General features: G+C 50.7%; 2 protein-coding genes across 2 annotated transcripts; both read left to right on the forward strand.

Annotated features, from left to right (window-relative positions):
• The first annotated feature begins 11,750 nt into the window (after positions 1-11,750).
• Positions 11,751-40,100, forward strand: LOC119091569 (anoctamin-5). Its single transcript, XM_037214378.1, has 21 exons — positions 11,751-11,823; positions 20,098-20,280; positions 22,363-22,491; positions 23,008-23,142; positions 23,616-23,785; positions 24,690-24,864; positions 25,622-25,854; positions 26,183-26,340; positions 26,654-26,787; positions 28,526-28,621; positions 28,828-28,992; positions 29,469-29,672; positions 30,211-30,308; positions 31,438-31,580; positions 32,361-32,566; positions 33,055-33,233; positions 35,455-35,561; positions 35,704-35,713; positions 36,000-36,123; positions 37,208-37,303; positions 39,971-40,100. Exons 2-21 carry the CDS (start codon positions 20,122-20,124, stop codon positions 40,097-40,099), a joined length of 2,850 nt encoding a protein of 949 aa, XP_037070273.1. The 5' UTR covers positions 11,751-11,823; positions 20,098-20,121; the 3' UTR covers position 40,100.
• Positions 40,101-44,939: 4,839 nt separating this feature from the next.
• LOC119091570 (dolichyl pyrophosphate Man9GlcNAc2 alpha-1,3-glucosyltransferase-like) lies at positions 44,940-46,458 on the forward strand. Its single transcript, XM_037214379.1, has 5 exons — positions 44,940-44,968; positions 45,181-45,330; positions 45,361-45,481; positions 45,968-46,168; positions 46,327-46,458. Exons 1-5 carry the CDS (start codon positions 44,940-44,942, stop codon positions 46,456-46,458), a joined length of 633 nt encoding a protein of 210 aa, XP_037070274.1.
• Positions 46,459-71,098: the final 24,640 nt, after the last annotated feature.

Below are 71,098 nucleotides of genomic sequence, written 5' to 3' on the forward strand. Positions count from 1 at the left end.
GGTGTCCTAAGCCCACAAGGGCTGAATCGGAGTCACTGGAGCTAGATATGTCAGTTGAGGAGCTCGAACAAACGTTAAAGAGCTTGGTAAGAATAAAATAGGCTCTGACGACTTTCTATACGTTTTTTTAAGTTTTCTACGAGGGAAAATAAGTACTTTGTGCACCAATTGGTTTGAACCGGGCGAATAAACTTAAGTTTTTAGGGATAGTCTTGGAACCAAAGTGCCACAATACTGTCGAAGAAAACACGTCCTTTAAGAAGGAAGCAATCTTAAGAACAATTAGAATGTGGCAAAATAGACACTTTACTTTGACCGGAGAACCATTTGCAGCAAAATGTCATCGCTATCTCAGGTTGTTCATATTTTGTCCTCGCTTCCAGACCCCAGCCTTGCCACAATTAAGGAAGTTATTAAAATACTATTCACTTTTATGTGGGGTTTAAAAAGAAACCCTATAAAAAGAAAATTATTGTGTCAGTTTTGTTTGATAACTGTTCAGCCATGATTGACATATAATTATCTGTGAAATCGCTAGAAATAAGATGGATCAAGAGATTCATGATGGGCAAAAGTTTCACTTGGTGCCTGCTTTTGCCACACAAAATTCAAACAGAATGCAGGTGGAACTTCGATGTAGTGGCATTGAAAAAGCTATCAGCTAATATAGCAAACCTTTTCTGGAAAGATGTGATATCTGCTTGGATTTCATTTTCGAATGTGTTTTCTTTACCCCATGACCTTCTTTGCAACGAGTACATCTTCGACCTTGATGTTACTAAGTTTAAAAGTGGGAAATATATTACCTGGGTGACAAGAGGTGCGAGATTTATGGGAGACCTCTTCCAGTACAAGGAGCTGATGACGTGGTAAATATTTTTTTAAAAGAAATATTCTCTGCATACAGTGTGAATATTACAGCCTATTGCGCAGTCCGCCAGGATCCCTGAAAGAGCTCAGGAAAAGGGATGATACCAATAGCCATCCATGTAATCATACGTGCAATACCTTCTGAAAAATACAGCATTTACAAGGTCTTTGTACGAGCGTTGTTTCAAAATTGCCACGAAGCACAAAATGGCAGTTGTAGTTTCAAGAACAAGTGGATCAGAGGCATCAAAACTTTTGAACTGCTCTCGGTTATAAATGCAAGGAGCTATTTTGGTGTAACGCGATATACATCCCTTCAGTTCAAGCAAGTCATGCGAATTTTTACCGCAAACACTTTCCTAAGCATAATACGGGTGCAGGAAAACAATATATCCGTTTTGGCAGTGGTTTGGGAAACTTTAAAAACACTCATTTTTAACGGGCAAATGTGCTTTTTGTTTTGTTTTGTTTTTTTAACCCATTTTGTTTCTGAGTCACGCGCCCGCGAAAAACTTTTGAGGTGAAATTTATCGATAACTGTCAGGATATGGCTTGGGGCAGCTCGGCAGCAAAATAAAAATATTACGATTCTCGTTCATCCCTTGGGGACATTAAAGGTGCATGCCACTTCTATTGTACTGCTTAATTATTTTAGATCCGACGTGTACGATTTGCTCAGTATTACTGGTGCGCTCGAAATTCTTTGGAGTGGCCCAGAACTTCGAGCAGAGGCCACTCCTACGAGAGGAATTTAATTGATCTCTCTGCTCACCACTACAAAAATCATGCATTTTATTTGCCCTCCTTCTTTATGTGTGTTCTGAAATGTTTGCAGCACACTGATTCGTCAAAATGTTGTATAAGAAATCCTACGAAAGCTTGAAATACTCTGTCCAGACAAACAGATATGCGAACATGAAGTTATCCCTCGAATTCAGTGACACGTTACACCATGGCTGTCACCTCTCCCGTTTAAAAGGCGTTTACCACAGTGGCCTTTTCGAGACATACTTTGATTTTGGGAATGGGGTCAAAACATGGTCCATGTTGACTTGCTGGCTCAAACTTCAACCACCGGTGTTCTCGGTAACAGGTCCTTACCGCCGCTGGGCCAACCACACACGCTCTTTCATTCGCACCAACAAAGGTATCACGGCAATTGTCATGGCGACGGGTGCGATCTCGACAACTGCCGTGAAAAAGCGTAGCGGTGTTGCAAAGCGCTAACAGCGCAATTTGGACTCTTAACATAAGTAAATGTGATACCCTTGTTAGGTCTTAGTGGCACTGCAGTGACACTACCCAGTGATTTTATTAGACTATCTGGTCCTGGGGTTTCACCAGCACACGTTTTTGAAATATGTCCCAAAGGTGGGACACTATTTAATTGCCGGTTTCCATGGACCTGACCGGCCTCCTGACGACTAAGCGGGGATACGTGTCGTTGCGTCCCTCCCCCTCGTTTGCAACACTGCGTGCAACCGCTACGCCGGTCCCAACAAGTGAGTGTTAGACCTGACCTTCGCTGTCAGGTCGCGTCAAAAGCTTAATCGGAGTGAAACCAGAAGGATCTTGCTTGAAATAGATTCTCAATTTTGCTGTGGTACATCATTGTTTTTTTAGAGCAAGTTTGATCAGCTTGGATCATGAGCCTTGTTGGAACGGCCTGTCAAGTGAGCCGTCCCGGTCTCTGGCGATGTCGCGCGCGGCTCACTATCTCCGGCCGCAGGTCACTGACTGCATGCAGCAGAAATCCGGCTTTCCGTCGCATCAGCCTGCTACAAAACCTAAACACTATCCTTAAAGGGAGCCTCCCACATTTGTATGTGGTTCTGAACTGAAAAGGTTATCTTAATCATTCCGTGCAGTTCACAGTCCTGCCCTTCTTAATCCCTAAACCCATTTTGTTTCTGAGCCACGCGCCCGCGAAAATGTGCGGGCTATTTTGGTGAACTGTTTCAAGGGCACCCAGGCATCCATGACGCCATAGCAATGTCATTCAAATCCTCCATTCCATTCGCTATGGGGTGATCAAGGCCAACAAATGAAGTCGTTCGTACCTGGCGTTCGTGAGCATGGTTTCCAGACATAACGGCCGTCAATGGGCTCTAAATCATTGCTGCGCAAGGTACGATGACATAACCAAACAGCGACGTAATGAAGAGCATACTTATTAAACAGAGAAATTGTGTTGTCTAGAACAGCCATTTTCACTTACCAATACCAATGCCAAAGATACGAGTGAGCTTATTTCATCACATGTGATTCTTGCTTCAATGTCCTCAAATGTGGAACATTCCCTTTTGAGACGAAATGCATTACATGTGCCAATTATTGCACCACCTGCGGCGATCAGGGATTGTGTTGCCTGAAGGAGGTTTCTTGCGTTGATGTGGGGTCAACTGCGCGAGTCAGAAGGCCTCCGGCGTCATCGAGAGGACCTGTGTAATGTGATATACCCTTTCACGGGCCTCCGTATCGACCAAGGAATTCCGTATTCCTCGCGTTGCTAGGATGGCAGCGGGAAGGCATCTGGTATTGGGACGGAATGGACCTTCAGCCCTTGACCGGGAACGATAACGTAATATAATGTAATCTAGTTGTAAAGAAAAACAATTTCAGTGGGCCAGTTAGAGTGGGAAAGCTCTGGGTTAAGCCGGTTGTGTAAGGTTCTGGACGTAGCCTGTGGTTGAAGTAAATATATAGTCACACAGCGGTCATGAAATGTGTCGTCATCGCGTTTTGTTGTGTACAAAATGGCTTATCGCAAGCCTGTAAAATGCCTCTTTGTGCAATGAAATCGGCACAAGTCGAGCTGTGCATTCTCTGCGTTCCGCCCCCCCCCCCCCCACCGAAGTTTTTCAGATTGTTTCCGACCGGTGCTGCGAAGCCTCATAAAGTTTTGCAGAGCTGCAAACAATTAAATAGTACATCTTTTGGTTTGAGAATTGGGTACGCCTTGGCAGGTCACTGACTTATGGCAGATCAAATTTAGACCATGGTTGTCAGCAACCGTAATTCCTGGGGAATCGTCGAATCTGACGTGACAAAAGATTATCATAAGAAGCCATTCGTCTTCATGTTAGCTGAACTTCTTCAAGGTCAGGGGAGGCCAATGACCTAAAATGGCCCGGATCAGCTTTTTGTTGTAGGAAAGACCCCCAGGGTAAAAATTTGTGTTTAGGCCTTTTTAAAAATCAAAACAATGTCATAGGCTTTTGGTCATGGTGACCTCCTAAATGTCAAATAAGGCCACTGTCCTGAAATGAGACCCCTTGATTTTTTTGCTTAGAGCAAGTATCTAGGATGAAGGCGATTACATGAGGGAGTCCTGAAGCACTTCGGACATCGATCTGGAGTTTGACATTGTCTGACCTTATTTGATCAAAAAGTCATGGGCTAAGGACTTAAAATTGATACAAATGGATAGGCATACAGGCCTATGCGCCGTGTGAATGTGATGCCTCATACTTTCTGACTTTTTTAGGCCTCAGGGGGTCAAATCGACCCCAACCTTAGCGCTTAGCATTCAGTCGACCACCAGTGCTCGTGGTAAGTTTGAAGTATCCTCGCAATACCAGGGCAAAAAGCTACAAGCTTAACGGTTCATTATCTCACACTTGCATAATGTGTAACCACCTTATCGGATAGCCTTACCCTCCATGCCATTACGTGTGTTGTGTGTGTTTCATGACTATCGCAAAGCATGAAAAGCATCTAGGCTGCCGGTGCCTCTTCAGCGGTGCAAAAGGCTTCCACTCGGTCTCACCTATCTCTATCTCGGAGCAGACCGGCTTGTCTCGCTGCCGCCTGTCATTGGTTTGTGACTACTGCTACCCGTGTGCGGATCGTGTGAGGCAACCATCCCCTTAACGTCGACTGCACATTTGAAGGACCCCTGAGCCAGCCCCTGAGCAGCGCTCCGTCTGAATACGGCCAGGAAGGAATGAGGCTCTCACCCGGCAGCCGGGGCCTGTGTTGTTTGCTGACATGTTATGACATTTAGGCAGGGAAGTAATTTCTGCTCGGTGCTCGTCTAGCATTTCTGTGGGTGTTTAGAGAAGAGTCAATGAACCGAACTAGCACCCGGGCGAAGAGTTAGTTGATCCGTACGATGTTGGCTTAGCATTAATTTGTACGGTGATGGTCCACTATATGTACGAGGGTGTAAAAGCACTGGCCAGCACATTACCAATGGTTCTGATTAGGCGCGGGACCATAAAATGCACCTTTGCCTCTGCCAAACCAAATTACTTGGCAACTAACTGGGGTTTTAACCTGTTGTGGCGTAAGACAATGGTCAACGCATAGCATGTAGAGCGGCAGGGAGCACAACATTCCAAGAGCAGTTAGAATATTTGAACCATGAGCCAGCAGCAGGGGGTGGCAACTTGGTCGGATGTGTTGGCGTCACCTTGGACTCTTAGCACGAGCAATTCATGTTGGCATCGTGTAGAAGCTTGCAAGAACGGTGTCACCGAAATTTGCAGGCTCAACAAGAGAAAATGAGATAGAAGAAAGTTGGTTTGAGGAAAAGTACTAATTGGGTGAGTTATTTCGGTGAAAGATATTCTATTGCCTAAAAAAGCAAAAAGCTGAAAATAAAGTGACTGAATTCCGGGGAATTCCTTGTGAGGAGGGAGAGCACCAAATTTCAGAGGCATCGCAATGAAACCTGACCCCTCCCTTGATGAAATCCTGGCTCCGCCCCTGGTGCATGGTGTGTCTGGCTGATTTGGTGGTTCATTCGGCACCATTATTATCCACGCTATTCTGCCATTCTGGGGACATTCCTGCTGACGGAGACACGTTGTCAGCCATTGGTGGTGTGGGTCACCCCCGCACTACGGAGCTTCTCCGTTTTATCTTCTAAGCCTATTGGCATATGATGACACTTGTATCCGGCTAATCTCTTCGTTAATTCACTTATCTGTCCTGATTTTTAGTTTGCGGTGCGAACAGGCTCGATCATTGATACCGGTGGAATGTTTTATATTTGGTAGGTGGTTTGTTACATGTGTATGACGAAGGCATGTTTCTGTAAGTTGGTGGCATTTGGCTACAATAAAAAGACAGGTAGCAAATGACATACAAATGCCCCAGGAAGCTTAAACGGCACACGACATTTTAACCCCAACGTTGCCAGCAATGGTGCATTCAGATCACTGCATGGGTGACGTTCGGTGACACTATAGAAAGTAGGAATAGCAACTATTACAGCCGTTAGTTTCCAGTGTTCAATTTTTGCTTTTCAGATGCTTATTTATTATTTTCTGTTGCATTCAGAACTGTCCTGCGCTTGTAGGGGGGGGGCGGGAGAATTGGGACGAAGGAGAATAGGGTCACGCCAATATCTTAGAGATGGGCGGCTCCGAATCACCATCTGTACTTTAATGTTTTTCCTTTTTGGATCAAGTAACGCTGGAAACTATCAGCTGTCCTTCTCCGGTGCACAGGAAAACTGCACGGGGTGAGTGCCAAAAAACTATATTTTTCGAGTGTTTTTTTCAAGTTGTGTGTGCTGCTCATGTCAAGCCATCTTTTCTTTTAACTATTTCACATTGTAAGCTAAAGTAATGTTAACTTTCTTGGCTGCATATAAAATTATGTAAGCCAATTGACGAACGGCGGAGAACTCGTCTAGTAGCTAGCATGCGGTGCAGGAGGATCGGGCCACTCGCCCCTATTGTCATGCAGATGTCCCAATTCTCCTGCAGGAACCATCAATGTCACTCGTGCATAATACTGTACATATCTATAAATTGATATAGCTGTTTTTTATCAAAACTTACTCACCTTTTTTTCTTTCAGAACCATGCCACGTGTATACGTTGGAAAAGATAAGGGGTACGCGGGGTACGCGGGATACGCGGACGCATCTAATGATTTAATGCTGCTGACTGTCAGAGATGCTGTAGAAGGGGGAGTGAGTCTGAGAAAAGCTGCAGAATCCCACAGCGTGAGCAAAAGCGTCCTTGGAAGGTATGTCGCAAAGCACAGTGTCGATCCTGCAGCTCGTCTTGAGCCCAACTACAGTCATTCGAATATATTTACCGTTGACGAGGAGCAAGCCCTCAGTGAGTATGTGATGCAGTGCTCGAAGATGTTCCATGGCTTAACGCAAAAGCGACACCGTGAAATTGCCTACCAAATGACAGTTAAAAATGACAAACATTTTCCCGCCTCCTGGGCTGAAGATGAAGAAGCAGGGCGCGAGTGGATGAAGGCCTTCATGAAAAGGAACACCCAGCTGGCACTGCGGACACCTGAAGCTACATCCATTGCTCGAGCTGGAGTCTTCAACAGGCACAAAGTCGAAGAATTCTTCGGAAACCTGCCTGAGGTCCTGAAACAGACGGGAGTCTCAGGTGCGAGGATTTTAAATTTGAATGAAACTGGATTCACGACTGTACAGAAGCCTGGAAAAGTCATTGCTGAAAAGAAAGACAAGCAGGTCGGGAAGGTCACCTCTGAGGAGAGGGGTGAACTTGTCACGATGTGTGTCGCTGTGACTGCCACCGGGGCGTACCTTCCCCCTGCCTACGTCTTCCCAAGGAAGACTCCTCGGGAGAATCTGATGGCAGGCACCCCGGAAGAATCGCTGCAGCTGTGTCATAGCATCGGGTGGATGACGCCTGAAAACTTTGAGAAGGTGATGCAGCACATTGTGAAGGACCTGGGGGCAAGCAAGGGCAATCCAGTGGTCTCGGTTCTCGACAGTCACGTCAGCCATGTCAGCCTGAACGTGCTGACGTTGGCGAAGAACAGTGGAGTCCATATCGCGACTCCACCTCCTCACGCGAGTCACAGGCTCCAACTGCCCGATGTCACCGTCTTCGGTCCGATGAAGACAGGGTTCAACAAGCAGACAGACAGCTGGATGCTCCAAAACGCGCGAAAGTCCATCAAGCTTCTGAACATGGGAAAGTTCATGGGGCAGGCGCTGATCCGTTCGGTCACCCCAGCCAACATCCTGTCCGGCTTTCGAACGACAGAAATCTGGCCACTGGACACTGAAGTCCTTACCAAGGATGACTTCCTTCCCGCAGACGTGATCGACAGACCAGCTCCCTCAGCGACTGCAGGAGCGCCCGGGGAAGCTGAAGACGACACACACGAAGCGGACACAAAGCGGACACACGATGCAAACACACATGAAGCGGGCGCACACGAAGATGACACACATGAAGTGGATACACACGAAGAGGACCGTGTCGAGAGTCCGGAGCCTCCATCCCTGTCAAGGAGGCCGACTGATTCCGGTTGACCTGCAGCTGAAAAGGCCACCATTTGCAAGCAACAAGCCGGATGCAGTTCCTGGGTCGTCACGGGCTCCAGCTGAGGTCCAAGGAGGTGACCCACTCAGACCAGCATCTCCCGCAGTCCGGCCTTGTCTCACCGCAGGAATTTCGTGGATATCCAAAAGTAAGTTATTTCGTCCCAATTTCTTCCTTAAACCGATAAAGCAAGAATGACAAAGTGACATTAAACAGACCCCAGATGGCCCTTACGATCCTTAAGAAAACATTGTTCAGTATTGAACTGTCCTTTATTTTCGTGATTATAAATTTCCTTTCATTTCCACCTTTCCTGTTTGTTAATTATGTTGTAATTCCGTCAAAATATAGTTTTTTAATGGATAATTTTGTATCCCATAGGATACTCCAGTGAGCCATGTTATCCAATGCCTATGCCTATGCTCTATAACCGTATCCTTACACTTCCTGGTCTTCCATCTTTTAAGGCAGGACCCACAGTGGAGTCGAGTCGTCGAGGGCTGAAAAAGGAAAGACCATGAGAGCTACGAGTACACCAGAGCTGCAAAGAGAAGAAGAGGAAGAGGAGAAGAAGACCCCAAAGTCGCAAGCCAGACACGAGCGTGCGTCAAAGCCACTGTTCGATGCCAAGAGCAACACCGCTAACACGGAAGGTAAGAGGAGAAAGCTGGGAGGTGCAAATGACTTGCCAAAGGCTGACGATAAAGCGTCGTGTCTGTGCTGTGGGATGCAGTATAGGCTCAGCCGTGAATCGTGGATCCAATGTACAACATGCAAAAAATGGGGTGCTTGCCGTGTACCGACGCAGCAACCTGGCAGGCACAGTTTGTGGGACGTCTGCCGAGACTGATGATCCGCTCAACCACTATGATCCGATATGATCCACTGTGTCCCGGGTATCGCATTGCCTGTGCTGATTTAACGTGATTAGCGCGATGTGTAGGAAGTTTTGTGACCGTGTACGTTGCTAAATGGGTGCCTTGGACAGGTACCGATGTTGTTAGTCATGTGATCCGCTGTGTTGCCATTAGTGCGTTGGACTGTGTGGATTCAACGTGAGTAGCACGATGTTCAGGAATTCTTGTGACAGTTGCTTTGCCTGTTTTGTGTTTAGACTGCCGAGACTATGAGTCCTACGATCCGCTCTGCTACAAGTATCGCATTGGCTGTGCTGATATGTAATTATGCGCTGTGTAGGAAGTTTTCGACCGTTGTCGTTGCCTAGTATGTGCCTAGACTGCCAAGGTTGACAGTCACGTGATCCGTTGTGCTTCAAGTAGCGCATTGGCTGTGATGATTTAACGTGATTATTACGACTGCAGGTTGTGTGGCGGTGTCGTCTGGTTGTTGTGTAGACTGCCGGTATTACTACTAGCCGGATGTTATGTTAGAAATACCTTCCCGTTGTTGGCGTTCTTCTGCCACAAACAGAATGGTTATTTGGAGGTGGAAACTATATCCTGAATTCACGTTCTAAAATGTTATGTCTCAGTTTTAACACGGGATAAATTAATCTGATATGCTACCATTTTCAGCGGAAGGAAACGTTGCCCAACCATTGACAAACTCCTGAACGCAAGTAGATGGCAATGCAGTGCACTCATTTTACCATTTGCAATTTAACTATAGAACATGTAGCCAACTAGAAATGTTGTCCCAATGCTCCTTAGTATGTCCCAATTCATATTCATGTCTGTCCCGATTCTCCTGCGTGTGTCCCGTCTCCTGCAAAGGAAGGTCTTTGTTTTTGCTCCACGCGTGTCGTATCCTACCACAAAGTGAAACTTACTTATTAATATGATGTAAATAAATATCCAATTTATTTGTTAGTATGATGCAATGTTACCTAGCTTTCATACTTTTCCTGTAGTGACTCATCAAAGTTGGAGTTGCAAAAGTGTCCCAATTCTCCCGCCTCTCCCCTATTTCAATTCAGCCGGTTACTAAACAAATCACCCACCTTTCGGCGTCATAATAGCTTGGACCGCTTCCGCGATCCACTATTTTTTCTCACTCCAGTGGGTATCAGCCTTAAAAGTTGCCATTTCGCTTTGAAATTTCTAAAATTTTGGTTTGAAAACATTGAAGCTATGGTAATTAAAGTATTTGGAGAGTATGATAACGCGAGAAATCGTTTTGTTTATTAACAATCAAATATGATGAATTATGTCGATGCTGTAAGCAACAGATAAAGACGCGTATCAATTAGATAAAGAAAACAAAATGTGTTGCACATTCTAATAAACAAACTGACAACATAAAAGCCGTTTCCTTGGCGACGCAGATGTACACTCTTCTCATTGCGTGTCTTCAATCACGTTCCGTGAGTTCTCGTCCACAAATGTGCGGAAAAAATGTGAGAGACTGGGAGGAATAGCTTGCCAACAAAAGCTAAAGAAATGTTGATCATGGATTTTTATCGGTGGATACAGGACTACGGTTGGCGTCTGCCCCCCAGACAAGCTTTAGGTCCTATGCCTATTACCGCCACCAGCCCGGAAATGATTGCTTGCGGACGCCAATGAACGAATGTGCTCGCCTCAGCTGTACGGACTTTGGTGCATACTTGGCTTTGCCTAGATAAAGTAACCAAATTACCAAAGCTTAGTTAATGCACAGCATCTATGTTGCTTGGATTTGTAGAGAGCTCTGGAACGCCTGAATGTGATTAGTATGTGCGCGCAACTCTTATCAGGAAACATAGGAACGCGTCAGCACAGACACTCTCTAGTCCTGTCTGACAAGAAGGTCGCACGGAAAATTACGCGATGAATTAGATCGGCTTGTTCCTGTGCTTGGGTTCAGGCGTAACGCAACAAGCTCCGTATTGTAAGTACTATGAACACTAAACCACCCTTAAAGAGCATAGAAGTACGGCCCGGTCTGGCAGCGTTGGAGCAGATGTGGAATAACGAGGAAGCGTGGAAGACGTGCAAGTGCGTGGAGCGATGAGTCAAAATGGTGTCTTGATTTGAAAAGCAAGATCTTAATCCAAACCTGTAGCTGTAATGCCGAGCCACTTCACCAGTTACCAGGCCTCACGTGTCGGTCGCAAGCCGAGTGTGTAAATTTGAAAAATTGATCTGAAATAATGAAAAGGCTTGAGTAGCGTTCGTTTTTACCGGTACTTAGCTGCTGTCAGAGGTCTGGGTCCCCGCCCAGGTCCCCAGGTCCCATTGCATACCACTCGCTGAAAAAAACATGCTACCCGTTATTGTATTATCTACAGGCATATCCCGTCGCTTAAGCTCTAATTTGAGCCTTGAATTGTTTGATCAAAAGCCGTTTTGAGTTCGATCTGGCCCACTGGAAGATGCAAAATTCGTGGGCTGAATTTCAATCTCAATATTGAAGGCATTATCAGACCGCGAGGTGCAAACAACTAACGCAGTTGACGCACCCCTGAAACTCAATGGCTACTTAACAAAACTGAAAAACACAAGATTTGCACGTACACCATGGATTACCAAAGGGATCCAAACTTAAGCGTGTGGCATCGGTTGAAACTGGGAAACTTATTGACGTCATGACGTCATAAAGTTTCATATTCTATCCTCGGTTTTGCTGGCTGGTCCATCCTCCGTTTCTCAGTGACTTGATCAGCTGTTCAACACCTGTGTGTGGGAGGCGCTTCGCCGGTTTCGCTGAAAGCCGGTGACGCCCAGCTGTGCATCAGGTGGGTAAAGTTTCCTCCGGTGTCGTGGGTTTTATATATTCGTATACCATGAATACCTAACGCGGTCCTCGTTTGCAAAGGCAAACCCACGGTTAAGAAAACCAGGTATTGTTGGGTGATGGTAACTTTGGAAAGTAGGTTGGTGTGCGCCCTGCGCGCAAGGGCACGCGCCGCGTTTTGTGAGTCACCTCAAGAGTACAATACGGGGTTGTGGTTTTTTGATGATGCTGCCATCTTTACCATTTATATAATCTTATTAATGAAGAGCTGTCGTGATAGTCCTATTTGATGTTAACATAACCAGGCAATGTACAGCAATTGTCTGACATGCATGATACTCATGATTATCACAGATGCATGATTTTTGTTGTCTTGATCACATGTTTTTTTTGCACTTGCATTGTGGTGCTTATTGGGGGACTTATGCCTTTCCAGGCCCAATTAATCACAAACCATCCAATTTCAGCTTGGCATTCAGAGGCAACTCCCAGTGCAGTTTTTTAGGCATGCTGTGGTGGGTCATGGTTGGCACAGCAAGTTTCCAGACATCTGCTCCCTGGTTGCACCTGTCATGTGTTAAACTAAATTCTATGCACATTTTGTTCTTAATCAGATTTAGACTAGGCTCCATTGCCTGCTTAGCGAAGCCAAACTTAAAGGTGATAAACATGATGTGTGACAATCGCAATGGATTTGATTCTCATCTGAAAATCTTCAATTCACAGAATGATTCAGCCACAATTTCTGGGGTGCTAACATAATGTTATACCATTGCTCATATGACTGCATGTGGTTGTGTATTTATTTACAAGCTGCAGTGTACTCCCTGCAAGGACTTGATTCAAACTCTGAAACAAGTTCAGTTATTGTGATTATGCAGAGTCAGGTATTACATTACAAGTGAATAGGTATTCTGTTCAGGCAGTGTTGCATTCAATTTTGTACAGTCTTAATGATACTTGGGTAGTTCAGCTAACATTCATTTAATACTTAAGCCGTGGTGTTCTGGTGTAATGACTGAAGCTGATAATGGGGCATTATTTCCGCTGTCTTGTTGGTGGGGTTCGGAGAGCTGCCTTCTGGTGTGCCAATTTATCTATTTTTTTTTATGTAGTCAACTGATGGAATGCCTGATAACATTTAAATGTGAAGAGGGCTGGAGGGATAGCTGATTCCATTTGAATGAGGAGAGGTTCATTCCCTGCCCCCTCTGGCATGTAACACTGTCAGCATTGTTCCAACCAGGCTGATAAAATCTCTTAGTGTTTTCTAACTTGTTAGTTTGGCATGCTGTGAGAGAATTTTGGCACCCTGTTTGACTCAGAGGCAGGTCCGAGCTGGGTTTGTGGTGGAAGCATTCAAGAACAATTCAGTCTTTTCAGGTGTATGCATTAGAGGATTATCAAATACAGCCTTTTGAGGGCTGTTTTCCTCTGAGCAGGTGAAGGGCATTTGCAAGAGGGCAATGCCCTAACACTGGGCATACAGATAAATGCATTGCTTGATAACTTGAATAGTATCTGTAAGGCTTCTGCCAGAAGGAGCCATAGGCCCTGTTTGGGTGGGAGTCAACCCAGTTGGGGATGGGACAACTTGGGTCCCCAACTTTGGGAAGGAATTGGGCTAAATTCAGGAGAAATGCTGTTTGTGTATTTTGATGGTAGATCTTTTCATTTCTTTTTTCTGTTCAGCCTCATATGTTGTGACACATATGTTGTGAAACTAAGCCCCTACTGGGCTTAATATGTTTAGTGACCAATATACAGATATTGCAGAGGCAGATGAAACTGGTGAAAATTGTGGATTCAGGGAAGGTGTGCAGTGAGGTTGAGAGTGAGAGTAAGAGGAAGAGTGAGAGTGTGGGTGAGAGTGTGGGTGATGGTGAGAGTGAAAGTGAGAAAGAGAGTGATGGTAAGGGTGAGAGCTTGGATTTCAATCAGGCCAATTGAGACTACATGGGTATTGACAGTCATATGGCATTGACATCCAGACAGCCAGGCCGGTACCACAATACTGGAAGATTGACAGTTATATGCGTGCATCTCCCCATGTCACCTAAAATTGATTCCCCCTTTAAAGATTTGTATATCTCATAGCTGCCACTGGTCTAAAGCACTGTCACTGTTGGTGACAAATTTGTTTATTTGTTTATTTTCTGTTTACCAACAGAATGGCGCTCTTTCAACCTCGGAAGTTGTGTACATAAGATGAGTAAATACACAGTACATAGTAGAATGAACATAAAGAATGGATGACTTGGCTCATAATGGCAATTTGGGCTTTGGGGCACACCAACTACATTGGCCATATGCTGTCCATGATGGCATGTCTCAAAGCTAAGTGAAGATGCTATTGAGTTAAAGCCCTCTTCATCACTTGAATACCTAAACTGCCAGGAGAAACATCTGTGTTACTGTTGCCACCAAAAAGTGTTCACATCTCTTAGCAGTCTACAAAACTGACAGCTCGGTACTGTTCACACACGAGCGCGAGGTACAGCGAACGGAGTTCGAGTGCGGGTCGATCGGGGCGGCACAAAGAAGGGGAAACAGCTGAACAAGTTTGGGAGTCCGGTTTGCCGTGGACGATACTTTTGAGAAGGAGTAGACCGTGCTAATTTGGATATTTGGATTAGAGCCCTTTCGACCAGAAGTGATCATTTCGGGATTATGGGATGAAAGCATAATGGATAACGGTGGGTCAGAACCGCATGCGCCTGGGGGGCCAACCACCAGGCCTTAGTCCGCACAGGACACGCCTGCAGGATGTGCGCTGGGGGCCCGGTCGGGGTCCCCCTCCAGGAGCCTCTCGGCCCGCTCGTGACTGATGCATGCAGCCTGCCCCGAACAAGCGGGGCGTCGCGGGGATGCAGGACGAAGCAGAAAAGAGGATAAGAGGGTCGGCTAAATGAAATCATGTTCCACTCTTTGTGGTGCTGGAGATGAGACTTTTAAAGGAAGCAGAAGGCTGGCATAAGAGAGAGGAGCTTTTTGCCCGGAGAATGTGTGAGTAAGTAACCAAATAATAAACTTTTGTTGCACTTGGTCGACCCGCGCTTTGAAAATGCCCCCCCCCCCCCCTGCCCCCCCGTCCAGATCACGTTACAATAGTCTAAAAATCGATTGCACGTCTGCAAAACGCATAGCCAACCATTGCGTTTTGGTTGAATTTTGACCTGCTGGTACCAAATTGGAAGGCCCAAACGGAGATCAAGTGGTCGCTTGCCCTGATTGCCTTTGTCAGACACATGTGAAGTGAAGGTTAGTTTGGCATCCAGCTTTGCGCCGGGGGCCCCAAGTTTACAGACATGCTCAGGCTCAGCTGCATCGGTAAAGTACTGGGTCCGGACGGAAGCACGCCTGAGGTTGGTCGCAAACGTTTTACATTTTGCTCGCTTGAGGACCAGCCCCCACCTGACCGACCACGCCACCATGTGATAAGGGATCCTCCTGCAGGAGGAGGCCGTCAGCCGGGGACGTTGTTAAGGGATTTTTTTCATCAACGGTATACAAACGGCAGCCGGCTATAATGACGCATGGAAGATCGTTGACATGCACTCGGATTGCGAGGGTTAAGTCGGCCCCACCCGTGAAGGCTTTCCCGGAATGGTTTCCGAATAGCACGACGTAGCCATGCCAAATTTTGCATAGATGTAGACAACTGAATATGGGATCGTTCGGTGTCAAACATGTAGATGTACCTTGTATGGTCGCTGACTTATGGCAGGTCAAAGTCATCGCTGTCGCTGCCCTCCTCCGGCCGGCACCGGCGGGATGCTCCGGGACCTTCGCAAACGAAAGGATAGACTGATAGGCGAACAGACAAGGCTGTGAAAAACCCGATTTGTTATCGATTATTCTTAAACTCAAGGTTTTTATCAATAACCTTGTTGCCAAAAATCTAGGGTGTTCGCCGAGTTCATGGGTTTGTGTTGGGCTCTTGGGGTGGACGCCGCGAAGGAGGATGGGTCCCCCTTTTCTCAATAGGAGGGGATCGCTCCCCCTAACAAAATAAAAATTTCCAGATAATTTTTTTCATTGGCATGCATACCCCCAAGATCCGTTTTGCTTTGGCCCATGTGTTTCTTTACTCGTACACATTTATTGTTATTGCTGTTCCAAAGTATGTGCACTGATTAATATTTCGACGAGCGAGGGGAGGAACTGGCCTGAGCCTGAATTGTCATGGCCAGTCTTTATGACATGAGTTAATATTTTCTAGGCATGCTGTGCTCTTAATACGAGCTCATAAAAGTAAGTTGCCACCCCCATAGACCCAGCACCTCAGGCGTGGCGTTGCAGGATCAGTTGTGGTCAGGCCGGTCGCATAGCGTGGTATATGATAGGTGTCTTTCTCGGTGCTCTGTGTAACTGCCAGCGCTGCGGTACGGCCGGCCTGCAGCGCCGCCCAGCAGGCGAGTAATAATTACGCGTCGCATCAGGACCGGGCAGCGCTGCCAAGTGCCACGCACGTAAAAGTTCTCGGTTGTTTTATGAATGCCTAGTTTGCCGGGCTTAGAATCCCTATTTTTCGAAAATCGTTGATTGCATGTTGAGGCTATTCTGTGCAACCATCCATCGAAATTTGCATAAGAATATTCCATCCATGATTAAGGAGTTTTGTTGTGACTTATCAATGTTCATCAATCAACGTTTTATCGTGCTTTGTCTTCCTGACTTTGGCCAAGAAGAACTGAAAATAGTCAGGCGAAAGGATTCATTCTCATAAAAAGAAAACGCACCCAGAAAAAGTAACATAAAAACCCAGGTGTGCTATATTTTGTTAAAAAATCAGCGTCTGGTCCATGACAGTTCTGATATAAATTAAATGTAAAGTGTAAATGCGAATGCAGTAGTGACTCGAGTAAACCTTATTCAGAATCCACTCAGGTATTCAACGAAGTTTCATTAAGTACGTTGGCTGTGTTCAATGCTGACAAAGTTGGTGAGGGTTGTCTAGTTACCGGGTACCCCTGTCTCCTCCCTGTGGCGGGCGATGTCGTTGGCCTGTCCCCTCCCAGTAGCGGGCGATCCTGTTGGCCTGTCCCTCCCAGTAGCGGGCGATCCTGTTGGTATGTCCCCCTCCCTGTGACGAGTGATGCCGCTAGCCTGTCCCTCTCTGTGGCGCGCGATGCTGCTGGTCTGTCTGATTTCCCCAGCCGTTATGCTCAGCATCAATCAGCCATTGCGTGGCTCTATTTCTGATGGCCAAGTGCGTGGCCGGGCCGCGCTATTTTGTGCGCGTCGGTACCTGACGTGCGGAGTGCGCAGTGGCGGAGGGGTCGGTCGGTGGCGGCCGGAGCCCGGGTGGGCGCCCGCGCGCTCTCGACCGCGTGGCGGGCGTGAGTTTAGCTGTAAGACAGGTGACCTGCGCATGTGAAGACCCGCAAGTCCTCTTGTCCCTTGTGCGTTCCTTTCGCGACGACGTGCCTCGTAGTTGGCGCGAGGATCACGTCTCCTGCGCGGCTCCTGCGTCGCGGAGATGCCGGTCGTAGTGTTTTATGTGTGGTTTTTGTCCCAGATGTAACCTGTGGTGGATGTCGGCCACGCGCCGGGGCCTTGGTGGGCTGTGCTTGCTGTGCCGGCTTTGGGGCTGTATGGACCTTCGTTTTTCACCTTCAGTGAATGCAGCGCAGCTCAGGGGCGATGCCAGGAAGCCATTTAACCAGATTGGTCGTAACCTCCACCTAGTGGGTTTTTTAATGCAGCGCTTTCGTATCAAACGACGAACGCGACTTTGTCATCCAGTTGTCAGCTCAATGGTGCGAGGTACTTGTATCATATACGATCGAGATCTTTTCTTTTGGGAAAACGAATCTGCCAGATCTATTTTGTGCGTTGGATGACGTCAACTGATCCTTCTACGTCACGCTGTGGGTGCTGGTCAGTGGGAATCACAACTTACATGAAATGCTACGAGTATTGCACTCCAAGAAAATCTTGTCCCACATGTTATGAAGACTGACCATCTGCCAATTCAGGCTCAGGCCGTGTCCTCTACTGGCTGGTTGAAACACAAATTAAGTGTGCATCTTTTGAAATACGTGATAAAATGAAGTGTGTGCAAGTTAAGAAAACATGTGGATCCCATACAAAGCGTATTTCGGTGGTTTACAAGGGAAGCAAGTGAGCCGAGTAAGCCCGAGAATCGAGGTTCTACCGGCATAATTCGATTTGGGCGTGATATGGGCATTGACTGCCAACAGTAGGTGAGATATTTGTAGGAACACCAAGCAGCGTCCAGGTTACTAAGGGACGTGTCTGCCAATGTTCCTGTTTCACTTCACCCCTCGCGGTCATCAAATGGGTAGGATCCCTGATCGTGCGACCCTGTGGTCTGCGTCAGCAAAACGTCGGGCTAATGTGAACACTAACGACCAAGGCACCCAACGCAAGCGGCAGTGAAGTAGGCCGCCGGCTGCGTGTGGTAAACGGACCGAAGCATGTCAACATATCGCGGTTACAGGGCGGCCGGCCGCAAGGCCGCCTGCCTGCTGCGAAACCGAATCTGCGGCCGGACAAGGACCGAATCCCCGGCCGGATACAAACGGAATTTCCTGGTCAGATACGGACTGAATTTCCCGGCCGGATACGGACAAAATTCCCCGAACGAATACGGACCGAATCCCCGACCGGATACGGACCGATTCCCTGGCCGGATACGGACCGAATCTCCGGCCGGATACGGACCGTACCTCTGGCCGGATAAGGGCCACATTCTTCGGTTGGAAACGGACTGAATCCCCAGGCAGATACGGACCGAATCCCCGGTCGGATATTGACCGAATTCCCGGATCGGATACGGACCGAGTCTCCAGCTGGATACGGACCGAATTCCCTGACTGGATATGGACCGAATCTCGGGGACGGTACGGCCCGAATCTCCGGCCGGATGCGGACCGAGTCTCCGACCGGATGCGGACCGAATCTCCGACCGGATACGGAACGGATCCCGGTCCACACTGGGACGAACTCCCGGGGCCGGACATGGGACAGCCTCCCCAGCTGGACATGGGACAGTCTCCTCAGCTGGACGTAGGGCAGCCTCCTCAGCTGGGCATGAGACAACCTTGCCATTCGGGCGCGGGACAGCCTCCACGGCGGGACGTGGAACAGCCTCCCCGAGCGAACGCGGTACTAAATATCCGGCCTGCGTGGAAAACTTGCGCTTCTGGGACCTCTTCATTGTCTTGTAGCAGTTTGATCTCAGATTGCACCGGGCCATCTGGACTCCTCGTCCAGATGGTTGCCTCGTCTAGTGTGTTTGTGTAATGTAATACACCAAAACGAGAGCAGTAGTCCTAACAATTCCATCCGGTAGGCATTTGCTTACATCGAGTTTGAAGTACGCGCCACGCTTGGCTGCCAGCTAATCTTGGAGAATTCTCCAGAACATTTATGTTTTTCGGAATGGCATTTGGCACTGCGAGCACAGGTTATTCCACTAGTTGTCGCAAAAAAATTCAGGCCAAGGGCAAATCTCGAATAATTTTCGGAAACTGGTCAAGGTGGGAAGTCATTTCTTCGTCGTGCTTGGCTATTACCCTTTAACTATGCGTGGCGGACCCGTGTGGAAATTAGGGGATGATTTCAGCGGTTTCCTGAAAATGGAAAATTTCAGTAGATGGCTATGAGGGATAATTATTCGTTGAATAATTTTATTGCGGCTGAACGCGCCTTTTCCTAGGCTGGTTATGGTTTAGGGGGTTGCATCAGGGCGTTGAATTTGTGTCACTTATTTGCAAGCTATTGATTATTTGTCAGCCAAGTATACATACTTCTTGAAGCTTTTGCTGTGTTTGACTTTTCAAAAAGCATTACCAAGGATGTATGTGAAAACTGGTTTTACATTGTTTAACCCTGTAGGAGTTAGTGATATAATTGAATAACTGAATTTCCTTCGGGCAGCTTTGTTCTGCTTAATGGTTATCAAAATGAGGTGCGCATTTACGCTGTGGTTGACCCGTCTGCCTTCCGAAAATTACGTGCAGTGATGACTAGTCCGCAGCATTCATTGCAGGTTTTGTGCGTGACTGCTTCCAGTTAGGTCACTGTCCCTTAAATCGTAAACAGGAAACTGATGTTTCACCGGGCTCCGTTCTTCACATGTTACGTCTGCATTCTGGGATCTAGGGCGCCGACGACGATAAGCTAAAGTAATTTTCGAATTTGTTGTGCGCTGGCATGCACGGTGTCTGGAAGAACGCCGTGACCCTGGCCCGTCCACGCCGCCGTCGCCACCGGGCGCCGCCGAATGTCATTGTTTTGTCGCCAGGCGGCAGCAGCGGCGCGACGCGCGATGTCGTCCGGTGACGGGCCCGGAGGCCCGGCGCCCGGCGGCCCCCCATCCGACGAGCTGGAGCTGATCACGGTCGGCTCCGGCAACGGCGACCCGAGCCGCCACCCGCCGCAGGCGCAGAAGGTAAACTGCGTCTGGAGGCTGTCGCCAATGCACGAGGCAAGTGGGCGCTCACGCTTGGGTGCCGTTTTCGACTCCTTTCGTCTGGCGGTGGTGGATCTGTGGGCGGCGGTGCTGCTCGTGTATGTATGCGGATGCGTGCGCTCATCCGGCGGGGTCTGCTTAATCATAACGCGACGCTTGCCGCTGCACACTAACTAACTAGAAGCAGTTTTGCAGGACAGTAATGTGCTTAATATATGCATGATGTAACGAACATTTTAACTGTGTGTGAAGAGTAAGTGTGGGTTTGACGTGACATTTGTGGTTTGAAGGCATGCATTTAACTTACTGATGAAGACGTGGCTGGTGTTGTCGTCGTTTTTGACCACTACTTTGCGGACACAACCTTTGAGAAGCGGACAAAAAAGGAGCGGGCTGAAGATCCTGGGAGTTTGTGTCAACGGTCTTAGGCTATATGATTTTAACGTTAGACGTTTAGAACAGGCCAGACATTTTGAACCCAAAATTATGTGCAGATGTGTCCGCCGTAAAACATGACATCAGATAACGCTAAGTTGCGCTCATTCATATCGAGCAAACAGTGGGCATTGCTTGACACACTTGGCGAGAAATAAACCAACCGCCTGTCGCCATATCGATGATCGTTTTCATCTCACACTAGTTGTGCTTTAAAGATGACTATTTCCACGCATCATAATATTGTACCGGTGCACGTAACATGTGGGACAATCATCGTTGCCATCTGTCACTTCGACTGTCTCACTGGGCCGATGACACATGGAGTAGACCGAAATTAAGCAGCATTGCCCTTTGCTATTTAGGTGACTTCCAAGAAAACCGGAAAATGAGTTCGTTTTTAGATGGCTCACCTCGGCTCTTCAGGACCACATCCCTGCATGATTGGGGACAGAACAACTGGCGTTAAGCAAAGCTTATATGCGTGAAAACCAAATGATTCATGCCCAGACATAATAAAGTCGCTAGAAAATGGCGGCCGGGATGACTTGAAATGTTAGAAATAACTAGTTCTACCGTCCGTCGGCTGATGATCGTATTCCACAAGGCTTGCGAATAGTTAAGACAGTATTAATAACCTTTTTCCTCGTAGAATAACCAGCAGAATTAACAGATACACACACACACACACACACACACACACACATATATATATATATATATATATATATATATATATATATATATATATATATATATATTATGTATGTTCATTCTGTTTTCTACCGGCAATAAGGTTATTAATATTGTCTTATGTATATGCATAACGTTTATCGCAAATGCACTTAACAACTTACGTTAATACCTGCAAACTATCCAGATAAAATGTACGGTCGATTTGAGGTGGTAATTTTTATTGTACAACATGTCGAATGATATGACTAATGAATTAATGTGTCATGTTGTGTTTGGTCAATTGTGACTGGTCATTTTACATCACGGAGCGGGCCCATAGAAGAAAGAGGATTAACAGCATGCAAGGGAGAACGATTTTGAGATATATAAATCCTCAAAGCAAAAGACAGCGTTCAAATTCGCCACGCGTCTCCGGTACATAGTTGGTTTGAGTCGTTTGCATTAACAGCACTCCATTCAAGAGTTACTGATTCGTTGTTTGACGAAAGTTGCGCAGGTGTTCTAAACTGTCTTGCGCGCTTTAGCGTCTTTATTGGTCGTCTAGCGTTGCATTTATAATAGCCGCAAAGATGATGTTCAAGTATTTTGAGCAGCATATTAGCAACAGGACGAACATCATTCAATTTGTACGGCATTAATGCGTCCTATGGTGTCATTTTATGCTGGGTTAGATGTTACTCTTACTTAAGTTATCACTTACATTGCTCCTCTTGGATGCGCGTTTTCAACTTGTGCATTTGGTTATGTCAAATAGCATACTCTGTAGATTTATGAATTGGTATCAGTGTGGATTCTGCCGATGGGTTAAAGTGACCCGCAATGTTGAACCGCTCTTCAGATGACCGTTCATAGCTGCATGTGTTTGGTGCGGGATGTGACGTCAAGTCGCCTGAGTATAGAATAGCATCGTGTGTGACCCCGCCAACGCGGTTGATTGCCTGATGATAATGAATTGGTTGTCCACAGTATCTGCCTGACCAGTACTTTCGAGATGGAATAAGGAAGATCGATTTTGTTCTGGTGCGAACCAGCACCAAAGAAGATGACTGTGATATCAACCACGAGTCGCGCCACGGTGTATATGAGGAGAATTTGGTGCGTGGTGACGGCACGGTTCGCTGTGTCATTTATCGTGATCATCTGATATTTTCTTTAAAAGAAGTGTTTGTGTGTGTGTTGGTTAAGATTGTTCAGCATGAGAGAGTAATTAACGATATGTAAATGTGTGATGGAAGCCTGGGGTATCGTGCTTCGATGGCACGTGCCGTTCAATTGTTGATCAGGAGGCATGTTTAGTAGCAGTCAACGGCGTGTGGATAGTTGGTGTGCGCTCATCAAGCCTTCAAGCACAGCTGGCGGCGCCGATTGCAATGACTAATCCCACTTGTCACGGCCGAAGGTCAAACCAAGCGGACCCTTTCGCACGCGTCCGTTGCGCGTGCCTAGCCTACACCTGTTGACGCAACTGGTCCAAACGATACCACGTGTTCACGTGCCATATGTGCGGAGGCCGTGCAGGATTGGGCGGGTATTGTCACCGTCCCGCCCGAGGCCCGGTTCTGAGATGGGTCTGGGCGTGTGTCCATATAAGCGGTCCGCTGGTCTGTACAGAGGAAGGAGGGTCTCCACCTCGAGGAGGACACGATTGACGAGAGCAGTCCGCTGACCTTTGTCAAGATCCACACGCCATGGGAGGTGCTTCGGCGGTATGCCGAGATCCTGAAGGTTCGGATGCCGATGAAGGAGGTGAGACTGGTGGGGTTCCAGTGTGTGTGTGTGGGGGGGGGGGGGGGCGTTAGCCGACGCGCGTGGGGATGGGGGAGCTGGCCGCAGCAGCTCATAGTCTCTAGCCTTGAAAGTGCGCCTTATTCTGCAGGCGAGTGCAGCAGCACGTGCTGACCAACACAGTGACTCATACGGCCGTGCCTGCCTTGCCGCACACGAGTCCATGGCCTCTTCACTTATTCAGCAATGGTAGAGAGTGTGATCATGGGTCGAGCTATGGGCGAACTGCTGAAAGCCTTCAGCTGATTGCGCTGCTCCTGCTGGGCTGCTTGTCTGACGTACAGTATTTTCGGACGTCGATGCATGATATCTTTGCGGACTGATAGTGCAGTCGGTAGCGGCCGGGGATGTGTGTTCGGCGGCATTCGTTGTGCGCGGCGTGTTGGTGCGCCGGCGGCGGCGGCCGTGCGCGCTGACCGAGATCGTGCGCGCAGCCGGCCGGACTGAGCGCCGACGAGGACTTCCTCAAGAAGGTGCCCGTCATCCGCGAGATCACCACCCTCGTGAACATCGTCGACAAGGGCATGTTCGGCGTCAACCCGAGGAAGTTCCCGCCCAAGAACAAGTACCTGACCGGTGTCTACAGCAGGGACCGAGAGTACCTGTGAGTTGTGGAGCCGTCGTCATCTGGGTGTAATATGAGCGTGTTGGCGCCATGGTATGGCTAGAACGGTTTGAAGCCAGGGCTTGCCAGACCGGCATGAGCCAGGTTGAGCCGCTCTTCCATTATAGAGTGGAGTTTTTAGCGCTCAGCACATTGCACAGCACATGCCAGCTAATTACAGACAATACTCCTGCACATCCTGTACCGATCTGTACTGTATTCCTGCGCTGTACAGTTATGCGTAATTTGATGTCCTTCACAACCGCCAAGCCAGTTTTGTATTCTTGCGCGAGTATGTGGTAGAAGCGCGGTTCTCTTCAGCACATGCTAGCTGATTCCATTGAATGCATAGCCTACTTGGTTTGAACTGGCTTATCCCATCGTTAGTATGCGGTAGTGCCCCAACATTCGGCCACTCGGGTGGCAGGGATGTCAATATTGTTCACGCTCTACACCCCCGGTTTGGGTGTCACTGCCTGCTGCCCTCCCATGGCTCAAAATCAGCCAATCAGCATCGAGGCTGTCAACCCAGTGTCTAAGTGCCTCAGGCTTGACAAATGGGCCGGTCAGGTCAGATGTCTGGCTTCGGGGTGAAGGGGCGACGGATTAGTGCCAACGTATCGCGGGGCCGCCGGAGAGCCAGAGTTGTTGTAGCGCGAATTCATATTTTTCTCCTGCACACCCTACTGGATGAATTTTGGAACTGTGTGATGCGTGCTTCTTCATGTTGGGTCGTTGTCAGCTTAGCCCAAACATTGCGTAGTGCACTGTTGCTCTGCACGTTTAACAATATGCACATTTAAACGCGACCATAAGCAGACCTGTGAAGGCATGTTGGCGGCCGCATGGTAGACGTTACCTCGCGTATGCACTTCCTCGTCAATTCTTATATTTCTTGTTACAGGTTTGACATGTCCGAAGACTTCTTCACCCCGGCTGTTCGCGCACGCGTGGTGTCTTTCATTTTGAAGCGGAAGTGGTTTGTAAAGCAGGTCACCACCCAGCAGCCAAAAATGGACTTCGGCATCGACAAACTGCTGTCGGACAAGACGTATTTGGCCAGCTACGCCCCACACGAGGTGAGCGGCGGCGGGCTAGCTCCGATCCCTCCGCGGGGCGAGCGGCTGCCAGCAGAGCTCCAAGGTCCGCTGTTGACACGGACGCGTCTGGCGCCGTGTCGACACCTGATCGGGCTCAGACGGCGGCAGTGGCCGACAGATCCGCGCGCCTCCCGCTGTCAGAGGCGTCGTCCGACAGCGCTGCCCTGCAGCGCGCCGGCGCCGTCCGCACCCGGTGCGGGCGGGTCATGTTGGAGTGGAGCGCCGTCGTCGGCTGACGGCCGGACGCTGTCGGTGGCTTGGCAGCGGTCGACTCACCGCCCATCCGTGACCACTGGCCTGTGAGCTGTGGTCTGTGACGCGTGATCTGTGACCCATGATTTGTGCCTAGATGTATGACGCATGGCCTGTGACCCGTGATCTTTGACCTGTGGTCTAAGACCCGTGATCTTTGACCTGTGATCTAAGACCCGTGATCTGTGACTCGTGATCCGTGACCCATGATCTGTGATCCGTGATCTGTGACCCGTGATCCGTAATCCGTGATTTGTGACTCGTCATTATGTTCGGCGTCCGCGTCACTCGTGATCTGTGACCCATGATCCATGTGCTATGACCTGTGACCTATGGTCTGTGACTCTCAATCCGTGATTAGATCTGTTATCTATCATTTGCGATCTGTGACCCATGATCTGTGACCCGCGATCTGCGACCTGTGACCTGTGACTCATGACCTGTGACCTGCCATTTGTAACCGGTGATCGGTGACTCGTTTTAGGGCGACTACAAGCGGCGGGGCAACGCGCGCGCCCTGCTCTACTACGAGTGGGCCTCCCTGCGCAAATTTTACCGGCACCAGCCGCTCGACTACGTGGAGGACTACTTCGGCGTCAAGATCGGCATGTACTTCGCCTGGCTGGGCTTCTACACATATGCCCTCATCCCGCCGGCCATCGTCGGCATCATCTGCTTCCTCTACGGCATCATCACGCTTTACGACGACGTGCCCACGTAAGGAGACAGTGGCAGCCGGGTCGCGTGCTCGCTGGGGGACGCTGTTGCCCGTCCCAGGCTGGTCCTGTTGAGAAAACTGCTTGGTGTGGCATTCGGCCCACCAGAGCGGCCGACCACCTGGGTTCGGACGTGTACACGACTGTTAACGGGACTCAACGCACAGGGCTTTTCGTGTCGTCGCTGGAAACGGCTGAGCCTGGCTGCTTCGGTGATCCGCCAGGATTTATTTATGCGGTGCTGATGGCGAAAAGTAATGGGCACACGCCAGTATGTCTCTGTGTTGTGTTGCTTGAACGTCATTCGCATAACGCCCATTTCCGCCCAGAAACGACATCTGCGAGAACAAGGACGTCCTGATGTGCCCGATCTGTGACGTGTTCTGCGACTTCTGGCGGCTGAATGAGACGTGTGTGCACTCGCGGGTCACCTACCTCGTTGACAATCCGTCCACGCTCTTCTTCGCCATCTTCATGTCCTTCTGGGGTGCGTCGTCTGCCGCTTGCCAGTGGTCTGATGTCCTGGTACTTGGCGGGGGTTTCCAGATATGCATGATTTGCTGATTGCTTTCTGCGGGAGTGCTGTGCATTTTGCTTGACGATTAGTCCGTTGATTACCGTTTGCTCTGTTTAGTTCGGATGGAGCGCGGTGCTTGTGCCATCAGGGGCTGCAGCGTCATCTGAATCACATTTGACAGTCATATGAAGATAAGTATGAGTCAAAGCTTTGAGACTGGTCGATGTGGATGTGACACATCCCTGGTGGCAGCCGTCGAAATAACCGGCGAGTGTCTGTCCAGCCGCGCTGTTCCTGGAGTTTTGGAAGCGCTACTCCGCCGAGATTACCCACCGCTGGGACCTGACTGGTTTCGACGTGAAGGAGGAGCACCCGCGGCCGGAGTACCTCACCAAGCTGAAGGACCTGAGACAGGAGGTGAGTGCGTCATCAAGCTCAAGGATCTCAGACAGGAGGTGAGTGCCTCACCAAGCCGAAGGATCTCGGACAGGAGGTGAGTACCCTCGTCAAGCTGAAGGACCTAAGACAGGAGGCGAGTGCCTCACCTAGCTGAAGGACCTGAGACAGGAGGTGAGTGCCTCATCAAGCTGAATGGCCTCAGACAGGGGGTGAGTGCCCCATCAAGCTGAAGGACCTGAGACAGGAGGTGAGTGCCTCACCAAGCTGAAGGACCTGAGACAGGAGGTTAGTACCTCATTAAGCTGAAGGACCTCAAACAGGAGGTGACTGCCTCATCAAGCTGAAGAACCTCAGACAGGAGGTGAGTACCTCACCGAGCTGAAGGGCCTCAGACAGGAATTGAGCACCTTTCCAAGCCGAAGAAACTCTGAAAGGAGGTACGTACATCGCTGGGCTGGGGGGTTTTCCCACGAAAAGTGGTTACCCCGCGACCTGGTAGAACTTAAGGCGAGAGGTAAGTATCTATCAAGCTGATGGACCGGAGGCAGGTGGTGAGAACCGTACCAAACTGAGGGATCTCGGACTGAAGTCTCAGTAAACAGGATCTCTATTATGGTGTATCAAGGGTCAAGGATCTCAAGGACACGCGCCTCCGTTGAATGCAGCGCACCATGGAAAAGGGATGCGGGGTAGATGTGAGCGCCGAGTCAGCGTTCATGACTTCGGGGATGTAGGTGGATGCGATTATATTTTTTGACAGGAGAAAACTGTCATCTCAGTAACCTTCCAGTCCTATTTATCGCACAAAAGTGGGCGCCCATTTCCGAGTCGGTGAGCTCGACACACATGCGTTGGACGTCGTTCTTGCTGCGCGACAAAAATGCCACCGAGAGAGGTTTCCCCATATTCGTTCGCTTGACGACTTCCGCGATCGAAATATTTCGCAACCAAGCTTTTACTCACAAAACTCCTGCCATAGCTAGGTGCGTTTATCTAAGCATGCGTTGGCATCTACATTTACATGTCTAAGCCTTTAATGTTTAAAAACCGTTCAGGTGAAAATTTTCATTTGATTGACTATTCAGGCAGGCGGAAACAGGAGAAGGAACAGTTTTGCCGAACAAACATGGGTTGGTTGGGTTGTAATTAAGTTTTACTCGACACGGCCGCCTCGTGCGTGCCAGAGTTCTGTTTACATGACTTTCTAACTGCATACGTTTCGTCCATACAAGCAATGAAGTGTCGAAGCTTTACCCGTTACGCGGGGTGCTTACAATGCCGCGTCAAAATTGTATCCATTTAGCAGTCGTGACGGTTTCTTTGTCCTAGTTTCATCTCATAGAGTTTGTGGTCATAGTTTCATCGGGACGACAGTGGAGTCGGGAATTTGTTATATGCATGTGTTCTTGTAGCACTTTGATACAATTATTAATACATGATGGTTTCGTTGGCCCCAGTTTTCAGTGCAGTAGTAAAGATGTAGAGTATCTGTAGTAGTCATTGTCTAGCGGTAAGCCTTGCCGCGTCGCATTGTGGCTTAAGGACAAGAAAGCTCCCGTTACAGTCCTGGCATGTGGCAGGTGATGTCCGTAAACGTGTGGTCGGTGGGATTCGCGTCATAGACGTTGTCAGTAGCGGCTTCGACCGCAGGGTTTGCGTTTGAGCCGTCAGCAGTGGGGTCTAAACGCTGTGATCACGCCTGATGTCGTTGCAAACAGTGCGATGAATTCCTATCTTACCAGATCGCTCTCCTCAGGTGAACGTGGTAACGAAGCAGCTGGAGCCGCATGTCAGCTTCTGGAAGATGCGGTTCCCGCGGATCATGCTGAGCGTCTCCATCGTTCTCCTGCTGGTGCGTCGGTACAGACATCTGCCTGATATGCATCTTCTCGATCAGCTATCGCCTGATCTGCCGCGCTTTAGCATAATAACTTGTTCATCACAAAGCAATGGCGTGTGTGCTATCGTCGTGTACTATCGTGCGGCTGGTGCGGGTGTGACGGCGGCGAGCACGGACCGCGGCGGGGACTGTGAGCCGGACTCTGGCCCCGGCCGCAGATCACCGTGGCCATCGCCATCATCATCGGCGTGGTGTTGTACCGGCTGTCGGTGCTGGCCTCGCTGGCCTACTGGAAGGACGACTACGTCAGCAGCTACGCCATGCTCTTCACCAACGCCACCGCGGCCACCATCAACCTGGTGATCGTGCTGCTGCTGAATCAGGTTGGAAACTTTAGGGTCAGCCAAGATGACAAGTAGCGTTATGTTAAAAGGTCCTCTGCTCACTTCAAAACTCTCGAGCACAGATCTTGTCGGGTTCTGGACACGCTTAACTGTACTAGATTTTGCGTTTTGAAGTTCTCAATTCAGCTTTCCAGCTTCGAGGAATGTACATATTCTGCACAGCGATGTGACGAATCCCCCACCTCTTTGGCGCGCAGTCCCAAGTCTGCCTCTCACGTTGTACTCGTCTGCAAGCTTGCATGGTAGCAACTGTGCGACCGCTTTGGAGCCACCGATGCGTCTGGCGCCATAAGCTGAAACAGGCCGATTGGGGACTGTTTGACCGGACCTGGCCCATGTTGGACCGGACGCCAGTGACCCGGTTTGTACGTGATCTAACATGATTTGGTCGGACTCCGGCCTGACATGGCCTGATCTGATCTGACCTGACCTGACCTGACCTGACCTGCGCTCAGGTGTATGACCGGCTGGCTGAGTACCTGACGGACCTGGAGCTGCCCCGCACCCAGTCTGAGTACGACGACAGCCTCACCCTCAAGATCTACCTGCTGCAGTTCATCAACTACTACGCGTCCATCTTCTACATCGCCTTCTTCAAGGGCCGCTTCCACGGCTACCCGGGGAAGTACAACCGTATCGCTGGCTTCCGTCAGGAGGAGGTGAGAACTGCGACGGAGCGGGGCCGCCCGCCGCGGTGGGTCCTCGGGTTCTCGCCGTCGCCGCCGGAGCCGGTCACTCCGTCATGCTCATTAGCACTTGTGGGGTGGTGCGCATGCCTTGTGCTGTGTTGAACTGATCCATGACGTCAAATGTGCATCTGGCTGTGCTGTCCTGAGTTGTCCGCAAGCATGTCCATTTGAGGTGTGGGCTACGTTTGAAAGATCAGGACGAAGGTGCTCTGTTGTTTCGTTGTGAGAAGGTTTGCCGCGGTCAGAAGCTGGCGTCATCCGTTAGGTCTTAACTCGCGGTGGCCACAGCACTGACGAGCCATGCCGGTGACTGTGCCCGGTGACTGCTCCCGTGCCAGCAGTCGGCGTTGTCTGTATGTGTGTGTGTGTGTGTGTCCCGGCGCTGACGGTCGGCCGCGTGTCCCGCGTCTCCTGCGACAGTGCGGTCCGGGCGGCTGTCTGTATGTTCTGTGTGTGTGTGTGTCGCGGCGCTGACGGCCGGCCGCGTGTCCCGCGTCTCCTGCGACAGTGCGGCCCGGGCGGCTGTCTGTTGGAGCTCACCATGCAGCTGGCCATCATCATGGTGGGCAAGCAGGCGCTGCTCACCATTTGGGAGATGGTGCTGCCGTGAGTAGTGCGCCGCCGGCCGGACGCCGGCCTGGTGCTCAGACGATGATTGGGTGTGAAGGAGAAACATATGGGAACGCGCGCTGGTGTAGCTCTGCTGCCGCCGGCTGTGGTCAGCGTCATGGCTTTGGAAAATTTGACGTCGCTGGTAGCACTGGTCAATGACCTGAGTGGTGTATTCGCAGCACACGAAGAATGCTCTATTGCACGTGACGTCACGTATAATTTTTTCCGGACTTTGTCGCAGCGCGACTCGCTTTCTGTTTATATCGTCGTGACTGTCGTGACAGTAGCTGCGCGTTCGAAGACGAGATTTTCGTGGAAAGCGAAACTGCAAGTTATGCTCGTTGCAACATGTGAAACGCCTTTTTATCAGTTGTGGTCGGTCGTGGGCACAAGAGTGAACCTTGTAATTGAATGTGCTTTGTGTCATTTTTTTGTCTCATTTTGATCGATTCGCGGAAAAGTCGTCGCCGCCAGCCGACACTACGAACGAAAGCGGTAATTTTCCGTTGCCCTGCATTAGTGAGGATGCATGTCCACAGCTTTTCCATATCACAGTTGTCTTCCCTTCTGAAAAAGTCGGAAGGTGGGAAAAACATTTTGCTTGAGTCCAATACCTTCCAGGCGTAATGCTGGTCGCGCTGGCTCGGATTCCTTAAGCTCATCCGTGCTGTACAGCCTGCACTAGCTATGCGAACAGTGCTGATTAAGGAGGTACAGCAGTGTAGCTATCATTGCCGGAATGTGGCCCCTGACGATGTGCTCTGGCTTGTTGGTGTAGCGCTGTCATCACTGTCTTCCGCCCCCCCCCCCCCCCCGCCAGTCCTTGTCCGCAAAGGAACTAGCTGGGGCCATGACGGGCCGTGGTGCGCTCCACTGGGACGGCAGACGAGCTTGTACCTCACGTGTGCCGTGAGGTAAACTTTCGGTGCAAACTCGCCGCTTTCCTCGTGTTCCCAATGCAGCCGCTGTCCCCAGCCCGGATATCCGGTACAGCTGCCGTGTCCAGTCCTGACGTCCACTGCTTCCCCAACGTTGACATCCCCTGGCCCCTGGTCCGCTGGCCCCTGGTCCTGACCCCTTGGCGATGGGTGGCCCCTGACGCTGTCGTTCGCGACTCGGGCAGGAAGCTGTTCACCTGGATCGGGGACCTGAGCAAGCTGCTGACCCAAAGGAAGGAGGACGACCGCGTGCTGCCCCGCTGGGCGGCCGACTTCCGGCTGCTCGACTGGGGGCCTCAGAGCCTCTTCTGGGAGTACCTGGAAATGGGTGAGGACTCGCCGGGCGCCAGAGCGCCAACAGCACGCGTTCTAGGCGTTTGGTCGTGTGCGTTTTATGTATGAACAGAATGTGAGGAGCCTGTGTTGATTCATACTCATTAACTTTAGTAGATATAGTTTTCTCCTGGTTTTTCTCCGAGGAATAATATTATTACTTCTGTGTTATCCACGTGAATAATGTTCCTCTCTAAAGCACTGAAAAACTTAACTTTAGTAGGTTTGAACATCCCGTTAGACACTGGGATCCCTGATGTTACTGGAACGAAAGTAGTTATGTGCTTTACCTGTTGATGCATGTCTTTGTGATCGAATCATACGCTTGATCATATCTTATGATTGTTGGATTTGTATCAGGTATGTTGTATTTCCGTCCCGCCGCCGCTGTTACCGGCTTCCACTACTGATTCATTACTGGTTTCGTTCGAGCGGTGTGAGCTTGTATATGCTTCCACTCTCGGGATGCTAGATTGTGTTCGCACGCACTGAACACATCGAACGCGCATACTGTTGCTGGTAACAGCCGACCCCTGCTGGCTGTAGACCGGTGCTTGACCATAGCTTATATTGGCCGGCGTTGCTAACACCAGGTGACTGCCGGCGCTAGCCGGACATAAAATATCGCGTATTTTATCACCACCTCACTGTGTCATGCCGATGCGCTGACTGTAATCAGCAGAGCGCGGGCGGGCTACACTCCTGCACAGCTCTGGTGTCCGTGCCCGGTCCCTGGGGCGGCTTTGTCCAACGCCTAGCTCCCTCGCCTCCGCAGTGATCCAGTTCGGCTTCGTCACCATCTTCGTGGCGTCGTTCCCGCTGGCACCGCTGTTCGCCATCCTCAACAATGTGCTGGAGATGCGGCTAGACGCGCGCAAGCTGCTCTCGTTCTACCGGCGGCCAGTGGGCCAGCGTGTCCGCGACATAGGCATCTGGTACCGCATTCTCAACACCGTCGGCAAGCTGGCCGTACTTAGCAACGTAAGTCTGCCAGGACCGCGGCGTCGGGGACAGAACGGCCGGGACGGCGGACCGGGAACGGAACGGCCGGCACCGCGGCGTCGGGGATGGAACGGCCTCGGCCGCGGCCGGAATTGCGGCACCGATAACGGAACGGCCTCGGCCGCGGTCGGAACTGCACTGGGCACGGAACGGCCCAGACCGCGGCGCCGGAGATGGAACGGTCTCGGCCGCGGTCGGGCTCGTGTGCGCCAGACGAGCTGGTTCTGGGCGCGATGCACTCGCAGATACTGTGTCTTCCCCATGGCCTCTCAGGGCATGCTGCGACCCTGTGCCTGTTGAATCCGCGGACCGTGACCGCGTGGTCATCGGGCGGCCCTTAGCAGCCGTGCAGCCCACGTACTGTCTTGGCGTGACCGGGGCAGGTGCTGGGCCTGCGGTCTCCGGCTGCTGTGCGTGGGCTTGCTCGGCCGGGTCCGCCGGCTAACCGGTGCTCGTGCCCCGGCCAGGCCTTCATCATCGGCTTCACGTCCAACTTCATCCCACGGCTGGTCTACCAGATGAGGGTCAGCGAGAACGGCACGCTCGCCGGCTACATGAACCACAGCCTGGCCGTGTTCCGCGTGGCTGACTTCCCGGAGCGCTACCGGCCCGTGGTTGACAACGCGACGCGCATCGATACGTGCAGGTCGGTTGGCTGGTGGCGCTGGATGGTTGGTGGCGCTGGATTTGCGGTAAGGTGTTTGATCTACGTAGTGTGGTCCTGCGGGCGTCAGGTGGCTGATGTTTCTCTAGTAGAGACGTGATACAAAAATCACGCCTCGGCTAATAAAGACATTGTTCAAAGGTGTAAAAACGCCACTCGCAAAGCAAAACCGCTACTGCAGCCACTAAATGAGATGATTGTTTGCGGGGCTGCTAGGTCTACGAAATGCCAAACGTAAACGACATACGCCGCTGTGGATGCGCGGCGGGGTGGTGGCGTGGCCGTAAGAGTGCTTGAGGTCCGCACGAAGATAAGGAGGTAACGATACTGGGAAAGGTGAGCGAATTGCACATAGTCTTTCTTCACGCACTTGCAAGTGCGTGACTCTGGTCAGATTGCCACCAACGGATCCCCTCAAAATAAATGCTTGGAGTTTGATACAAAGGTGCTCTTTCCGGCCTATCCACATCAAGTGAGGAACAGTGAAGAGAGTAGAGACAAAGAGGCGCGCAGTTACCCTCAGTTATTCATGAAAACAAACCTGTTCAGACCACATGGGTGCAGTTTCACAAAACTGGTCTGGGAAGAAGCGATGAGCAGTGAAAAATAGCATCAATTACGCCAATTTGCGCCAACAAATAGGTTTCTCCGTGGAGTTGCCGCGATCATCTTCGCAGAGATTGAGCGGCGGGAGCGCCAGTGGAGAGGAGGGGAGCGCTATAGTAGTGCGCTCCGCGGTTGCATGCTGCTCATCTTTCTGTGCGCGACTGTCGCAGGTCGGCGACCTAGCGCTGGTGGGAATCCAGTGGCGCCCATGGAATGCCCGTTGTTCAGCACACACTAAACCTCGTGTGAGATATTTGTGCGTGTGTGTTTGTGTGTGTGTCTTGTACGCGCCACAAGACGCCATAACTTTCTTGGCGCCACTCGATACAGATAGCCCGGCAGGGGCGTAGCTTCACAAAATAAGTTCGGGCTAAGCGTTGGGATTTACGAAATTTCCCCACAAAATACGTCGCCAAACTAGTTTTCCACGGACTTGACCAGCTTTCTTTGCGAAGTTGAGGGCCTGATGTTAATCAACGTTGTTTATTTTTCGGCCCCCTTATTTGTTCTGGTCCTGTTCCACTTTGCATGTTGACAGCTCCACGGGTTCGGGTTGGGGGTCTCGCGGACAAAATTGGGCCTCCTCGCAGCCGGAGCCTCCTGGGCCTCCTACGCGGCGGCGTAATCAAGAGCGAGGGGCACCGAAAGCATGTGCCCCCTTATCAAACTCTTACATATAGCGTGTCCCAAGAATATATATGTAATCAGTTCAGGAGGGCCTCCAGATCTAGCCAGTGGGCCTCACTATCCCAAAGCAGGGCATACTGATTCGGAACCGTAGCCATCTCATGCATGGAAGGTATCTCCTGTTCCAGACATTGGACCTCCTGAATAAAGAGGGTGCCTTCAAAGCCAGAACAGGGCCTCCTAGATTGTAACGGGGTCTCCTAAGCCAGCAAAGGGCCCTCCTTTGTACAACATTGGGCATCTTGACATCGGACACTGGCTGCCTTCGTCTTAAAAGCACCCTTATGACTCAAACGGATCTTTTGATGTAGCAAATGGTCTTACATGCCCGATTTATTGTCCTCTAGTTGAGTTATTGGGGCCTCTTTTTTCTGAGTTTTGGTATTATACATGCAACTACAATGTTCAGTTAGTTGAGAAAAATTGGGTTCTCTTCCACCCAAAAAAAGAAATGGAACAGGGGAACTGTTGCTCTGCTGCCTGCTGGAAGGCTGAGGTCAGCTACTTCCCCCTGCTGCCCCACCCCCCCCCCCCCCCCCCCACCCCTCCTTGGACAGCATGTATCTTCACGCACGTCACTTCAGGGTTTAATGCGTTTGTATCGCGTGCGCCAACTTTTATGTTTACAGCATTAGTTGCCTGAGAGCACAGTAAGAAAACAAGTTGGTAGCTCGGCAGCACATTTGTGCCAGGAGTTTTTTTTTACTTATTGGGGAAATACGCGAGATGCGGCCGGTCTGTTGGGCGAGTGTGTGGATGTCGTGCACCAGTGGTGTGGGCGTTGGGTCCGTTGGCAGTGGTACTCAGCGGTAGTCGCTGACCAATCGCCGTGTCCGTCTTGTTCTGTTCCGCCCGCCGGCCGGGGCCTTGTCACCGACATCACGTAGCGTGTGCTGCCGCCTGGTGACAGGTACCTGGACTACCGGCTGGGCCCGGACGCGGCCGATCCGTACGCACCGGACACGCTCTACTGGCACGTGCTGGCCGCTCGGCTCATCTTCGTGCTGATTATTCGAGGTGAGAGCGCCAGCTGGCGGCCGCTCAGCGCTGCGGTTGCGGCTCCGGCCGCGGCTGCTCACCTGACCCGCTCCGGTCTCATCGACACCCAGCCACCCTGCAGTGTTCGACTGACTGTGTCAGTGGTACGCCCGTCTCGCAGTCGGCATACGGTGCGCCTTTGGGGACGGGTCAGCTGTTGTCAGCAGGCGTATTGCGGAGACGCTCGGTGGAAAGGTGGGCGGGTTGACTGCGGGCGTCATCGGCTCGGGACCTGCCCGCCGCCGGCTGCCCGGCACGCAGTCTCAGTGGAAGGGTGGGCGGGCTGACTGCGCGTCAGCGGCTCGGGATCTGCCCGCCGCCGGGTGCCCGGCACGCAGTCTCAGTGGAAGGGTGGGTGGGCTGACTGTGCGCGTCATCGGCTCGGGACCTGCCCGCCGCCGGGTGCCCGGCACGCAGTCTCAGTGGCGGCTTCGTGTTCCAGAATGTGGTGTACGTGATCATGCAGCTGATCTGCTGGATCACGCCCGACATCCCGCGCAAGCTGAAGGAGCGCATCCAGCAGGAGAACTACCTGGTGCAGGTACGACCCGGCGGTCTGGCCGGGACAGGATGGATGGGGCCCTCTCCCCGCGGTGGGCTGGGGCGCGCGGACAGGGCGTGTGCCCCCGGGCGTGCGCCACCCGTGCCGCTTGTGAGCGTACTGCGCCGGGTTACGCGGTGACGGGTCAGGGACGGCATATCACAGCGCCGACACTCAGTGCTCCAAACGCGATTGTGTTCTCACGACTGGTCAGTGACGCTGACCGAGCGGTCTGTGATAAGGTGAGCGCATGTGGCGCTGTGATGAGTCGTGATGTAGTTGTCACATGGTTCTAAACACCTCTAGATGGCGATGTTGGGCCGGTAAGGAGTTCGTCAAGTTGTGGCTATCCGGCACATTCTCTCGTTTGCAATGCGTAACTAGTTTTTATTTGTTTCGCGTCCTGTATTGTTAGCTATTTAGGGGGCCAAAAGCAGACAATCACCGCAGACATCCGCTTCATTGTCACTGTATGATATTTATGCGGAGGACCTGGCTAACGGGGGGGGGTCTTCTTACATCGCTTCATGCATCCTCTTGTGCTGCGTTTGCCTGGCTTCGAAATTTGCCAGTGCTTCTCTGGCTCAGTTTGAGGTTTTATGATGCGTTCTCTGTGAGTCGTTCTCACGTGTAATCGATTCATGCGTTTCGCAACGCTGGCTTTATGTGAATGGCTCGCGGTTTCGAGTCGCGCAACTGGACTGTGGAGGCTTACTGCACTTTAAAGCATTGCTCGCTTTGCTGTCGGCCGCCTGAAGCCCATTTAAAGCAGCAGGCTGCCCGCGCATTGCCTCTTGCCAGCTGGTGTCCATGCGTTGGAAACACCGTTTGACGCCTCCGTGTCTCTCATATTAACCAAATCGTTTCATTGAGTCACCCTAGAAGTTGGATCCATTTGTAGGCATACCATTTCCTGACAATAACGGCACCGCGTCATAAATGCCTCAGGTATTTTTGATGCATGATGGGGGGGGGGGGGGGAGAACTGGTCGGTGGCGAGAGACGCGGGGCTTGTCAGCCGGCCGTCCCGTCACCGACGGCCGTCTGACCGCCCGTCCGCCCGCCCGCCCGTCCGCCCCGGCAGGAGATGATCGTCGAGATGGAGCTTTACCGGGCGCGGGGCGAGGACCCCAGCAATCTGGGCTGCACCCTGCTGCAGCGACTGGTCGGCGACCCCGAGGTAGGTCGAGGTCGTGACCGCACTGGAACCTCAGATGGCGGTGCCTCCCGTGCGGTTCCGTTACTGGCTCGGTCGGTGCGGCAGTCACCGCTTGGTCCCTTTAGATTCTCTAACGGTGTTGTAGATAGCTGCGACCGATGCGAGCCGGTGATCTCACGTGTTACGTGCATCCGGGTTGTGAATTTTGACGAGCACTCTGTTCTCCCGCGTAGCTAAGTCTCACGGGATAATGGGCATTCGGGTCTGAAAGCGCTGCTTTGAGAACGTTCGTGAGTACGCAGCGGCCGTGGCCGCCGGGCGTGTCGTGACCTGCTTGTGCAGCTGCTTGTACAGCTGGGCCCCGCAGCTGGCGCCGGCCTGCCGGCAAACACTGACACCTAGCACAGGCCGAGCTGTACCAAGTTTTGGCCGGGCTTGATAACCGTGCTGAGGGTCTGTCCTCGTGTGTGCCGGTGCGTGCCGGCAAAGTCGCAGCCCAAGGGTCGCCGCGACACCCGGTACCGTTCTACGATGTTCCGTGTACCAAAACACGTCGGTACAAACGGCTCGTAATTATTAATTAGTCCAAATTCGCTTTAACACCGCCCACGTTTGAGGTAGAACTTAGTTCCTGCACTGCCCTATTGCAGGAAAAGTTTAATGTTCTAAACCTGAACCAGGCGCTTTAAAATTGGATGCGACTTTCCATGCATGGCACTACTCTTCGTAACTATGGTGCGGTGGCAAACAATGCTTATCCAGACAGTTGAGTCCTGCGTGTAAAATACTACTTCGCACGTGACGGTCTCATTTAATTAAATTCGTAGTCACAACCATGCAATAAGCATGAGGCACACGTGGTTTGTGCCAATGGTAGCCCCCCCCCCCCCCCCCGGGGATGAAAGGTGGCCATTTTGGATGGAATCAGTAGGTTGGCATAAACCATTGAGCAGATAAGATCACAATCACCTCATACGGCAGATCTGCGTTGTTCGTTGTTGTTTCCCCTTTAATTTGACTTGAAATAACCTAGGGTTGAAATGCATTGGGTACAAAGTGGTTGTTGCCTCGGAATATGCAGACCACGTTATTTCAATGTTTCGCAGTAATTGTCACGCGTAGTGGAGTATGCGCAAGTTCAGCAGCCCATAGGTTTGGAGCAACCCATAGGTTTGGGCTTTGTCACCATCGGGCAGCTCTCTGTTCGGCTGAATCACGCAGTGAAAAACTATAGGCATGATTCCTTGAGAAGCGGCACAGTTCAACGTGCCCATGAGCTCCCTAAGCAGGTCCTCTCGCCAACGTCAAAAATGCTGACAGGCATGTTCAAAAGAGGCAGCTAGTTGTAAGGGCACAAGAAGGCCAGGCATTGGCATGCACGCGTTGGTTTTGTAAACTGCAAGGGAGTTGGGTAGAACTTTCCACTAAATGGAAGGATATGGCAAAAAGCTGGGAACGGCATAGGATTTGTATTAATGTTGTATCATGTCAGGCGTTAAGTGTGGTGTCAATTTTTTCTACGTTTGCGTGGTCGCCCCCCCCCCCCCCCCCCCCACACCACCTCCGCTGCCTGCTTCTACGCCAATGCTGTCCCCTTCCGATCATTAAAGCCATGGCATCGGAGATTCCATTTTGTCGATTGTATTTGCCCCTCATGACACTGGTTTTCTTGTAGCTGCCCCTCTCCGCCGCCCACTGCCGTCAAATCCCAAGGCCATTCTCAAGCATGCGAGCCATCAGTTCGTGACGCTGTCTTCCAACGCCAACGCAACGCAGCGCAACGCACAACGCCGAACGTCAACGCAAATTGGCCAATCTCGTTTAAGTGTGCTTGCCAAGTCTTTCCGATATCTAACTGTGTATTTGAAGGAGCATCAAAAAATGCCGGAAGTCTAAATTTAGGTTCGAGTCTTTTTGAGTTACAATATAGATGGAAGATAAAAACGAGGCAAATCACATGCACATTGAGCAAGTTTTTTCGACGTTCCAAAACAGGAGTAGATATCACAGATATCGCATCGAGGTGAAGAACAACGGGTATAGGATTTCAATTTCACTACCGGTTCTTGGCGAAGCGGAAAGGCCAGGATAAATGTGCGGTGACTCATGTATGCGGGTAGTGATATGAAAAGCGAGCATTGGAATGCCGTCATTTTCTTTTTGTAGGCGGCATTGCCGGGTGAACGAACCTTGTCGCTTGCAAAAGGACAGCTGTAAGCGCGCAGGATGAATGGTGCATTGACTCCCCAGTTCATAGTTGCGTTCGGTCAGTGATGGATCGATCATGTCGAAATCAGACGTGATATGCATCTGTTCAAATTACTCCATGTGTGCTTCTTGTCAGGCATGCTGTGACTAACGACTGTGACTAATCAGACTGCGACTAAGACGTGCCGGTTTTGCTCGTCAGGGTGCGCTGAAATGTTCGCGCGCATTTGCCGCCCTCTTACACACATGTGCTATCTTCCACTGAGCATTGGCGCGAGGTACCGTCTGTAGCGATGTTCTGGGTAAGAAGCCATTCCGCTGGAAGCTCGTTTGACGTGTGTTTTCATGGAACCTCCACGAAATACTGAATTGGGTGAGATTAATTTCCACGGAGTTGGCAATTTTCGTCCCTGCCGGCGCGCATCCATGCATATTTTCCGGCCCCCTAAGCGGGTTAACTGGCGCGTGCTTGCATTTCAGCATATGAAGCCTTTCGCTGAGAGGTCCATGCTGATGGCCGAGCCCACTGAGCGTCAGGCGGTGTCCCGCAACTCGAGCGGCACGGAGAAGGATCACATCTCGGACTACGAGTCAGCCATTCTGACGTGAGCGCCGTCTGCGGACGCGGCGGTCAACTGTGGTGTCGCCGGAGCCCGCTGTGTGTCGCGACGATGGATCCCGCCGATGCAGCTGTCGCTGTCTCGTACGCCGAGTTGGCAGTTTGCACGCTCCGTGGCGCGGCCTGTTTTCCATTTTTTAATACCTTGTCGCAGTAGGTCCGGCGGACGCACAACACGGATACGTGCAGGCCATGTGTAGCAGCCGCCGTCACTACGCTACGATTCTGTGATGGGTTTTGCTGCTCAACGGTCTGTGTTCTGTCCATAGCTGTACCAACCGACATTGTGATTAAGCCCGTAGAACGTCGTGTGCGCTGTTGAAAGACGCTTGGTATGCAGTGTCAGTGCGGGGCAGCGGTTGGCGTTGGAGACGGTTGGCGTAGGCCTGCGACAGAAGCGCTTTCGTTCGCCTCGCTGAGGCCGGGTGTTAGGGCAGCGCTGCGTGTTGTGCTACAGCGGGACTCGGTTTCGTCGTTGGTGCCTTTCGATCCCATCGTGCAATGTTCGTGCGTGTGTTGCTATGTGTAAGCAGCTCTGGGCGTGGCGGTGCACTGGCTCTGCCCCTTGTCTGCCATTGCCGTTGTCGTTGGAGGATTCGCGATGAAGACTGGGTATTTCTCGTGCTTTGGCTACTGCGTTATCTCCTTCTTAAGGTTTATTGTTCTCGCGTAGTTGGTGTGCAGGGTGGGTGCCGGCCAAAGAATGGTTCAACAGCAGCCATGGACTTCTAGTCGGATCTGATTTAACAGGGCACCCTTTCGCTGCCTCGAACTGGCTTTTCACGTCACCATGCAGCATTGCGTCTGGCCGCACCAGCCGTTTATCAGTCACACAACCTCCGCCTGATCTGTCTCGCATTTTTATTGGTGTAGTTTTACATTTTCCACGGCGCACATCTCTCAACCCGCCTGCGAGGCACGTCGTGTCCACGTGGCCTCGCGCACGGGCCGCCCGTGACAGACGGGGCCCACGGCAGTGATGGCGTGTCTTCCTGCGCGGGTTCGGGTGTTGGCGTTGATTCTCGCCGCCGATGCAGGCGCGTGTTTGAGCGCGTGGATGCGGGCGCGGGCGGGTGTTTTAACAAAGCTCGCGGCGTCTCTGGGAGCGATGGCGGAAGGCTCGCGCAGAGGCGGCGGGCGCCGGAACTGCTTTGCTCACCATGCGGCTCTTGTCCGGATTGTTGTCCTGCGCTTGTGTTCGGCGCGAATATGACGACCGTCTAATATAACCGTCTAATATCTAATATAACGGTTGCGAACGTGTGTGCTCGTCCCGTCGCCGCGTCAAGCGCTCCGGCTGGCAACAGAGCTCACATAGGACCGTTTGAACACACCAGGAAGGGCTAAACTCGCGAGGTGTCGGATCCACGTCAGGTAGGTTATCTGGTAAGCGGCGACCCTCCATCCCGGCGGTGAAATGAGTCGGGTCTGAGCCGTATTGGTCAGAGCTCAGCAAATTTCAGCTGGTAAGCGTGGACACGTAAGGGTGGGAAATCATGCGGCGGTATTTAGGGTGGAAACGGTTTTTTTCGGGTCTGTCTGTCTGTCGAAACCCTTGTGTCTGAACTGCATGACACAGACTGTATGTGTCGGGCAGGTCTGTGTCAAGCAGGCATGTGACATACCTATCTGACGTTTCAAAGCGGCTTCTCGCTTATTTGGGTGTTCTTTTTTAATAGCTAGGAACAGCAACCTCACCTAAAAAAGCTTGTCCAGTACAGAATGTATGCACCTGCTGCGTCTCCAGTACCTGCCTGAACCGTTTTTAAAGGCCTGGTCAGGCGTGAGCTGCCTACAAATCAAGGTTTTTGCTGGGGGATGCGGCCGGCTCACCGTGGGTATGGGGGGTACTTCAGGTCACTGGTGGGTGGGTATATCCCCTTCCCCCATTTAGCACGTTGAAACAGGCACTGATACGTGTCATTAAAACCTTTCGGTTTAGTCCCTTATGTTTGCGGCGGACATTCGACACATATCTGCCCAGTATGGCGTATTAACTGACAGGGCGTGAGAGCCTGAATAACTAGAATCCTTGTGATGTTCGTGTCATTTTAGCCCCCTCCCCCCCCCCCCCCCCCCCCTCCCACGTAGCTTTGGGCGGTGGTGATTTGATTTCACTCCCGAAGGTTTTTACAGCATGGTGTCCTAATGGCCCGGTTACGCAGCGCCAAACTTTGCATACTGAATGCAGTTAACAACCTCGGGTGTAGATTTCTTTGACCCCCCCCCCCTCAAGGTTTTTTCCGATATGGTTTCCGAATGGCGTCAAAGTCAATTGCTACGCCATCATTCAATCTGCTGCAACAACAGTGTTACACGGAGCCCTCTGCGGGGTACTTTTGTAGGCAACGCAACAATTGAATGAACAAATTGCACTGAACTGGCGTCAGGTATGAAACTCAGACCAAGGTCAAAACTAGCCTGTTTTAGTTCTCTAGGACTCGCTGTGTGATATAGTTCCTGGTGCTCACTTTAAATTTATTGATTACAGTAACCGCGTTATACATCTTCCATGGACTCATTTTTGAGGTCAGAATAGGTCACTGACCAAAATGACCTAGAGCAACGTATTTTGGGGGAACATACTGCCTGGCATAATCTCTGTCGCTTGTTCATATGCAAAACTCTAGGCAGTATTGTATGATTTTGGACACCGTGATCTTCCAAAGACGAAACAAGGTCAATGGCCTTAAATGAACATGTTAATTTTTGTTACAACAGGTGCCTAGGTTCTAGGGACACCTTGGACGCTAACTTGGAGTTTCTCCTTGTTTGACCGTATTTGACTCGAAGGCAATGACCTAGGAGCCTCAAACTTTGACTTCAGTGAGTTCACGTACAGGTTAAGACACTCTGTGAATTTGGTACATTTAACTGCCTTAGTTTTTGAGGGTCCCAGGAGGCCAAACTGACCCACTACTCGAGCGAAGGGTATCGAATCGGCCACCCGGTTGCGTGTTAAATAGCGAATTTGTCCAAACAAAAGAGTATATGTACCTTGTAGGGTCACTAAACTATAGCAGGTCAAAGTCAGCCCATCGCCATTAGCGGTTACAGTTTCAAGGGAATCGTTCAATCTGATAGAACAACGCGGTGGTAGACGAATCCACACTGCTCGGAGGCAGTTTCTTAGGCAACAAAACTATTGAGTTTAGAACTGCAACAACAGCAATAACAAATTTAATCGATCTACAGTCGGGTATGAAGGTCAGACCAAGGTCTAAACCGGTTTGTTTTTTACTCGAGAGCTTGCTGTGTGGGATGGTTCAGCTACCACAACCCAACACAACTTCCATTGATTTTAAAAATGCGGGGGACGTCATCAACCTTAAATGATCCCGGTCAGCTTTTTGTTTTTAGCAGCCGCTTGCGAACAATCCTTGAGCATTTTCAGATGTAAAGATCGAAACAATGTCGTAAGTCATCGTAGAAGCACGGTTACGGCTGAGTAGGCAATACGATTAACGGCTGCGTTAAACCGGCGGCGAAAACACCCACATTGGTGGCAATAATACAATTGGCGGTGGGGGTATTCAACTGACCAAATTAACCAATGTATTGAAAGTGACTATTTTGGTTACATTTCAGTCATTTTGGTGACCGGTTAATAGCGAGTCACTGCTACGCGTCCCAGGATGCAATTGAGGTCCATATGAGACAATAACAAGTGCCACGCATTTTGAGAGTAAGGAGCAGGGCCCTGTGAGGAGCAAGGCTGGAGCTGAGTCGGCAGTTAGGGATGCATGGGTTAGGGCGCAGAGCGCTAGGGGTTGGACGCGCGGAACTTGGGGATGGGAAATCTCGTAAGCGTTTGGTTTGTATGTTGGCAACGCCGGCGCGGGCCTTGCTTTCAGTAAGACGGTCCATATCAGCTAAATCTAGCAGAAAGAAACTTAAGTCCATTCCGATAATTCCGTGAGAACTGCAAATTTGTCTGTGTCTGGTGCGATAGAGCTCCCTGCTAGGACCGAGAATCAGAAGAATTACTGCGTTGTTGAAAGGATGACTATATTGCAAGCAGTTTTTCAGGAGGATGATGTTGTTCATTTGGCTGATAGCAAAGCATCATCCTCATTGCAAAATCAAACTCAAGCCCTCTGGAAGTTCTGCCAAGCTGAAAATGGTTGTGCAACATTGTCCTTTACAATATTTGAGCTTTAAAGACGATTATATAAAATTAATTTGGCATGCATTCATGCTATTTACTCATGTTCATGAAAAAGGCATGAGCTTTCCTAGCACCTACTGTGTGATGCTAGTAGATATGAAGCCTTGGACATACATTTAGCTGCAATCATGTAAAGCATGTTCCAATTGAAATACTGCAGTGTGCTAAAGCATGAGCCCCTTATTTTTGTCATGGCAGAACCCTTACAGAAGTCTAATGTGATCACTCTGCTGACCAAATACAACCCAAGTAGGTTAAAGTTATTATCTTGTATGTTTCTTCACAGTTAAGGCACAAACTACATGGTCAAAGCAATTTTTGTATTGCAATTTTATGGCAAGCAATTTTGCATATTGCAACCTGTGAGATACAATTGTTTTTGTTACTCAGTCCAATCAGATGTGACCACTGGCTGTTCCAATGTTTAGGTGAATATGTTTCTGAAAGTCACTGAACACTAACATTATGTGATTGCAGGATTCTGGAACATTGCCGAACAGTTGCCACAAATATGGTGCTCTGAGGAAGTAGTAACAAGTTGGTGGCATAGTAGTAGCAGAATAGTATGCTCTTTCAAACCTGGTCCTGCAAACAATCATCAAGCGACACTGCCAGGCGGCTGCACACATCTTCAAGGAAGTGTACGGCTGAAGCTCTTCATCATGGACAGACGCTACCTGCTGGTGCTGGGGTTGGGGCTGCTGCTTGCGCTGGGGCGGTGTCGCTGCACCCGCACTCCGGTCGGCACCAGCCACCCATGTATGGCGACTAAGAGGCACAGCGGCACTGGATGGAAGTCACGCACAAACCTGCCGCCTGTCCGACTGGGTACCACAAACACCACCGACAATGACCCTGCTTCTACTGGGGCCTCGACTATCCGCCACTCACGGCGTACCACAGCTACGTGTGCGGCGCCGTGGCCGCCTGGTTAGATCCCTCGTACGTGGCACTGCACGCGTCGCGCGGCCTCGAGACGCCCGAGCACCGGCTGTTCATGCGCAGCACGGTGCTGGTGGCGGACCTGCTGGTGTTCCTGCCGGCCGTGCTGTGGTTCGCGCTGTCGCTGTGCCGCAGCCGCAGTGTCACGCTTAACGTGCTGGCTGTGTTCGCGCTGTATCCCGGCCTTATGCTGATCGACCACGGCCACTTCCAGTACAACGGCGTGTCGCTGGGCCTGACCGTGGCGGCGGTCGCGGCGCTGGTCGGCCGCCGCGACCTGGTCGGCGCCGCGCTCTTCTCGCTGGCGCTCAACTACAAGCAGATGGAGCTGTACCACGCCATGCCGTTCTTCTGCTACCTGCTGGGTTGTGTCTGCGCCAGCGCACCTGGGCTGCCGCCGTCGGCAAGCTGACTAGGATCGGCGCCGTGGTGGTGGCCACGTTTTGGGCTCGTGTGGCTGCCGTTCTTGGTGGACGGTGAGCGGACGGCGCAAGTGGTGATCCGTCTCTTCCCGTTCAACCGCGGCTTGTTCGAAGACAAGGTGGCAAACTTCTGGTCCAGTCTGTCCGTGGCGTACAAGGTGAAGGAACTGTACGACATCGGCACAAGTTGCAAGCATGTTGCCTGTCGGCGACGGCCGTGTGCCTGATGCCCAGCAGTTTGGCGCTTCTCACAGACCCGACCGCGCACAACCTGATGCTGTCGCTACTGAACTCGGCGCTCGCTTTCTTCCTTTTCTCCTTCCAAGTGCACGAGAAAAGTATACTGCTGGCTGCTATTCCGGCCTGCATGCCTCTTCCCCGACTACCCGCTCTCGTGCTTCTGGTTCCTCACCGCTTCAACACTGAGCATGCTGCCCTTGCTGCTGAAGGACGGCCTCCTGCTCGCCACCATCGCCACCACCGTCTTCTTCATCGTAGCCGTCAACATGACGACGGGTGTGCTGGACGTGAGCCGGCGCGCCGCGGCGCCCAAGCAGCGCTCCCCGCCTCACGTCCACCAGCGGCCAGCCGACGGTCGAACCCCTGCTCGCGCTGGGCGGTGCCCGCCTTCGGCCTCTCGCTGGCCGGCTATGTGCTGCTGGGCGCAGCCGCGGCCAGTCCTTAGTCCGCCGGCGCGCTACCCGATCTCTGGGCCGTGCTCATCTCGCTCTACTCGTTCGTCCATTTTGCCGGCTTCTTCTTGTATTTTCACCTGATTCAGTTCCAGTTCTTCGACGAGAAGTTTAAGATATGCTGAACACGCAGCTTTTCTACTTTTTTAGATGGGAGACCCTTGCCGTTATGGTATTCTGTTGAGTCTTTGTCACGGACACCGCGCACGAGGGGCACGAGAGCATCGCTTGGCATATGCCGTCATTCAGATATATCCCTGTCCATGGTGCCTAAAGGCTCCCTTTTGTTAAACCGAGTGTCCACCATTGACGGGGCAGTTTTGTGTGCGACGCACTGCTAGTACCATTGTCAGAATGCAGGGCTAAATTTTCGCCAACGTTTTATTGAAATACCTGTCGGTGGGGTTTCGTGCTGCTTGCATGTCCATGGTCGGTTCCATGACGGTGCACTAGCGTGGTGCGGTTAATATCTGCAGTGTCCAAGGTCTGTGTGGCGCGATGAGATCCGTGGAGATTGAGCTGGTGAAATAGCTCGCACTGCCTTATGTTTTGGTGCAAGGTTGTGATGCCTGGGGCTGGTTTTTAATACAAACTCGCTGGGACATGTTGATGTGTGGAGTTATCAATAATAGAGGTTTTGAGCAATAGGAAATATTGCGCTGCGGGCACAATGTCGCCATAGGTGTTTTCCAGCTCCCTGTTGCGCATTGGAAACCTGAGAAGGCCCGCTGTCTTGCATAACAGTTGCATGAATTAGGTAATGGTGAATGACAGACAGCTTGGGAGGCTTAGTCATGTTACGTGGCGTTTATTCCCAGATGTGGGCGCGTCGCGCTCACATGGCCCGTCCCAGGTAACGGACCCGCAGATGAGGCCGGTGGGCCGCCTCGCAGACCGCTTCGGTCCCTCTGAATCTACGGCTCTCAATCATCTGACCCCGCGCCCTGTGGGATGTTTTGTCACCTCTCCCCCGCGAGAGGCGGCCTCAGGGCTCCCTACGATAACATAAGCAAGTAGACCCACGGGAAAACGGCATTAGTAGGCCCACGGCAAAGGGCAAAAGGAGAGGATCTCGACGAACTGCCATCAGTAGGTATGACTGAACAATGCGGCAGGTGATCTTCGTTAGGCCAAATCAGGTCATGCGAGTCACACTGCAATCATATACGGGTACGAGACACGTGACCTGCGAAAAGTCAGGCGAAACGGGCGAAGACGATCGTTACGTTGGCCGCGTCCGACTACATCAAGGGCAGGAACTAGCTATCTTCATCAATGCATGCATGTGCATGGGCTTTTCGGCCTAGGCAGCATTACAATGATACATGCAGCATGCAATGGGGAGCAACAGTGTTAGAAACGACTTTCAAAGCCGTGCACATATGTCAATAAGTTTTAAATTATGGACGTTCTGTGGGCTAAATCTGGTTGTAAATGTGAAAGTTCGACCTAGAGGACTTTGGATGACCTGACCTTGTAAAGCCGCCAGGAAGATATTGGTGTGCAGGAGTGAATTAGATGAAAATTGTATACAAAATCCCTTCGAAGTGCTTTTCCTTGCGAGAAATACGGTTTAGTTGTCTTTTTTATCAAAATGTCGCCGGCATGACCTCGAGAAAAATGAGATGAGAGCCGTCGTAGAAGGAAGGTTCGACTTTCACAAATGCATAAAAATTATGTAAACCTATCACTCACCAATTCTAGCTGTGTGCTCAAAACGGTTTAGGAGTTCGGAAAACTTAATGAGACCTCACAAGTCAAGTACCTCCTAAGCGCCCTTTGGCCTTGAGCGGAGCGTGACAGGCTATCCTGGCATTTTAAAAGCTCCCAGACTTTTTCGAGCCATTTCGCACCATGTGAACCGTACTTCATCTCGGACCGTTTGACCGTACCTGGAAACATTGGCTGCCTTTCAGCCTCTGGCCCGTCTTAGCACCCTTCGACTAGAGCAGAACCATTGCGCTCATTGGCCTGGGGTCAAAATAGAAATCTGACATTCTGATCCTGTCACCACCAATGCTTGAGTACCGTGAGGAAAGTGAGGTGCTCTGTTCTCAACACAGATGGCCAAGGATAGTGGATAGTGGTACCAGTGCAACACGCCCCGTGATGACGGCTACGCTCGTCCCGTGTGTGTGCAAACCAGCTGGCCCGGCGAGCGCTTGGGTGCGAAATTACAGCTCGCTGCACCCGTCGTTCACGAAATGTTATGAACTTCCACAGTGAACGTCACAGGCAAGCGCTGCGTGAATACTTTCAAACCACGCTAGGTAGCATATTAAGGTACCCTTTCCCTGTTAGCTACTTGTCGAGACTGATAAAAAGCCGATATGTCCTGCCCTGGTGGGAGATACTGGTCATAGGGTGAAGAACAGCGACGGATGTGGATACGTGGCCCAAGAGTCGTCCAGTGCATCTATCTCGCGAAGAAGTGCGTGTCCGCCCGGCAGCTGTCAACATCAGTGCGCCGTTTTTGGTGACTTCAGATCGCTCTGACATCGGCGCAGCCCATCCAATCGATCTGTGGTATCAGGGGCGGCACCATGGGTCTTACGTCAGGTGGCCAGGATTTTCTAGGGGCCTCGTGGACAAAGTGGGGCCTACTCTGGGGTTGCCCCTTTGCAGAGTCGTATACAAGGGGGAGGGTCACTGAGGATATGTGCCCCATTATCATACTGTTAGGTACATGTATCATATTCTTAAAAAGGGTTTCAATAATTTAAAAAATTGGGATGGGGCTGTGATTTTTCAGCGAAGAGTATCGCTGTCCTAACATGGGGCCTTTTGTTCCAAAAAGGGCCTCCTAATCCTGAACAGGATGCTTTCGATTCACGAAGGGGGCCTCCAAATCTAGCCAAGGGACCTGGTGATCCCAAAACAGGACATCCTGATCGGGAACTGCGGTCATCTGATACATGAAGGAAAGCGGTGTGTCGTTCTGCTGTCAATAAATATCATCCAAATCAAGCATGACGTTTGATTCCAAGGACATTTACGGCTAGCCGGCTTCCAGCAGGTAGCTCGTTGATATGATCAGTTGGTTGCTGGTGACTAATGTAGAGGTTTTGCTTTGACTGTGATGAAGGAGTACAAAATATTTCGGCATTCAAATTGTGTTAAGAACGTAAAGCGCAAGTAAAATACGTAAAACAAATTAGATATCCGACGGAAATAATCTATACGACATGGGCGGCGCGTAAAAAAATTATGTTCAGCAATCGCTAAGGCCAAGGCGTCTAGGAAATTCGTCATCGCGTATATCTCGGCCTTGTGTGGGTGAAGTAATGTAGCCAGGCCCGTACACACGAGCGGGCGGAACGCCCTGGCGCCCGCAAACGCGTGTGGCTTTCGGCAACACAGGAACTGAGATGGGCCCAAGCAACAGCACAGGGCCTTCCGAGCAAGTGGAAAGAAACTGAGACTAATGTGAACGGTTCCTGAGCATCCGAGAGCATCCTAACAGGTTGACGTAAGGGCCCCGCAATAGGGTGTAGACTCTTACAGAGCCTGTCGGGCGAATTGGAGGGCTCCTTGGAGGGCTCTCCGTGGAGGGCCGTGGAGGAGTCGATCAAGATTGCTCCGGTACGTTAGCGCATACACAGCCCAACAGCAGCGTAAGACCCTCCGAGAAAGATGCAAATGGATCAAAGGCAACATGGAAGGCTCTTTAGCGGTCAAATTGACCCGGCAAATGGTTACATAGAGCTTCGCCAGCAGTGTAGGGCCTCTGGACGGTGTCATATCTCACTCAATCCCCATCTTCTCAATAAGAAAAAGCTATTTTCGCCAGCTCACCGGCCCTTTTCTTTTGCTTGCGACTGTTCTTGGTCGCCGTGAGGCCAAAGATGTCTAATTTTGTCGTGCGTTGTGTTAAAAACTGTGTCTGTTCGGTCGGATATGGGCCCTTTCGGAGCCTATGGGTCTCTTCGGAGCCACTGGGCCTCTTCAGGGTCCAAGGAGGAGAGGCAATGCCATTTGCCCCGCCTCTTCTGGATCCGCCCGTGGCCCGAATAGCTTGATACGCACTCGGATGAAGGCTCCATTTGACCCCTCCGCAAAGGGTTTTTCAGAATAATTTGCAAGAGGCGCGGCGTAGCCGCGTCGAACTTTGCACAGCTGTAGGCAACTGAGTAGCGGATCCTTTGGCATCAAACATTATTTGTACCTTGAAAGGTGGTTGACCTATGACAGGCCAAAGTCAGGCCCCGGCAATCAGCGAAGGCAATTTCTGGGGAATCATTCAGTTTGATGCAACAACGGAGTGTTAGACAAAGCCCTATATCTCTGCGGTAATGTCTGATACAATTAGAAAAGTTGTTTTAGGATGATGACAACTTCTATTGAACTTGGGTCAGTTAGATATGTTGGTCAAGCTGAGCTCAAAACCAACCTGCTATTTTACTTAAGGCCCTGCTTTAAGAAGTAACGTGTGATCCTCTTTTCGAATTTTGTCATAAAAGAGACCACGTCAGATATCTTAACTGGACTTACAAAAGGTCAGAGAAGGTCGCTGACCTAGAATGACCCAGAGTAACCATTGGCTTTTAGGAGCACACCACCCAGCATAATCCTTGACGCTTATCGAAATTCCCAAATCAAAGCTTTCCCTGGGTTGTTAGTCACCGACCTTCTTAAGATCGACAAAGGTCACTAACTTAAAGAGAACGCTGGTGACCTTTTGCTCAGAACAGGTATGTAAGTTTTATGGCAGCTGCATGAGGACGTATCGGAACGCATTGGACAACCAATTGAAGTGTTTCTTGTTTGGCCTCATTTGAACCCAAAGGTCATCATGACCTGGGAGCCTCGAACTTTGACGCAAGTGAGCTTACATACAGGTCAATCCACCCTGGGTATTTAGTGCATGTAGCTCTCTTAGCCGTCAAATTGACCGCCACCCGAGCAAAGGGTATTCAACCGGCCACCCGGGCGCGTGTTGGCAGATAGGCCCCACCGACAACAGCGTAGGGCCTCCAAGCAGATAGGAAGTACGCATGACGCAATAAGAAGGGCTCGAACGATCGAGTGTGCCCGAGTAGGTTTACAGATGGGGATCCCTGTCAGGAGTGTAGTGCCCTCCATTCAAACAGGAAGTACCCAAGATCCAACGTGGAGGGCTCCAAACGATCGAATGTGCCCGAGCAAGTCAGCATATAGGCCCCCGATAAGAGTCTGGGGCCCTCCGCAAGTGACGGTAATTTGGCAGGGCTCTACACCATCATACACCACCATCGTATGGACGGCAGGGTAGGGCCCTCCGAGAAAATGAAAGAAATCAGGGGCGGCGTGGAAGGCTCCTTAGCGATCAGATTCCCCGGCAATTGGACACGTAAGGCCCCGGTAACAGCGTAGAGTCTCTGGACAACGTCAGGAGCCTCCAAGCCTCCCCAATTACCACCCTCTCGATCACAATGAGCGAACAATTATTTTATGTGGAGACTTGACATGAACTTTGGTAATTTGCGGGTGGCTATAATGCCCTTATTGCGGGAAAATGGCTTGTCAAAAAATTTAGAGGGCAAAACACGCTCTTGCCCCTTCTCCCCTTAATGGGGCACCCCCGAGGTATATGCATGCGCGTGTGGGTGGCAGCGCTGATACTGACGGTGCTCCACGAAACTTGTATGTGATGGTGCTCTAGGGGTGTCATTGTTGGTGAATGATAAGAGGCCGAGCCGCGTGCCCGGCGGCCTAACCTCCTTGCAAAAAATGCGTTTCCTAACGCATCTCATCAACATCATATATTGACGAAGGGCAGCCTTATGTTAAATTTTGTGGATACCATTTATGAAATAGCTCTTAGTTTGCGTAGCATGGAAGACATGGTCAGCGATTCCTGTCCATAGAATATGCGCTTCGTGTGACGGCCGGCTCTTTCCTTCACTTTTGTAATATTCCAGTAACAAGTATTGGGGCTCAAGGCAACATAGGAGGCCCAACTCAACATTACGACGGGAAGGCAGAGCCCTCACAGACGATTCAAAGCGATGCCCTGTGGTGTTCCAGTCGCCCCGGGATCTAGTGGACGTCAGCCCCACATCATCGAACAGTTGCGCGCACACTTGAGGCCCAGGTGACAGTTGTTGACCTGTCGCTTATCCCGTTATTGACAATCCGTCCAATGCCTTAGGGGGAGGGGGCGAGAAATATCCAGCCTTCATCTTGAGTGAGTCTACTCGAAACACATGTATCGATCAGATCAAAATTTGCTTGAGCCTGGTGCGTTAACTTTCATGCGCAGGACACCTGTCGTTGAAACGCGATGAGATGAGGGCTTTTAGCGATGGGATGAGGGCATGTAGCAGTGGGATGAGGGCATGTAGCGATGGGATGAGGGCATGTGACGATGGGATGAGGGCATGCGGCAATGGGATGATGGCATGTAGCGATGGGATGAGGGCACGCAGCCCGACACGCTGGCGACCCGCAGGCGCCCCTGTCCAAAACCGTGCAGGTGACTGACGGCACGCCGGCGGCCGGCCACCACACTCGACCCCAATGAGCTGTGGGTCACGTCGGCGGCCAAGTTCTCACCGGCGGACGAGCCATTGCGACCGTTCATTTGACCAGCGCCCGTGACATTTCGTCTCCCACAGGCGCTTGGGGCACGGCGTGTGGCGCGTGCCAATCAGCACGGGACGTCTCGAAGCCATCGCGCCACCCGTTTCGCCGGATCAGTGGAGCCGAAGGTGAAGAGTTGATGAAATTGGTCCAGCTGTTTAGGTACGGCGCGCCGAAATGCTTGTGCACTTTACAGATACGTGCGGATATACGACAACGCAGTGTTTGGCCGAGTGACCGTCGTGCGTGAAATCTCAGTCAACCAAATTGATGCAAAGTGCGCCTTCAGCTGCCCCGGTTTTGAAAAACTGGGAGTCTCTTCTTTGTAAGCCCTGACCGCGCTTAGAGCATCAGGTTGTTTGCGTCCATTTTCAGCCACGGCATCGCTGAACTGTTCCGGGGCTGTCTGGTCGTCTCGAAGCCCCTTATCAGCTACTTTGGTTCTTTGATCACATTGGGATGTTATACGAATGACGTCTGCGATGCATTCGTATTTGGACTCCAAACACGAGTCCAGGTATGTCTGGATCTATAAGAAATTTTCGCCGGAAATGGTCACAACGTTGGCACACAATGCCCTCCGCCGATCCAGGGCGCACCTCGCCGTTCGGGCTCCAGAGGTCAGAGGCGGTCAGGCAGGACATCGTCTACACCTGGTGATATGATAATATGATGATGTGATGTGCCTGATACACCGCAGGGGTTGACCTATTATGAAAATTTCAACACAAGGCAGCTTGCACCAGACCATCGCAGGGTGAGTGCCAATGCGATGGTGTTTTTTTTTTTGTATCTTTGTGGCTCTATGTTACAGAGAGCGCCGGGCATCCTGACGCCGCTCCTGACACGTCTCGGTGACAGTCTGCTGCATGACTTATGGTCAAACAGGCTGCTATTAGGGCCAGATGTTCTCGTGTGCACCGTTTAAGACGACGGCGCTTTAATGCAGGGCTGGGCGGACTATGCGGGAGCTTCCTATCCTGACGTCCGAAATGTTTGGCAGAACGCAACGGAGGAAAATGACATAAAAGCGGCCTGGATCTCACATTCGTAGCGTGGATTTGCTAACAGGGCCTTGGCCAAGTCGGTATACGTGACTCCTTGGCCTCCACGGGCTCATTGAGAACGCATCTGACGAGGTGGAGCAACAAAATTAATTGTTCGCTTTTGTGCAAACCCGTACTCGCAAACCCTTGGTTTTATTATTGCAAGACTAATCACGCAGTGTTTCAGTCCATAAAGTTCCCCTCAAAATGCATAGAAGTAGATTTAACTTTACAGGCTGTGTTAACTTTACAGACAGCTTTTGGATGCATATATTTCCAGCCATTCGTGGAGGAAATACCTGGAAACTGAATGTGGATTAGAGTAGACTTTATGTTGCCCTGCCCTTTAAAAGGAAGGTGAAATTGCAACGCAGCAGAAGCATGCCTCGTCACGAAATAAGTGGCATTTAAGAGATCCAAAAGTATCCTGGAGCAGTCTTGTACAAAATGCGTAGATATAATGGCGTTAGCCGCTCAAAATATTGTGGCGGTAAGATCGATGGTTACAAAAATATGGTCCAGTTAAAAGAATCTTCATTTAGTTGGCTTTACGACACGCTGGTCGGCAGCTTCATTCGTAACAATGGTATTGGCTTTCTAGAACGTATTAATGGTTTTGTCTTTGGTGTCCATCACAAAAATAATAATGACTCCGTCTCTATGCAGCACTTATTTCATGAAACAGCCTGTAGAACACTATTTTGTCTTCGTTGGCACGCTAGGTATTTTCATTGCTTAAAACTGTATTTCTTGGCTACGTTTGTCCATTTGAACACGAACAATTATTTTTATCGAAGATTAATTGGAATGCGGCAACGCTTTCAACGGCAACAGTTTCTTGACCATAAACTATGATGAAGTGCAGCTGTTAAGGAAAATCATTTTAAGATACGAAAATTCGTCTCAGGAGCCGTCCGATTTCGTCTCAGCATGACATCAAACTATCCGGGGTATTGCCCTGGAACGCTGGCGTTGGTCTTGGTTTTACTCTCGCTCCACAGACAACGCATGGCGAGAGGGCCATCCCTTTTTACTCTCGGTCATTGGACGACACTGAACGGTGTTTCTGGCAGATAGAGCTCCAGGGTCAGACAGATAAAGGATATAGCGTGGCAGCCAATGTGAAGCGACTTCAGAGTCTTGCCACAGATCATCGGTTTCCAGTACGCACGGGCCGCCCGGTTTTCAGTACGCACTCTCCTGGGACGTACTCGCGAAATGAGGCCGCTTTCGCTGATAGCTTGCCCTCGCGTGGTTTGAGGGTCAATGGTTCTGAACGCGTCAGGTAGTCGGCAGGAACACGTGCCCACGGGTAAAGGAGACCCCTGCGATGAGCTCAACAGATTCCCTTTGCCAACCCACATAAAATCTAGCCTAGTCAACCGAAGTGGCCCAGCTGATGGAGTTTGAGGACTTATGACCGGTATCGGTCGATGTCATTCGTCTGTGAGCGTCTATGGATCATGAGATGCCAGTCGCACTGCAGCTTGCTGCAAAATGGCTGTCCGCAAACCGGCGACGTCGGAGATAGACGTCCAGTACGGGTGCCTGCTGTGAAGTCACGCTTGAGAGCCCCCCCCCCCCCCCTTCCCCCACCCGCCCACCGACCCCACTTCATGAGGGGGCAAAAAATGGCTGGGTTTTGCACGACGGTCACTGCGGGGAACAAGCTCCTTAGCCCAATGTGTGTGCGGTGGTCAAACAGTGATGATGAATATTGGCGATGATTGAATAAATATGAAACATGTCTGGCACATCGGCCAAGAGCGCTCAAACCATTTCCATGCGTCGGCGTGATCCACGAAGGCACTGGAAGGCGTGTATGTAGAGAATTGTAGCCAATCAATGATTACGTGTCTTTCATCGTCACTGATGTGCACTACAAAGGGCTCGGCATTGTCACGAACGTCACGAACGGCAGCAACAAAGGTCGCCATCGAACACCTGCGCTCTTCGTTAGCACGCTGGGGGTTGTCCAGGTCACTGGTGCTGCACAGTGTGCAGCGCCTCATGTCACACACCTTTCACACTTTCAATGGCTCTAAAGGGGTCGCGCACTTGACATTCTCAGCACCATGCCCGAAATCTAACAAGTTGGTTCAACGAAGCGTGACAACTTTTAAAATTGGTTTCCGAAGCAGTCTTCTGTGCGCGTTTCCACCACCAGTTTCACCGTCCCCGTTTCTCTTTCGTTACATACCACACAGCACGCGTGATATCTCCTGCTGGGCTCTTTCTGAATAGGTCCGCTCCCACACCATTGGATCCGTCCTATGTCGTAATACAAGTTGGGTTTGGCAGCCGATGCCTGCCATTGTCGCCGCGGATCAATCTAGGGTGGGTCTGTTGGTGAAATTGCACGATGGAGGGATCACACAAAGACATCCGGATCAAAGGCAGCAATGTGCGGTCGTAACGGAGCCTTGTGAGATCGACGTGCCTGAAACCAGGCGTGCCATAGCACAGCTCGTTCTTTGTTTACATCTGAAGGCGTAAAGTATTCCAACGCAATCTCGTGCATGTTGGTTCAGCAGTTTGGCGCTGCAGTTTGTGTTCAAGAAAGTCACTGCGACCCGCTGGTTGGTTACATATTCATCGTTTTACAATTTTTTGATGGTCCGGCCACTGTTACGTATCATGCTGCGTCTACCGACGATGGGTGTCATAAATTTGCGTTACGCCTGGAGCCACCACCGCTGCGTAGGCTGGTCTCACAGTCCCGGCCGACTCCGACCACACGGGCGGCTGCGAGCCGTTTTAACGCCTCCTGAATGCTCGCGGAATGCAGCGGTGTTGAACTCCTTGCAGGGTGGTGACGGAAATTTAAGTGCAGCTGCCGCGTGTTCGCTTCCCCAAAGGTACACGTTAACGGCAAAACTTTGCGGAATTATTTCGGCGTAAAGAATTATTGGTGAAACGAACGACGCCATATGGAACAGGAAGGTTATCAATAACTTCCCAAGTAGTTAATGCGAAAACGATTTTTGGGTGAGCCAAATCCCTTTACATGGAGAATGGTGTCCTAGGTTGACATTTAATTGTAAACGGACTAAGCTGCACTAGGTTGTGGCGATGCATCAACCTGCAATAATTTAGTTATTCTGTTATTCCATATATGGCGTGCCGGCGTGGCAATGATGTGAAATTTGTGGACCACGAAGTTCGCTAATTGCGTTACCTTTTTAACGTGCTTTCGCAGAACTACTCTTAACAGGCGAAATGCGTGAAGTAAAGTAAAGAAAATAGGGCGTGTGTCGTTGCCGGTGTCAGTCGGCTGCAGCTGATTTCACCAGCCTGCCATCATAAGCGACAGCTAACGACAGCTGACAAATCTGCATCACAGCTTTATGACTGACAATGTGAATGCTGTCCAGGCAGTCCAGGGTCCTCACAGCTAACAAGGTCGTCTCGCGTTTGTAAGTACACCTGGTGAGAACTACTGCCAACCGTAATGACATTCACGTCGCCGGTAACATTTTGCACACATCAACACAGTTTAACAGTTGTACAGCTATTTTGCACAGCCTGATTTTTCAATCCCGCAGGTCTGAGCTACATTCGGCATAAGTTTATGCCGCGCAGCAGATTCATTTTGAATCCAAAGCCCAGATTTGTAGCACCACGCATCTAAAGGCACACACAAATGCGGTATGGCGATTGATTCGTCCTGCCGTTTACGGTCAAAATAAATCCAAAATGAGCCCAACGGATTGAGAATGAACAGCAAGCCCAGATCTGTGGCATCGCGCATTGAAAGACAAGCACAGATATGGTTTTGCGTTTGATTTTCCCGGCCGTTTCGGTCTTAACCAAAGCGTCGCGGTTAGAGCGCAGGCCGGCCCCTACTTGCGCGCGGTGTGGCGCCTTATAACAACCGCCGCCGACACTACATGGCTTTCGTCGACTGCTTCTCCACGGCGGTTCTTTCTTCTTCGTCCACCAAATAACCAGGCGCCGATTCGGCAATTACGTGTGGTTCGTTGTTGTCCTGTCCTCTCGCCGCCCAATCTGCCTGATTTCGTTAGCGGCCTGGCCGAATCAATAAACGTCAGGCCCTGTCGGCCAGCCGACCAGGCCGGGTCAGGCAGTGCTCCCACCGGCGTCGAGTCGCGCGCACCGCGCGACCGGACCCGCGGGCAACGGTGCCGTCGGAACCGACGGGTCGAGAGAGCGACGGTACCGACGGGACCGACGGGTCGAGAGAGTGGCGGTGCCGACGTGACCGACGGACCGAGAAGGTGGCGCGCCGTCGGGACTGACAGACCGAGGGAGCGACAGTACCAACGTGACTGACGGACCGAGAAAGTGACGCGTCATCGGGATCGACGAACCGAGGGAGCGAGAGTACCAACGAGACCGACGGACCGAGGGAGCGACGGTACCAACGTGACCGACGGACCGAGAGAGAGGCGGTGCTGTCAGAACCGACAGACCGAGAGAACTGCGGTGTCATCGGGACCGACGGCTGAGTGAAGGACAGTGTGGCCAGGGCTGACGTGACCCAGCGGGCGGCGCAGGCAGGTGAGTGGTGAACACTTTCCACTGACACCAAAGCTTTTCGCGGATCGCACAAACCACGGAGTTACCGATTAGCAGGTGGACTGGTCCAATACGGTAAGGTGTCCTTAATGGAGCCTTGATTTGAGTTCGCATCTGATCCCAATTAGAATCAGAATCCAATTTGGGACCAGAGTCCCAGCAAGGACCAAGTAGGACCAATCAGGGCTCATGGAATGTGGATAATTACAATGAAGACTAGACGATTTTAGCTCCTTATTTTTGTCTCCTAATTCTTAGATCCTAAAAACAAACAGTAATTCAGAATTTTGATTGCTTTCAGAAGTGATTTTCATAGGCATCGTTCATTATCTACAAACATCATTCATATAATTGTCATAGTCACCTACATTCACGTGAACTTTGCGGTTTGCTCCTACCAAAATAGTGATCATATGAACGCTTCTCATTTGTTGCGTAACTTGCTCAGAAATATTGGTAAGAAACGCGAAAATTCACGCGACATGTAATAATCGACATTTGTGAAAAATAGTGTTTCTCTTTCCCACCGATGTAAGTTATGTGAGCGAGTACAAACATGCACTACAAATTGAATAAATGCTTTAGATAAGAAACATGAGGAATCTTGGGCTGCTCAACTTGATGATTTAATCATATTAATTAATAAAGCTGAAGATAATCAGAATTTTATTTGGCGTATGAAAGAATCTCATCTGTTTCTTCAATGTAGAACTAAAGGCTTGGTAAATTATAGATTAAGGGAGGATGGCGGAGAACAAGGCTGATTAGGAATGGGTGGCGCTCGGGACTTAGTGGCCAAAGATTTATGGGTAGCAGGGTGGAATGAGAATCGCACTTTTAAACTGGCATGAAGATCTTTAAGAGCAACGTCCATAGGGGTGTGAGTGGTTGCGAGGTAAACCCTTTTTGTGGCAAGTTTTTTCACGAATCGCCATAGTGTTACTAACATATGTGAGCCTATGTACCTTTTTGGAGGATTTGATGCAGAATTTAGGTCGTCGGCCCCCAGTGTATGCCTAAAGGTGGACGGAAAAAGAGTGTTAAGGGTGTAAAGGTGGACAGAAGCCAAAAATACCTTGGCAATGGAAGGTGAATTCATGAATATCTGTGATGATATTGTTATTTTTCATATAGTCTGGATACATTATGTATTAAATAATACTGCCAGCGAAAGCTATCTTTCAAAACCAATGATATCCAAACTCTCAGAGGTGCCGCTACTCCTGCACCCAAGCTCAAAGCCGTGTGTAAGTATTGATGTATGCAAGCACAGTGCATGCACGTATCTTGCAAGTTCTTCGCCCTGCAATTTATGCAGCCGCGCAGAAGGAACTATTAATAAGATATAATCTACCTCCTGAGGTGTCGTTGACCACAGGCACAAGCGGATCCATACCGTACGCCATCCGTGAGAGGCGATGGCGGTGTATCAACACCGTCTTCGTCCATACGGCAATGATAAATGTTTTTTTAGTTGGTGGTTTCCCTCATGGTACTAAGCCTAAGATAATACATAAACCATCAAAACTAACAGAACAAACAATGAAGATGGCGCACGCAGTGTGATGTAAAATGACGATTGGAAAATGCAGTTTATCAATGCGTGCATATGGACTGCCGGAGACCCGCGTCAACAAAACGACTATATTTGCACATGGGCTCAGATCTGATGACTCTTAAAACACAGCTGCTCCCTTTTGTTACCACAGCCCAGCAGATCGGTCTGGTCGGAGCGGGCGGCCGCCTTCCGTTCGCCTGTCGTCGTCGCTGGCCACTGCGAGTCGGACGGGGCGGGGAGCGGGCCACGGGCGCTGGGCTATCGCGGCCACCGCCGTCGCCGAGAATCATTTGGAGCCATGCCCATTGTCCATTGATTGCCTATTGTCCCAATTGTCGTCCCGGCGCCCGTAAAGATAACGTGGCGCCCGAGGCTCGCGCAACGAGAGCGCGGCGCCCCCCCCCCCCCCTCCCCCACCTCCCCCGCGGCCTGGGGGTGTGTGACGGAGTGCGGCGCCCCCTCCCTTGCCGGCCTGGGGGTGTGTGACAGAGCGCGGCGTCCCCTCCTCCGTGATCTGGGGTGTGTGACAGAGCGCGGCGCCCCCCCCCCCCCTCCCTTGCGGCCTGTGAGCGTGTGCTAGAGCGTCACTGCTGTTGTGTGTGTGGGGACCGATGAAGGCGTCTCTCCTAGGCGGCGGCGTGCCTTCCGGGTTAGCACGCGAACCGTGTGTCGACTCTGCCCAGTAGATCATTACTGTTCGACGCGATCGCCGGTACCACAGCATGTTTTTCGCCCAAGCTTTTTGCGGTCGCCGAGACAGGCGGTATTGGGTCTAAATAACGCATTATCGGCTTCTTGGGACCGTCATAATACCCGACGTCCGGGCACCAGCCACAATCGCTGGAGCTGAGGAAAGGAACAGCCGCGGAACAGCCGCGCCGAGGCCGGGCAGGTGCTCCGATAAAAAATTCCTGGGTCGATTTTTTGGAGAGTGCCGATCGACAGATGTCGACTTGCATTGTTATCTGAAGGCCCTGCCGCCCCCCCCCCCCCCCTCTCCCCCCCTCCCCCTCTGGCATAAGGTCGAGTTGGGCTCGCAATGTTGGCTTGGGCCCCGGTGATATGTTAGGCTGAAATATTACACAAGCATAGGGAAAAGTTGGCCATCACAGAAAGACTACCTTCTTCAGACTTTGTTTGCTGGCCATGACCACAGGGGCGGATCCACGAGTATCGATCGGGGTGACCTAGTTCAGAATTCAATTAATCAAGGTAGTTTCAATTAAGCGGTCGCCAACTCCACACAAAAACTCAGATTTTGTTAAGATGTTGGCTGCCCCATTTATGAAATCAGTGAAGCACATCATCTACACGGCTAATTGGTGTACATCACAGAAATAACCGTAACGCAACCCACGACGCATGCGCAACGCCCAACGCATAACGCAAGCTCCGCCTGACGTGAGCAGCGTGTAGTATGGGCTAGCGTGGTCAGGCCTGCAAGGCTGTCGGAACATCCAACACCCTTATTGGGCTTGCTTTGGTGTCTATGGCTGGTCTTTGGATCACATGTTCAGCATAAGATATAGGCATTTATAATGTTGCGAAGATTTTCATAGGAATGTTTGAATGAACTCAGCAAATGCTTGCACATGTTTAAGGTCGAAAACCGCCGTGGATTATATTATACAGCGAACTGAAATGTAGCATCGTATTCGAAGCCCACGTTCGCACAGAAGTCCAATACGCGCGTTTCAAGTAAGATTGAAGGCCATAATTCGTTCAGATAGACAAGGCAAAGTGGTATGTAAGTGCCCATGAGAACTGCCGCCACCAGCCCCACACCACGCGCTCATGCCCACTGACCCGAGCCAGCCAGCGCCAAGACGACGGCGGCGGCGGCGGCGGCGCCCCGGGCTAATAGCATTTCCTGCTGGGGCGTCCAGGCCGCCGGCTAATCTGCAGTCAAATTATTCATAGCACGGCGTGAAGTGGGTCCGCTGCATCCTTGACGGCACCCGTCCGGAGCACTATGGAAATGGAGCCGGCTGAGCGGCTCAGCTGACGCGGCGGCCGCGGCGTCCGTCGGCGAGAGCTGCTCAGCCGGCTCCGGGGCCGGCGGCGGGGCTGACGGCCACCCGGGCTCGACGGCGGAGCTGACGGCCACCCGGGCTTGACGGCGGAGCTAACGGCCACCCGGGCTCGACGCTAGAGCTGACGGCCACCCGGGCCCGACGCTAGAGCTGACGGCCACCCGGGCTCGACGCTAGAGCTGACGGCCACCCGGGCTCAACGGCGGAGCTGACAGCCACCCGGGCTCGACGGCGGAGCTGACGGCCACCCGGGCCCGGCGGCGAGGCTGACGGCCACCCGGCCACGACGGCGGAGCTGACGGCCACCCGGGCCACGACGGCGGAGCTGACGGCCACCCGGGCTCGACGGCGGAGCTGACGGCCACCCGGGCCCGGCGGCAGAGCTGACGGCCACCCGGGCCCGACAGCGGGCTGACGGCCACCCGGGCCCGGCGGCGGGGCTGACGGCCATTCGGGCCCGGCGACGGGGCTGACGGCCACACTCCGCGTTCGCACGACACCGGCCCCAACGGAAGCTCGGCGCTCGAGGCGTACCGCGACAGGACATGCTCTTGTCTGGTAGTGCTTGGTGTCCTTTTCCACCACGCAAAACAGACATTCGTCAGGGAATGTCAGCCGAGACTCCATTTGTCATGGTACCTGAAATACAGACAACTTGACCGGCTGACTGGAGCTGAATTGCTTTGTCGACGTCTATCGGCTTTTATCTCAGCTCGTACGCTCACCCAATTCCTTCACGATGGTACCTTCGCAGTTATTCTATACTGGTGTAATCTGGAAAAACCAGCGCTATGCCGCACAGCTGATAACTTCCGTGGCATGCTTACATGCTTGATGTACACTAGAAACACACAATGCTGTGCTCGCAAATTTACCGCCGTTGGTTAGTTAATAGCAGAGTAATAACACGGTCACATAAACAACGAGTGCCAACTTACTATGAAATATTAGGTACGTTTTCGTCACCAAGGCCGGATGTCCTGTAAAGTTGAGTATGCAGGCTGCAGGTACAGACCGTGGTGGACCATTCGTGTGCGGCGATCGCCAGCATTTGGCGGTAACGCCAACTCGGAGCCCCGCTGTGTTTCGGATATCATAAGGAACTCTTGACTTGCTCCAGGGAAGTCCAAAATGCACAGGAATGCGTTGAAGTCATGTGGATATAATTACAAACATTCATTTCGCCGTTTTTCGTGGAAGCTTCGCAACAAAGAGTCGTAGTGGAATTAGCCAAGTATTTGTCCTAGAATGACGTAACCACTGCACGCTATCGATGGGGTGAATGGCCAGTGGCAGTCAGTTGTGCATGTGTATACATCTTGATATTTCTGACTAGCATTCTAACAACAGTGCTAACAGGGTTTCCGAGTCATAAGCTTTCCAGTGCGATTAAGATACGTGGCTCCAGAAAGTTTCAGGGGCCAAGTTGTTCTGACTGCAATCGTTGCAATGGTCGCATCCGTCCAGGCAGAGGAAACTTGCTCTTCCCAGAGGCAAACTGACACTGGTAGTACACAGGATCGGAACTCCCCGGCGAATAAATACAATGGACGAGAAGCTGCAGTACCAACGCCGAAATATCAGTGGCCGGATTTAGCAGCCGACCTAGACGCGACAAGCAATGATATCCAGCACAGCGGCATGGATCCAAGGAAGGAGCTCAGCATCTCGCAGCGATGTAACGCCTCAGTAGCAACGATATTGGGACAGGGCCTGGCATTCAACCCAAGATTAGTCCATACCCGGAACGTAAAGCTGTTCAAAAGATTTTCCTGAGCGGCTGAGAATGCTCATAGCTGTTGAGTGCGGACAATGCCCGTACCGCCCCAACACCAGCTGGCCAAGAGCGCTCGCTCCAGCAGTAACCGGCACAGCGTGCTGCGGCTTCTGGCTCCGATTCGAATGTGTCGAGAGTGCAGGGCGTCGTCCGCACCCTGACCGGCGCCGGACCGCCGACACTGATCCCGTGCGCTGGTCAGAGATCAGCCGGAGCCGGCACTATTCTGCAGAGACCTGCCGGAGCCGGCGCCATTCTGGAGAGATCAGCCGGAGCCGGCGCCACTCTGCAGAGACCTGCCGGACCCGGCGCCATTCTGGAGAGATCAGCCGGAGCCGGCGCCGTTCTATAGAGATCAGCGGGAGCCGGCGCCGTTCTGTAGCGACCTGCCGGAGCCGGCGCCGTTCTGTAGATATCAGCCAGAGCCGGTGCCGTTCTGTAGAGATCAACCGGAGCCGGCGCCATTCTGTAGAAATCAGCCGGAGCCGGCGCCGTTCTGCAGAGATCAGCCGGAGCCGGCACCATTCTGTAGAGATCAGCCGGAGCCGGCCCCATTCTGCAGAGACCTGCCGGAGCCGGAGCCATTCTGTAGAGATCAGCCGAAGCCGGCGCCGTTCTGCAGAGACCAGCCGGAGCCGGCACCGTTCTGCAGAGATCAGTCGGAGCCAGCGTCGTGCTGCAGAGATCAGCCGGAGCCGAAGCCATTCTGCGCTAATGATACCCTGCGAAGACCAAGTATTTGTTGAACCGAAAACCAATGAGGGGAGATTGGGTTTTTGCAAGTCATTGGTGAAATATTCGGTCATTTTCGGAATAAGCAAGTTTGGAATATTTTGTGTTACATGTATATAACGTACCGCAGTTTGTCAAGATTATATGAATAAGTAAGCAATAAAGAACGGCTTGTTAGCTGCATCCAAGTGGCGTTGTAATTAAGTTTGTGCATGTAAACACATGCCTGAGGTCTCACAAGATCCAGCAAAAAAGCAGCCGAGTATGGCATACATGACTAAGTTATATTTAGAGCTGAGGAGATGTCGTGTGAATAAACAACAATCTCAGCTTTGCAAGCAGCATCGCTGATGGGCATGGCACTGCAATGCAAACAATGGGTAGAATACAGTACAAAAGGTAAACAAATCATAAGATTCTAATAAATGGTTATTGTTGAGTATTCCTACCACAGAGCAAAATCTGGGAACAGTCAGTGTCATATGAAACTTGCATTTTACATATTTTATTGAAACGGGCAAAATATAATTCCAAGTTCCTCAGATGATGCATAGTTATAGCATGCCAACCAATTCAAGGAGACTAGCCTGTTCATGAAGCGTGGCAGCCCTACCATATCAACCTGACTTGACGACTTAGCCTTCCTTTCAGAGGTGTCACTTTCTGAAATTGGTGGGGGGGGGTCAGCCGGAAAGGTTGACCTATGCTATCGCAAATTCTGATTTCTCCCTGGATTCCGGCCGCTTAAATTTCCGTTCGTGATGTTGAAACTAAAAAACAACCCTTTTTAATATTTTTAGATACAAGATCACGTTCATAGCAATGAATTCTCATTTCAAGTCAATATTAGCTGTTTTTTTTAAAAAAAAGCTTAGAATGGGGCGGGATTCACAGAGAAAAAACATCTGAGTTCCTCACTGATGACTACCGCTGTCGCTGATCGTGCGGTACATCCACCACAGTCACGACTTTGCGACAAATATGCTTGCTGCTGTTAGAGAAAACCTGTGTTGACTATCGTCTGGGCCAGCTTGCGCTTTTAAAGGCTGCTGTAAACTGCATGCAAATGTTCTTTATCCCAAGCCAGAGGTTATCACTTGGCAAAACGTGTCAAACATTTGCAGTCTGGCGTAGCATATGAAAGAGTTACTGTAATAAAATAATAGGCACCTACATGATATTCTTTGTTCAAAATCAACAGGATACAAATAGTAATGTGTTGAGGTGCCACTACCTACCATACCAACAGTTACGATAGTTGTTCTGTATCTTTCTGGCCAAGTATTCCCTCTTTGTTCCTCTGCATCGAAGGGGATCAGGGGGGCATTGGACGGCTAAGTCAGCATGGGGACAGGGGGAGTGGGGGGGGGGGGGGGGGGTGCTAAGCAACCCCAGAAAGGTTATGATATGACGCCCCTGTCCATGTTGTCATCCATGCACACTGTGCAAACATATCAGTGCATCACTTTCGAAACAGGTCGAACCACGCGCACGCAATCACTAAACCAGCACGGAGTTATCCATCAAGCCACATCAAATTAGGATGCTGAGAGGATGAATAGAAGTGAGAGTAAATACCTTTTATTCTACCAAATATTGTGGTCAGATTACCAACAATCCCATGATGGCACATCCATCACGCCTCAACGAAAGCACCTCGCAAGCTTCCGTAATGCGGTACTTCCAGGTTGACCCGCATGCAGCGCATCCTGCGGCGAATAGCCCTCTACCTCCTCCTGCTTCTCTTCTTTCGCAGCATGGCCACCAAATTGCCGAGATATAGCCCAGTCAGTATAAATTGCAATATTTGATACCTTATTGTAACCTGATTAAATGATCATAAAATAGTGCCATGCTGAATTATAATATGAAAAGGCCCATGGCTCGCACGAAAGCTGAGTTTAAAGTTTAGTGTGCAGCACTCGTCCTCACCGCTTTTTTAATAAAGTAAAATAAAGTGGGCCTCGCAAGGTCGACGTCGCTGGCAGCCACAGAGACTTGGGAAACTTCTATTATTTTGAATAAGGACAGTCTGTTTCCCACATAGTGTTTACTTACAATGGAATTCAAAATGGCTGTTGCCAAAATTGTTCAGATGAGAAATCAACATTCCTCCCGTTAACCACTTTCCATGTCCTGCGCTGTCACCGAAGCAGGAGAGGTGGTTCCACTAAGAAAGAGAGAGCGCAAGCGCAATTTAGGCGTCGCTCCTTTCCATGCGTCGTCACAGGGCTGCGATTGCGTTTCATGTTAAGTTCCCACAAGGGAGAGGCAAATGCCTGCTGCCCCTCAGCCCACTGAATTTAAAGGCCGCGCCCTACTGTCGGCGGGCGGAAATCGCCTCAGGCTTTCAGCGGGCACCGCAGAACTCATTTAAGCTGCGGCTGCCTCCGACGCCAAACAGTTGATCGATTTATCGGCGCGAACACCTATTGCGGGGCCTGACGGATGGGCCTACGATAAGCGCCGCTTCCAATAGGCGGCAGAAACGACGCAGCCGCCGTTGCGATCGGGGCGCGCCTCTGCCGACCACAGCGCACGAGCGAAGGGGGGTTGGTGCCGCGCCATCGGAGGGTGGCGGGCAGCGCGGGAGGCCCTTCGGCGTCGCGCGCGCTCGTCTTTGTACCTAAGCGGGTTCTTGTTGTCGGCACAGGCTTCGCGCACGCCCGCGTTTCTATCAAAGTGTGTCCTTGTCGTCGACACTCATGTCGGATAACCCACAAAGTCAGCCCAAGGTGTTGAAATCAACGCACCATATAAATATTTGCCGATCCGGCATGGTTAATTGACACACGCTCGGGTGGGGGTAAAGTTAACCCCGCCCAACATTTTTTCAAAATGGTTTTCGAACAGCGCGGCGTAGCCGCGCAAAATTTTGCTAAGCTGTGGACAATTAAATAGCAGATCGTTTGGTGTCAGTCAAAGTCAGTTCATGGATTCAGCGAAGTCAATTTCAAGGGAATCATTCACTCTGATGGAACAGCGGAGTGTTAGACGACGTCACACGTCTTTGAGATGCTTTCTTAGACAGTACAACAGTTGAATAAACAAATCCCTATGACGTAGGGTCAGGTATGAAGGTTAGACCAAGGTCAAAACCAACCATTTTTTTAGTCAAAGGCTTGCTGTACGGGGTAGTTTCTGGTGCTCATTCCGAATTTACTGATAACAAAAACCGCATTATGCATCTTCCATGGACTTCTTAAAAGTCATAATAGGTCACTGGCCTTAAATGGCCCAGGTGAGCATTTTTCAGGAGTATACTGCATAGCGTAATCTTTGTCCCTTATTCAAATGCAAAACTCAAAGCAGTCTTGTATGATTTTTGTCACCATGACCTTTGAAAGGTCGAGCAATGCCACTGACCTTAGGTGAGCATGTTACCTTTTGCTAAGAACAGGTTTCTAGGTTCTGGGAGCACTTTGGACACCAACCTGGAGTTTGACCTTGTTTGATCCCATTTGACTCAAAGTCCATAACCTAAGAACCTGCAACTTCGACCCAAGTGATTTCACGTACAGGCGAACACACCCTCTGTGAATTTGGTGTCTCTAGCTTTCTTAGTTCCTGAGTCCCGAGGGGTTCAAATTGACCCCGCACCCGAGCGAAGGGTATCCAACCGGCCACCTGGACGCATGTTAATGGGCCATGATTAGCTTCTTGGAATTGTTGTATCTTGGTTTACGAGGAAAATAAATCCCATGTTATTTCAAATGAGCGGATATGAAGCGTTTTTAACATTTTTAGGGAGTGTATCACATAAAATGTTCTACCAGATTTGAAATATGCCATGGAATGCGAAGCACCCAGTTTGCCAGATTTATGTATGGGGCTGGACTAGCGAATTCATGGCATTTAAGCCGCAAATGAACCGGCTTGTTTGATGTTAAAAACTTGCAGACTGGTGGATGAGTAAAAATTAGAAGTTTAATCGTGAGCAAGAATTTTCGGCGCTGCTCATCATCAGGTGGGCAGAGGTGGGTGAGAGGGAAGGAGGAATGAAGGAGAGGGAAAAGAAAAGAAAGAATAAGGAAACTAGTGCATTCCGGAAAATACGGCATGTCTGATGTTTGAAATAGATGGCTCTTCAAGTAGTTCTTCCTTACTCACTGTTTTCACTGGCTTGACTTAGTTCCAGGAAGCACGGTTGGCAGTAGCAATTCATGGCTTGAAATTATCGAAAATCATAACTTCCTTACGCGTCTGCATGAACCATTCTAAACACGCCCCCGGTTGGGGCCAAAATCACCACCGAATGTTTTTCCAAAATGACTTCCGAGGTCACCGCACCAAACTTTCATAGCTGTAGGCAGCGAAATAGTAAGTTTTTAAGTAAATAAATCAGATTTACCTCGTAAGGTCACTGACCATTGACAGGTCAAAGCTATACAGGGGATGTCAGCGAAGGCTGTTTCTAAGGAACCGTTCAGTCTGATGCGGCAGGGGGCTGCTTAACAAATCCGTGCCTCTCCGAAATAGTTTCTTAGGCAATAAAGGAATTGCGACAGATTCCATCGTCCCATAGTCAGGCATGAAGTTTGGACCGAGGCCAAAACTAATTTGCTCTTTTGCTCGAGAGCTTGCTCTAAGTGATTGTTTCTGGTGCTCATTTCGAATTTCTTAATGGCAGGGACCGCAACAAACATGTTCAATGGACTTTTTAAAGGTCAGGGTAGGTTACTGGGCTAAACTGGCTCACGTCATCATTTGGTTTTAGGAACATACCGCATAGCGTAGCCCCTGAAGCTTATTCAGTTTTCAAATATCAGATGAGATACGATTTCGTAGATTTTTTGTGACTTTCACCTGAAGGTAAAAGCTCATTGACGAATGAAAACTGGTATCATTTTCATTAGCACAGCTATCAAATCTAAAGTTTGACCTTGCTTGACCTTGTTTGACCTTGCTTGACACTAAGGTCGTGGTGTAAAAACCAAAGATTTTGACACAAATGAGGTCGTATGCAGGCCCCGCGAATTTGGTGTACATATCGCTCTAAATATTTGAAACCTAGGGGTTAAGTAGACCTCCCTTCCTAAGCGAAAGGCATTCAACCGACCATCCGGGCGCGTGTAAACTATTTCAAGCCTTTCCAGGAGTATGGTTTGTTAACGCTCGGTTCTTACGTCAAGCCCTCATGCATGTAAAAATAGGACCTATGTCTATTCATCATAGCGTAAGACTGGTACTTCGAACCGAGAAAGCACGCATATTGTGCTCGGCTGCGATTCTCAGCTTCGCGCGTCTTTCAATATGCGCATAAGGCTTGAAACAGAATTATATGAACAGGAATGTCGTCAACGCGGAACGCTTTTTAAGAACTCGCTTTGAAGTTGATGCTTGATATGTTGAATCAAAACAGCGTTCTGAAACCACGGTCCATCGTTAATACAGCCAGTTGTGATTTTGTTCAAACAGCGAAATACTGAAACTTATGTTTAAATGTTTAAGGGCATGGTGACCACTGGGTTTATTTGGCGTTCATAACGAAGCCTTCGCCTAACTAGTGATGTGCATCGATGCCCTAAAATCGTGGGCGCTATATGACCGCGCAGTTGAAGCGTCTAAAACTCCAATTTATATTACTACCTTAAAGTCAGTATTTTCCGCCAACGAAAGCAGCTGTCTTGATTTGAGATAATGGCAAGTGTTACCGGAAATAGCGCAGTGCGTCAAAAAACGGAGCACAGTACTCATATTGTTGCATTTGTCCCTTTGCAAAGCGCGGACACTAGTGGAAGGCATGGTAAACTGTGAGGTAGGCACTGCATCGACAGTCTAGAGACGTTCTGCTCTAGCCCGACGATAGCCGTGTATCCCAAACGCATGGTCAATACGCAATCTGCAGAGGATCATCCGATCTTCCTTCGCCACATTACGATAGCCAGATGGCTACAGACCCAGCTGGGGCTTTATGGTCTAGAGCTTTGTCTAGCCGTCTTATCCTAGGGCGCTGCCATTTGCTGCGCAGGAAGGTCTTGATTGCTGGGTAGAAATCCCTGGCACGAATTGGTAAGCAGCGTCTACGTGGCGCCTGCACCCCCTGCTTCGCAGCCGTGTCAGCCAGATCGGTCCCGCAATTGTTACGTGGCTGGTACTCCTGCAAAAGTGACCCACTTCCCAGCACGATCCCGATGGTGTCAGACGTATTAAAATGCCCTATGCAAGCGAACGTGGTGGGATAAATGTCCGTAGAGCAAAAAAACATTTCAGGGAGTCTGTTGTAGGCGTAGAGCAGCTCGACCAACTTGAATGAAACGAAACGTTTTGGTAGCAGCAATCAGCTCTGATGTAAAAACTGAAGAATGTGCTGGCAGTGAGTGAGATGCTTTGCGCACACGCTATGACATAGGCCAGCTCGTTGCCATGACTGTAAAAATAAAAACATCTCAGGCTTATCCCACATTACGAGACTGATGGCTTCATTGGCCCTGGTGTATGGCAACTGGCATTTCAGCCCCGAGGCTCAGAACTTCTGCTGAACAATCTAGCTTAATTATTGGGTTTTAAGGGCGCGTT

The sequence above is a fragment of the Pollicipes pollicipes genome, unplaced genomic scaffold (genome assembly GCF_011947565.3).
Source record: "Pollicipes pollicipes isolate AB1234 unplaced genomic scaffold, Ppol_2.1 Scaffold_3447;HRSCAF=4054_pilon_pilon_pilon, whole genome shotgun sequence".
NCBI lineage: Eukaryota > Metazoa > Arthropoda > Thecostraca > Pollicipedomorpha > Pollicipedidae > Pollicipes > Pollicipes pollicipes.

Coding starts and splice junctions, on each gene's coding strand:
- LOC119091569 (XM_037214378.1), top strand. CDS start 20,122: ATGTCGTCCGGTGACGGGCCCGGAGGCCCGGCGCCCGGCGGCCCCCCA. Junction 29,673..30,210: donor CTGGCTTCCGTCAGGAGGAG/GTGAGAACTGCG, acceptor CTCCTGCGACAG/TGCGGCCCGGGCGGCTGTCT. Junction 31,581..32,360: donor CTGGGAGTACCTGGAAATGG/GTGAGGACTCGC, acceptor TCGCCTCCGCAG/TGATCCAGTTCGGCTTCGTC.
- LOC119091570 (XM_037214379.1), top strand. CDS start 44,940: ATGGACAGACGCTACCTGCTGGTGCTGGG. Junction 45,482..45,967: donor TGGCGGCGGTCGCGGCGCTG/GTCGGCCGCCGC, acceptor TCTCCTTCCAAG/TGCACGAGAAAAGTATACTG. Junction 46,169..46,326: donor TGACGACGGGTGTGCTGGAC/GTGAGCCGGCGC, acceptor GCCAGTCCTTAG/TCCGCCGGCGCGCTACCCGA.